The following is a 72,089-nucleotide window of genomic DNA, read 5'->3' as shown; positions in this document are numbered from 1 at the left end:
TCTGGCTTCCTTCAATTCTCAATTAAAATTTCACCTTTTATAGGAAGCCTTTCCCAACCTCTCTTAATTCATGTGCCTTTCTATGGTTCATGATTTTCTTTGCATTTTGTACACAGCTTGTTTGCACGTATGTTAGATTATTAACTCCACCATTAGATTGTGAGCCACAGGCACTCTTTTTCTATCTAAAGCACTTAACACAGTGTCTGACACACAGTAGGCACTCAAGCCTCCTCATAGACAAATCATATATGTTAACTAGAGAAGGATCCGTTTATAGCAAATTATAACATTTTTCACAATCTGACATGTTTTTGTTATTGTATTTATTACTAGTACCTAAGTTTTTAGTATATATATTGATTATATTTAAATATTTTGAGGTGTGGATAGATTATAGAGGAAATGATTTCTGCATTTGATTTGGAGTGTCTGGATTAAAATGAATTTTTGACCTTATAGCATAGAATTAAGACATAAAAATCTAAAAATGGGGTTTATATTGCCATAGTTTATTCTAATACTATATATTATGTGTGGGTGTGGGTGTGTTCTTGTCAAGCTAAAATGGGGAACGAGAATTGGGTGAGTATGTAATCTTTGTCTCAGTCATTTCATTCAAGCTCAACTCTTCATGATCCTGTTTGAGGTTTTCTTGGCTAAGACACTGGAGTGGTTTGCCATGTCCTTCTCCAGATCATTTCTCAGATAAGGAAACTGAAGCAATAACCATTAAGGACTTGCCCACCAATTATTCTCTGGACTCAGTCACTCTAGGATTCAAGAACGCACAATGTCCATCTCAAAACTCTGAACTCAAATCAGGACATGAAGTTCTATTAAAATGTGTCTCCCATCTGTCTAGCTGTTCAGCTTTTAGGACACTGCCCACTGTTAAGGAGAGTGGGAGGAAAAGGACAGTTCCCACCGTAATTGCATCCGGGGACTTAAGTCTTTAGGGCTGGAATAACAGTCCTATGTCAATTGGAGAAGTATGAACAGTACTTTAGCACTTGTCTTTTAACTCCCCATCAATAGAGATATTTGCACTGCATTAAAAACTCTGATTAAAACAAAACAAAACAAAATACAAACAAACAACCTCTGCTCAAATCTAGAAAGGAAAGAGAGGGAGAGAAGGAAGGACAGACAGATGGACAGACTCTTCCTAGTTGTGTCTGTGGGTCAGTGCATGATTGAGTTGAATGAAGACTCTTGTTCTAGTTAAGAAGACAAGGACCTTTCAGGCAATTGGTACAGTTCAGTAAATTTCAATATAGTATAATACGAGGCAGGGCCATCTGATGCTATGTAATGCAACATGCAGATTTCTTCTCTGCAGCACAGACTAGGAAGAGCAGAATTGGGGTCTGATTTTGGGGGTTATTTTTTGTTTTGTTTTGTTTACATTTTTTCCTATCACAATCCTAGCCTAATACACTGGCTAAAAAGTCATCCTTAGAATAAATGAAACTCTAGATCCAGAGCACCTCTGATACAAGACAACTTCCTTAACTTCTCATTACTCTAGATAAGTTTTTAAGACCAACAGAGCAACTCCTGCCTAGCATAGAAAGAAAGGGTTTTCTTACTAGAAAATCCTTATGCAAATCATTCAGGCTCTTCTGCAGATAATTCTTTTTTTAGAGTTGAAATTAGCATTAGAGGTGTTAGGGACCTTAGAGATCACTTAGTCTAATTCTGTTATTTAACAGAAGACAAAGCAGAAGCCAGAAAAATAAAACAATTTAGCCATACTCCACGTGTAATTTTTTTAATGAAAGCAACACATTACCAACTAATGTTTTATATTTATACAAAGTTCAGTTTTCTCATGCTTATATTTTCGTGAATGTATCTTATTTTATGTTGTAAATTTATTTTTCAAACATTGCAAATAATCAGAATTTTCACTTCTTTAAAATTAAATTCTTTTTTATTTCAAATTCCTAAGAAGTACTTAAACCAAAGAAAAAAATTCCCTCATTATTTCTATTTTCTGTTGAATTTTCCCATAAAGAGTTTGCTTGTATTTCATTTCTTTTTGGAATCATTTTTTCATTCTTGGAAGGAATGACTCAAAGCTTTTTCCTGCTGAACCTGATTTCCTTTTACCTCTGCCCACTTACATTTTATAAAGGTCATTTTCAATTCTAGGCACTGTCAGGAAAGTTAATGAGCACACTCTTTTTTCCATCATTCAAATCATTGATGAAAATATGAAATACTACTCAGCCTGGGCCTTATCCCCAGAGAACATCACTCATTCTGTGCCTTCACTGTGACATCAGGCAATCAATACCAGCTGTCAGTACCACTCTCTCTACAAGTATATGGGCCCAGCATAAGTCTATCTTTAAACAGCAGACAACCATGTGCTGCAGACTGTGAGAAAGGGGAAGGAGGATGGCATATGGTGACCACCACCATAATCACCAGTGTTACGGATTGGTCTTCCAGGAAACTCAGGAAGAAAACAAAGGAATGGGGGGGGGGGGGAGTAAGGATGGTCAAGATATAGGAGAAGGTAACATTATTAGTTGATTTTTTTTCAGTCATTTTAGTCAGGTTTGGACTCTTCATGATCTCATTTGGGTTGGGTTTTTTTTTTTGTTTTTTGGGTTTTTTTTTGGCAAAGATATTAGCGTGGATTGCCATTTCTTTCTCCAACTCTTTTTACAGAGGAAGAAAACAAGGCAAACAAGATTCAATGATTTGCCCAGGGCTACACAGCCAGTAAGTGTCTGAGGCTAAAGTTGAACTCATGAAAAGCAGACTTCTTGACTTCAGACCTGATACTCTCTCTAATCTACCAATTATACAAATGAGGGAACCAAATTCCACAAAAGCCAAGTGATTTGTTGTAGAAGTATATCCCTAGAGTCCAAATCTAGTCATCTTTCTACTATCCCAAATTGCTTTTATATATAATAATGGAAAGATCATTGAATGCTGATTTATCAAAAAAGGGTCCAGGCCCTGGCAGTAGCACTTAAAGCTTGAGTGAATCATTTCACCTCTGAACCTCAGTTTTGCATCCTTAATATAATGCAAAGAACCAGATGATACAAAGCAAGTGCTTTCTAGATCTGATATTCTATATTTACTTCTGATAAATAACAATGGACATTTGCAACGGCACTTTTTGAACAATAGTGGATAGAAAACAGCCTTGTGTTAGGGAACCCCTGGATCCAAGTCTTAGATACATGCTGTCTCTGTGCAGGTTCTTTTTACTCACAGTGGCCCCATGTAACTCTGTAAGTATAAGATGAATCTTTCATCTGAAATAGTACAAGGAATATAAAAATGGTAGAAGTTTCCTTCAAAGATGAAATTATAGGTCCAGGCTACAAAGTTTATAAATATAACTTCATTTAATCCTCCCAATAACACTGTGAGATAGGTTTTATGGATGCTATATACCCGTTGTACAGATTATGACCTGTCCACATTCATATAACTGTTAAGTGTCTAATTCCGGATGCAAATCTGTTTTTCTCCCAATGCCAAACCTACAATGCTTTCCACCACTTGTCTGTTATGTCCAAATAATTAGAGCTGACATTTACATACATAACACTTTCCTGTTTACAAAGAATGTTGATATACATTATCTCATTCTCTCCATTCCTCAGTCTTGAGAAGCATTATTCAGTCTTCTTCCAGCAATGAAATTTCTCAGTGAATGAACAAAAAAAATAATTTCCCTTTGCATGGCAGATCAATTTTAAGTTGTGATTATTTGTCCCTGGCTTAGAAATAAAGAATACTTTATTGTTGATGAGGTTTTGTCAAGATCCAAGGGGTTGGGAATCACCCATGGATGATGTCCTGACCCTCCAATTCCAAATAAATATTTAAAATTCAGCTAACCATATTCATGTTTTTTTGCTTTTGCTTTTGAGTTTTTGCACTTAGATGAACTAACAGTCAACCTCCAAGAAGACAGAGGCTAATATCTAGTGTGTCATTTCATTAGCTAATTTAATATAATGTTCCAGACTTCTGATATAATTTCAAGTTCTTCCCTTTCACCTCTGTTATTAGCATCTTCCTTTATCTTTGAAGTTGTCTCATGGTCAAAAGGAGCTGAGCTCTAACATTGAGTGTAAAAATTGGCAGTATGTGTATTTCCCCCACCACTTAGTAGATTCAAAATGACAGATGTGACCCATATAGTCTGTGACAGATACAATCTGGAAAAATGTTCATTTTAATCTTTAATAGTATTTAAATAACTGCCCTGTTTGTCTCACTTAGGATGTCAGGCTCTTCTGGGTGAGCAGTGTATCTCCCTGGGTGCTTGGTTGGGCATGTGGCATATTGACAATGCTCGATAAATAAAACGTTAAATAATTCAAAGATAAAGTTCAGTAATTCCTTGAGAAATGACATTACAATTTCAAGAGATTTTGAGCCTGTGCCCCAAGAATAAAATAATTGTTCTAAAGCTAGCCATGAATATTGATTTAAAAAAATAAAAAATTAATAAAAAAAGACATTTCTCTGTGGAAGAAATGGGAGGAATCTTCCACTATCAATAGAAAAGAGGATTTGAAAAATGAGGGTTTGTAGTGTACTTTCTAGAACCCCATGCTGGGGTGCCAAATGTAATGTCTAGACTAGCTCTTAGGAGGATCTCGGTACCAGCCCCAGTCCTTGGTCTTAGAAGAGTGATGAAGCAGGATCAGTCTCATTAACAATTAAATTTGAGGTTCATGAGTCAATTGTCATACAGGTAGGGTTAACTGCCATGTTCTTTCAGTGGTGGGTACAGTCAGAGATGAAACTACCCAATGTTTCTCGGATCTTCTTCATTTCTTCTTTTTTTTCCGTCTCTCTCCAATGGACAAGGTGGATACAGCTTGTTGGCACCCATCTGATTCCTTCTCCATCTGCAGAGATACAAGCAAACCCTCTCCCCCAAGCAGTTAACCTATCTGATCCCTTCCATTCACTACTTTCTGGATCTCTCCACATCACGTGGCAATTATCTAAAGATAATGGAGCTGCTCGCACTGGACACTGCCCTTCCGGTGGGTTATAAAACCTGTCTGCTGGAGCCAGTACATCTTTATAGAAAATTAAAAAATTAATGGTATAGAGAACTAAATTTAGAAGTTCTCTACGGTTCCCTGTGGCTCCCCCTTTCTTTTGTTTTTGGAGGAGCATCTTAATGTCTCTGTTTCTTCTCTCTACTATTGCCTGACCTTGAGGATTAAAAGGTATTCTAGTGGTGTGTAAAATCTTATACTGCACACAAAAGTGTGCAAAATGTTTAGAAGTATATGCAGGTCCATTGTCTGTTTTTATTGCTTGTGACACACCCATAATTGCAAATGCTTGTATAAGGAATTCAGATACCACTCGGGCTGTCTCTTTTGCTGCTGGCATTGCAAAAGTGAATCCTGAAAAGGTGTCTACCACAACATGGATAAAAGACAGATGACCAAAAGATTTATGATGGGTCATATCCATTTGCCAAATTTCATTGGGTCTCAAACCACGAGGGTTCTTCCCTGGAGGGAGTGTAGGAGCATGAAAAGGAAGGCAAGCTGTACAGGCTTTTACTATGCTCCTAGCTTCTTCTCTTGTTATTCCAAACTGCAAACGTAAAGCTCGAGCAGCCTAATGATATTTAAAATGAGATTCTTGTGCTTCTTGAAATAAAGAAGTATTGGCCAACATGGTTAGAAGGCTATCTGCCTTTGAATTACCATCAAAAATAGGACCTGGAAGTCCACTATGAGAGAGGACATGCAAGATATAAATCTTACCTGGATGCTTTCTTACTTGCTCTTGAAGTTCCTTAAAGAGCTGATATATATGGGAGGCTACAAATTTTATTTGGGCTGTGGCAATTCTTTGTACCACACCTACTGAATAGGCCGAATCAGATATTATATTTATATCTCCTGGATAATAAATAAGAGCTAGAATGATTGCATACAATTCATTCTGCTGAGTGGATTGAAAAAGAGTTCTGACTACTCTCTTTACAATTAAGTCATGAGAGCATATAGCACAAATGTTATATTTGGATGCATCTGTAAAGATAGTTGATCTGTTAAGAGGAACTTTAGAAACCTTTTCTTCAAGAATACATCACCAATTATTTTTAATAGTCGGGTTATCTTTAATGGAGACCCGTGTGTAAAATTTGGAGCCATGGCCAATAAAATTTGCCACTCTGGGATGGTTTCACAGCATATATTAATCTGTGCATTAGTATAAAAGGTGTATATCTTGTCAGGTCTTATCCCAGATAATTGTACTGCTCGTTTAATGGCCTTTAATAAAATTCTAGCCACAAGCACTGGTAAGGAGTAAGGCTTTGTTCTGGTTGTGCTGGGAGGTTCACCCACTCTATCACACTGTCTCCTTGATGAAGGACTGCTGTGGGTATCTCTTGTGTAGCAAAAACTGATATTTCCAAGGGTTTTTGAGTGACTCTTTCAACCACATTGGATAAAGCCAGTTCAACTTCTCTCAAAGCCTCTTGAGCTTCTTTTGTAAGCTGGTGTGGTGAATTTAAAGCACTGTCTCCCCTTAAAATGTCATATAATGGTTGTAATTGACAGGTAGTCAAGCCTAGCACTGGAAGCATCCATTGGATATCTCCTATCAATTTCTGAAAGTCATTTATGGTGTTTAGCTTCTCTGTTCTTAAGGAGAGTTTTTGTACTATAAGCACCTTAGGTTATACTTCATATCCTAAATAATGAAAAGGGGCATGTCTTTCAATTTTTTCTGGAGCTATGTGCAATTTGTAGTTCCTTAGTGTTTCTATGGTCTTTTGTAGATATGCTTCTAACATTTGTTCCTCAGATGCACATCCCAATATATCATCCATATAATGTAACAATATTACTTTTGGAAATGCTTTTTTTACTGGAGTAAGAGTAGCAACCACATACATTTGACACATAGTAGGGCTGTTTTTCATTTCCTGTGGCAAAACTGTCCATTCATATCTTTTATAAGGCTCAGCTAAATTAATGCTGGGCACAGAAAAGGCAAATCTTTTCATATCCTCCTTATCTAGAGGGATAGAATAGAAACAATCCTTAATGTTTACTCACAGAGGTCATTCTCTAGGCCAGTGGTTAAATAGGGGGTCAGTTCACTGTCCCTCAGACTGTTGGAGGGCCAGACTATAGTAAAAACAAAACCTCACCCTCTGTCTCTGCCCCTCAGCCCATTTGCCATAACTTGGCAAGCTGCATAAACATCCTCAGTGGCCGCATCTGGCCCTCGGGCCGTACTTTGAGAACCTCTGCTCTAGGCAATTGAGTAGGAGATGGAGTCTAGGCTGAAGAGTTCCCAGAGTTTCCATCTGTTCATTTACCTTTCTTAAAGCAATCAACATCCTCCATTTTCCAAATTTCTTTCTTACAACAAATACTGGGGAATTCCAAGGACTTAGAGAAGGTTGTAACTGGCCTTAGTCAAGTTGCTTATATCTTATAAGGCCTGATTTTTATCTTTGGCTAAGGGCCACTGTTCTATCCACACTGGTGTATCAGTTTTTCATTGGATAGGAACAGGTGAAAGTAGTGGCAGGCTTTCAACAGCAGCCCTGCCTAAAAAACTGAAGTACTCATTTTAACCTAATTGTTGTAAAATGTCTCTTCCCACAGATTGATGGGGATTTTTTCAACTATAAAAGGAGTAAAAACTCCTGTTTCACCTTCAAATATCCATCTCAAAGGGGTAGCACTAATTTCAGCTGCTATTGATCCTCCTACCCCAGACATGTAGGTGTTTGCCTTAGTCTTTGGCCAGTGACTGGGCCAGCTGGCACCTCTAATGACTGTGCGATCTGCAACTGTGTCTATCAATCCTTCTAATGATATGCCATTTATATAGATAGTGAGTATAGGTCAATGAGTCACAGCTGCTGTCTAGAATATTCCTGGATTCTGTTGCTTGGAGTTAGAATCTGGGCAACTATCACCAGGTTGCTTTTTAGGAATCTGTATCAGTAAGCCTGATGCTACTACTTCTCCTGGTTGATAAGTCACACATTGTCTACCTGTATTAGTGACTGGGATATTATCTACACATTCCCCAGTTTCCCACATCAGTGTATGGATGGGCACTGTTTTGTAAGTACTCTCAAAAGGTGAAATGGTCAAGCCTACTGTGCCTGGAGGCAAAGGTTCCATAGGCTGGAAAGGAACAGATCTCACCTCCCCAAGGAGTATCTCAGTTGTATGCAACAGCTGCATACAACTCTATTCTCCCCAATTGTAATCCATTTCTCCCATTAAGTTGCTTCTCAGCTGATTGATCATGTCTGAATACTGAACTTGTAAAGACTCTCTGGATGTAACATTGGCTGCCATCATGCCCCAAGTGCTTTTTGCCTGGGACCCTGGAGCTGGACTCCACTTCCAGTTTCCCTGAATCAATCTACATTCTGATGCCCAATGGAAGCCTCTGTTGCATTTTGGACATGGGTTTTGGATCTTGTTCTCCCACCTTCTTTTCTCACTCTGTCTCTATGCCAACATTGAGCTTTCAGATGCCCTACTTTACCACATTGAAAACATTGATGAGTCTCTCTGGAAGTCCCTTGTCAAAAGGGACCCTGTCTTCCCATGTTCAGATCTTGAAAAATCTGCATCATAGTCTAGGTATGAAAAATATTTGTGCCCACTGTGGCACAGTGTCTTCTGTTCTCTAAAGGAGCATCCTTGTTTAGTCCTAGTGTGATTCTTCTACAATCCTCATTAACATTTTCTTTAGCAAGTTGTCTTATCATAATTTCTATTGCTCAATTTTCACTAATAGTTCGTATGACAGCTGTCTGCAGAAGTCCCACAAAATCAGCAGTGTTCATTTGGCCCTTGCTCTGTTTTCATGAAAGCTTTCCCTCTATTTTGTCTTCCTGGGAGGGTCCCCCATGCTTTGATAGCAGCAGAAGCAATTTGCTCATATGCTGTTATAGGGTAATTAATATGTGCTAAAGTGTCTGCATAAGTACCTAAACCTACTAGTTGATCAAAGGTGACTGGTATATTAACTCCAGGTTGCCTATTTCATTGGCCTTGTATTCTACACAGTCCTCTATACTCAGAAAGCCACAGCAAGTTTTGTTCGGGTTGTAAACATCCCTTGCTATAGATTTCCAATCATTAAGGGTTAAAATTTCATAAGCCAAACTCTCTAATAACATCTTAACATAAGACCATGTAGACCCATAAAGAGTCCAACCCTTTTTCACATCTTTGATAATTTCCAGATTAAAAGGAATGTGGCGCAGTGGATAGAGCACCAGCCCTGAATTCAGGAGGACCAGAGTTCAAATCTGGTCTCAGACACTTAACACTTCCTAGCTGTGTGACCCTGGGCAAGTCACTTAACCCCAGCCTCAGAAAAAGGAAAAAGAAAAAAAAAAAAAAAAAAAAAGAGGAGTGTGGCTTCTCCTGACTTGACCTAAACAGTCAAGTTTTTCAATCACAGGATACAGTTTTCTTCTCAAACCAGATGTATCCTGTCCTTCCTCCTTTGCTTTAATTAATACCTCTTGTAATGGGGACATAAGGGATGGCAAAGCTGTTGGGTGGGCAGTGCTGATGGTCATTGCCCTTCCCACTCCTCCCAGGAAGGCAGAGTTGAGGGAGGAGGGTCAGGAGATGGGGAATGCCCTAAGGGCGCATGCTCAGGTGAAGTTGGAAGTGAAACTGAGCTGTAAAAGTGAGAAGCATCACACCCTTTAAACTCATCAGCATTGTACTTACTATACTTAACTCCTTTCCTACCCAACTCTCCACGCCCTCCAGCAGAGTTTTCAGTACCATCCCCCACCCGCTTTTTCTCCTCACACTTCCTTGTCTGGCTGTCTACCTTAAAATCTTTCCTTATTTTAAAACTTGGGGGATTTCTTAAAGCCAATTTTATTATATTGTACATAAAGAATGTTTCCTCAGGAATTGAATCAGGACCCATAGCTTTGTAATAATATCCAATTAGTTCTTCTCCCACTATTTTCCACATCTCTGACTGTAATCTTTCTTCCTTAGATAGCCATGCACTCATATTTAAGAACTCATTGATCTGCTTCTGAGTTATCAACAAACCTTCCTTCTCTATTAACCTAAGTTTTCTTCATACTTCCCTGGAGTGGGGAGGCTCTTTTATTACTATTTACCCCATTTGGGCTGCAAAATAAAAGTGACTACTTTAGCCCTTGCAGAGTCTTCCCTCTTACCTATTTTCATTATTACCTTATTCCCAAGATCACGGAGACTCCTCCTCCAAACTTGCCAAACTTGCCAAACTTGCCGATCACATCAGTGGAGCCACTGTATCTAGGGCCCTATATTGGAGTGTCCAAATATACCTTCCAGACTAGCTCTCTGGAGGATCTAGGGACCAGCGGGAGTCCTTGGTCTTAGAGGAGGAGTGATGAGGCAAGGACCCACATGGATGGTCAAAGATGAAGTCTGTTTATTTCAAGTTCTCTCAGCCTTAAATACCTTAGTAGAATTACATCACCACAGCACACTGAGCATGTGCTAATTATAAGCACCCTGATATTAATATGTAAATGCCTCTTTAATGCAATATTTCTGCTTTAAGTAGAACACAAGTTCTCAGGAAGTCTGAGATGCCCCAAAGGGAGATGAGAGCAGAGCCAGACATGTCAGCAGGTTCCCTGTGGGCTGAAGGGTCTTATATCTCACGGAGAGTTCCCCCACTGTCTGTGGCCCTCTACAAAAGGTTAAAAAAAATATTTCCTGAGGAGGAAAATCTGATGTTCAAATAACCACATTCCTTCTTAACTTTTCTGTTCTAACTTCAATAAGAGAAGCCCCAGAATGACACTGACTCATCTATTGGGAATAACTCCCAGATTCTTTGACCTGTCATAGAAGGTGACACACCATTTGATCCCAGCCTGTCTTCCTTTTCTTATCTCTCCCTGCTCTTTCATTTACTCTGTGTTTTGATCTTATTAATCTCCTTGTCATTCCCCTGAATACCCACTGTTCTTTTCTGCCTTGATGTTTTACCACAGCATTCTTTCTCTGACCTTTTCCCTTAGATCTGCTGTCTTAATTCCTACATACTCGCTCCACTCCTGCAGTTCTCCAAGCTGGAAGACATTTCCCTATTCTCTGAACTCTAAACATATTTTTGAGAGACAGACTGGTAGCATAATGAGTAGAGCTGTGGATTTGGACTGAGAAAGACTTAAATTTGGCTTTTGCTCCAAACATTTTCTAGTTGTCTGACCAAGGGCCTCTATCGGGCTCAGTTGCTTCATTTATAAAAAAGAACAAGAATAGTCCCTGCCTCCAGAATTGTTGTGAAGATCAAATAAAATATCTAAACTGCTTTGCAAACCTTAAAGTATTAGGTGACAAATAATGAAAATGATAATAAATATAGTAAGTAACAAGATTTTAAGCTTTGCAAAGCACTTTACAAATGTTTCACTTTATCCTCACAAGTGCCTGGAGAGGCACATACTATTATTATCAGATAATACAGGTAAAGAAACTGAGGCACAGATAGGCTAAAGACTTGTCAGGATTACATATCTAGGCATGGATTTTAACTCAGTCCTTCTGACTACAAATCCAATCTAATTTCATCTATGGGAACAATTACTTTGAATTATATTTCTATGTCTTTCATATTCTATCTTATAGTTTATAACAGAAACAGATTTGGAGATGGGAAGGAGCTTGGGACTTACCAGTTATTTAACAGATGAAAAAACTAGGGCTTACTGAGGTGAACAGTGATTTGCCCAAATGTATATATGTAGCAAATGGCTGGAATAAGATGCGGTCTAAGCGTCTAACTCTAAAGTTATTATAATATATATTATATAATATATATTAATATATAATATAATTATTACAATTATATCATACTGTGGTGTAAGCTGCCTGCGATGAGATTATTTTTGTCTGTTTTCCCAGTACCTAGGACATAGATATTTAATAAATATTTATGGAATTAAATAGTGAAAGGTAAGATAATATGGGGGGAGGAAGAAAGCCTTAGATTTATTTTTTTAATATCTTTTTTATTTACAAGATATTTGCATGGGTAATTTTACAGCACTAATTGCCAAGCCTCCTTCCCCTATTTCCCCCTACCCCCCTCCCTCAGACAGCAGGTTGACCAATACATGTTAAATATGTTAAAGTATCAGTTAAATACAATATATGTATACATGTCCAAACAGTTATTTTGCTGTGCAAAAAGAATCAGACGAAAGCCCTAGATTTAAAATGAGAAAACCTTGTCCAAATTTTGGTTCTACCACTTATTATTATTATTATTATTTGACAATGACAGTCACAGTTCTCTCAGTCTCAGTTTCCTCATCTATAATATGAGGTTCAGTGTCTTACCTACTTTCCAGGATTGTTTTGAAGAACCTACTATAAAAATGTTGATTTTTATGATGACATTTTTTTTTTTTGCTCAAGTCCCCCACCCAAAAAGCATAGAAGATCTCTTCTTTGTAAAGACTAAGGCATCACTAGCTCATGTGCAAATAGGTTGAAACACTCTGGCTCTGTTGAATGGCCAACAATGGGCCTCTCTTGGTCATTCTTTGGGGTTTGATTGACTTAGAGTGAATGCAAATTGCTATTATTTCTGTTCTGGCCAGTAAACCAAAGGGTCCACTCCTCCCAAATTGATTTTTTGTTGTTTTGATTAAGTAAAAGAGTAAAAGAGACCATTCTCTGCCATGTCTTACCCAGCCTTAATCACTGATTGGGTATTGCCTTAGTCAAAGAAATTTGCTAAAGACTTTACCTTAAAAAGACCAAGATCTTCCACTATATGGGGGGGGGGGGGCCATCTCCAATCTTATTGACCTGTCTTATCACTAAACCCTGATGGCTGTGGAGGAGAAAGTGATCTTGGTGACTTTGAACAGTCCTTCCTCACTTAAATTCAAATTCACTTTTGAATTGAATAAAAGAGAAACAGCCAGGCTCAATGAGTCCAATCTATTCCACCATTCACATACATTATTTCAGTGACTTAGGAGGGAGTCGCTCTTAGTTTCCTCATCTGTAAAATAGAAATAATAATGCTCATTCTCCTTTGGGACAGCTGGAATTATTGGGATGTTTGTCCTTCTCTAAAGAAGCCTCTTTTTTTACAATTTCTACCCATTACCTATAATTCTTTATTCAAACAGAACAAATATAACCCCTCTTCTTCTCTTGGTTTGCCTGATTAGTTTATGTACCTTAAATTAATTCAATTAATTTGTGAGCTCTTCAAGTGAAAGGACCATTTCACATATTTCCTATCCCATTCCTTCTTCCTTTTCTCCTTTCCCCACTATTGCCCACATTGCCCACAACCTCTCAGATCACTAGCAATAAACTCTATAAATACTGGTCAATTAACTGATTGATTTGGTTTGAACTTTGAAGTTTACCACTAAATAAGCAGCAAATTTGCAAGCATCATAAAAAGGGCCATTGAGGCTGTTTTATGTATCATGGACAGAACATTTAAGATCAGCTGTCATATATATATGCCTAAGGCATCCAGACACCCTCTACAGTAATGTCAAGTCCTGTAATAAATCATACTCATAAGTGGAAGAATGAAGTGTCTTTAATTGTGATAACAGGGTAGCAAGCCTGCCTCTCTGGGGGATGTCTCACCAAGAGACTCACAAGAGAAGGTTCTTTTATATTTAGAAGAAAAGGGGAGGGAGATATATTAGGGGTCATATAAGGCTTGGTTATTCGATTCCAATTGCCCTTGGCAGTCTGAATGTGAATACCCGCTCATTCTGGTTAATTTATTTTTCATGATCTAACTAAATAGTTCTCAAAGTGTGATTCAGAGAATCCTGGGGGTCTCTGAAACCCTTTTAGAGGATCTACAAATTCAAAATTAGTTTCTATTTCTTAACAAGGTAAAATATCTATAACCCACAAAAACAAAAACTCTTTTGGACAGATTCTCAATGCTTTTTAATAATATAAAAATATTGAGAACAAAAGTTTGATAACCACTGATCTAATTTGCCATAAATATCAATGAAAAGGACAAGGACATTAGGAGCGGAGATCCAGCTCAAGTTGGATTCCTTTACAAGGTAAGATTGCCAGGATGGGGACTCAGCTCAAGCTAATCCAGAGTAGTAAGACTAAGGATAAAAGAACATTACTAAAATTCTAATATTACTGTGATTACTAAGAAGGAGCAGGTAATAAGCAATATTATTTTATATTAACAATATTTCTTTCAATAATGAGGGTGATACAAAAGTCTGCATGGTAACTATAACTACTATTAGATGAGCTTGCTTTTCTTTTTCTAAAAAAATAAAATCCTCCCTCTTACTTTTAATTATTTCATAAATGTGTTTATGCTTATAGATACACAATTCCATTGTAAGACAAAACTTCTCACAAATGAACTAAGGACCTCTGGAAACTTGTCAAAGTGAGCAATGCAGTGCAAGAAATTGCCCGTGCTTTTGGAGTACATATAAGAATAGAAAAAAATAAAAATAAAAATACCATCTTCACACAACCAAAGGTTTTAGAAGCTCACAGTTGTGTGTATAGAGAGGGTCATAGGTTTCAAGCCAGGAGGTACATTTCAATTCACTTGATTCACAGATGAGGAAACTGGGGTCCACAGAGTAAGGGACTTCTGCAGGGCCACACAAGTAGCTGGATAATGTGATGGATAACACTGGGCTTGGAGTCAGGAAGATTTTAGGTCAAATTCAGCCTCACACACTTCCTGGGTGTGTAATCCTAGGCAAGTCATTCATCTGCCTCAGTTTCCCTTTCTGTCAAGATAAAGTGATAATAAGGAGACCAGAAGTGGTAATATGGAGTAGAAATGTGAAATAGATTTGGGAAAGCATAACTCTAAAAGAATATTATAAAAGATAGTATAATAGAGTTCTTGTTTATAACATGGAGCAACCATAACAGAATCACCCATCACAGATAACAGAGATTTGCTATTTATTACATACATTAATTAAAGGCTCAAATACATACAACTAGGCAAAGCAACTTGCTTTTGGGGGACACAATTTTTAAAGTCTCAGGGTATCAGAGGAAGGATCTAAGGAGTAAGGAGAGGAACTAGGGAGGAGTTGGGGAGAGGTCAGGAAGGAATCAAGGAGAAGCAAGTTAGAATCCACCTAACTGACCAGGTCCCAAACCTGTCTAAAAACATACCAATCAAGACAGTCTGGGTAAGCTACTTTTTGTATGCAATTATGGATGTTAAGAGTAGACAGTATGACTATCTTGACCAGGGTAATAAGAGTAGGAAAGCTGACTCTTTTTTGTACTGATTATGGCTGTACTGATCTAAAAGGAGACTGTACTGTCTCCTTTTAACAATTCCTGACAAAGGAACAGAATAAGCTATTTTTTGGTTCATATCAAAAATGGCAAAGTAATAGCAACATTTTCCAGAGTGTTGTGAAGGTCAAATGAGATAATATTGTAAAAATGCTTTGCAGACCTTAAAATGCTATGTAAATACTAGTTATCTTTATCATCATTATAATTTTATTTCTATGACATAGAATCAGGATTTGAATGCAGATCCTTTGGCTCCAAGTGAGGCTGTTCTTTTACGATAAAAGTAACTGATTTCATAATTGTAGAGGAAATGCAAAGTAGCAGATGGATAGAGAGCCAGCTTTGTAATCTAGAACAGCTGGGTTCAAGCCCAGACCTCTTCTATGACCTGGTGATGGGATCCTAGATAAATTACTTAGCCTTTCGGTCCTCCCGACAATTCTTCAGGGCTCTGAAATTGCAGGAAAGATGCTCCTCTGCCTAAAAAGAAATAGTTTACTCATTTGGGAATTTTCCCATGCCAAGAAAATCTGTCAGTGCTAAAGAAGGAAACAAACAAAAGAATCTTCTGATGGGAAGGGAACTTGTTGTTTAGTTGTTTTTCAGCCTTCTCCAACTCTTCATGACCCCATTTGGGATGTTCTTGGCAAAGATACAGGAGTGCTTTGCCAAGTTCCTTCTCCAGGTCATTTTACAGATGAGTAAGGCAAATAGGGATAAGTGACTTGCCCAGGGTCACAGAACAAGTAAGTAAGTGTCTGAGGTCCCATTTGAACTTGGATATTTTTGACTCCAAGCTTTACATTTTATCTAATGTTATAGCATCTTGTTCAAAAGATAATTAAATACATACATTAGAATCCCTGTGTGGGGCAGCTAGGTGGTACAGTGGATAGAGCACCAGCCTTGAATTCAGGAGGACCCCAGTTCAAATCTGGTCTCAGACACTTAACACTTCCTAGCTGTGTGACCCTGGGAAAGTCACTTAGCCCCAGCCACAGGGAAAAAAAAAGAAAAAAGAATCCCTGTGGACTACAATAAGTCAATAGACTTAAGTAGAATAACATTTTAAAACTATTTTTATTGTATTTTTATTTATTGTGTTAATTTTTTTTAAATTTTGTTCAATCCTAGTTCAACCCTCTTATTATTACAAAGAAGAAAATTAAGACTTAGAACTGCACAAGAATCTGAACTAAAACTAAAACTAAAACTCCTTTCACTGCTGATCAATATATGGGAACAAAACTTTGGATAGTACCAGATTTTAGGTATTTAATAAATACTTATTAACTAACTCATCTGGAGCTAAGTTCAATAATCAAATATTGTTGTGGAAAGAAGACAATATAGTCACAGTTTTTCATAAAAAGGAATTGGACTGATATTTCTCAAATCCCTCCTGTTCTTAATCTCATGATTAGTCATATTCTGGGCATTCAAAGAATAAAATTTAAGTTGAATACTGCCAAGGAGGCAGTTGTGAAGTTCAGCTTTGCACCCTGCCTCTTGCCTGCACCCTTTTGCTCTTATGGGCCAGTTACCTGATCTTGGATCACTTTTCTACCTTGTCTAAACCTACTCTATGGGGAAAAAAAAAAAAATCTAATCTTTTAAAAAGATCTAAATATTTAAATGGCTAGCCCAAACATGGGCCTCTAGATGGCTCCATACCACATAGAATGCTGGGTCTGGAATTAGGAAGACATCTTCATTAGTTCAAAAATGACCTCAAACACTTACTATCTGGCACTTACCCTGGCAAGTCACTTAACCCTGCTTGCCTCACTTTCCTTATCTATAAAATGAGCTAGAGAAGGAAATGGCAAACCATTCCAATATCTTAGACAAGAAAACCCCAAAAGAGATCATGAAAAGTCAGACGTGACTGAAAAATAACTGAACAACTACAAGCAGCCCAAACCAAAAGAATCATGCATCCTTTCCACCTCCTCCAAAAGCATGCAGGAGATTGTCTCAAGGCCTGAGTATTTTGATAGGGTAGAATAAATCTAGTAGGATTTAGGCCTAAAACAAAGAAATGCAAGCCATGATGTAAGTGGGTTTCCCCTTTAAAAAACAAAAGAGATTGTGGGAGACATATCATCCTGCCCCCAAGCCCACATGCAAATGCATTATACCCATCAAACCATCCTTCAGCTGTCAGTGTATGTCTGCTCTTGGTCCCTTGGCTTCTACCAAAGATTCATTAATTCAGCTTCTGTTCCTGCCTTCTGCATCACTCAGCCAATCCTTCCTTCTTTTCTCAAAACTCATGAGTCTATAATGGGGGGCAAGTCCCATAGTTTCCCTGAGCCTTAGTTCCCACATCTGCCAAAATGAGAGCAATGACTCCTAAGGTCCCTTCCAGCTGTGAATTGATAATCCTAGGGTCTCACTTCCTCCAATTGGTTGGGTACTCCTGCTTTTGATCCTACAGTTTGTTTCATATTCTACCTCCTATCCAACCAGCATCATTGAAAGGCACTTGTCTCTGAGTTACCACTACACACCTGTCAGATTGGCTAAGATGACAGGAAAAAATGAATGTTGGAGGGGCTGTGGGAAAACTGGGACACTGATGCATTGTTGGTGGAACTGTGAACACATCCAGCCATTCTGGAGAGCAATCTGGAACTATGCCCCAAAAGTTATCAAACTGTGCATACCCTTTGATCCAGCAGTGCTACTACTGGGCTTATATCCCAAAGAAATACTGAGGAGGGGAAAGGGACCTGTATGTGCCAAAATGTTTGTGGCAGCCCTTTTCGTAGTGGCTAGAAACTGGAAAATGAATGGATGCCCATCAATTGGAGAATGGTTGGAAATTATGGTATATGAAGGTTATGGAATATTATTGTTCTGTAAGAAATGACCAGCAGGAGGAATACAGAGAGGCTTGGAGAGACTTACATAACTGATGCTGAGTGAAATGAGCAGAACCAGGACATCATTATACGCTTCAACAACAATACTGTATGAGGTTATATTCTGATGGAAGTGGATATCTTCAACAAAGAGAAGATCTAACTCAGATCCAATTGATCAATGATGGACAGAATCAGCTACACCCAGAAAAGGAACACTGGGAAATGAGTATAAACTGTTTGCATTTTTGTTTTTCTTCCCAGGTTATTTTTACCTTCTGAATCCAATTCTTCCTTTGCAACAACAACAACAAAAAAAATTCGGTTCTGCACACATTTATTGTATCTAGGATATACTATAACATGTTTAATATGTATGGGAATGCCTGCCATCTAGGGGAGGGGGTGGAGGGAAGTAGGGGAAAATTTGGAACAGAAGGGAGTACAAGGGATAATGATGTAAAAAATTATCTATGCATATGTACTGTCAAAAAAAAAGTTATAATTATAAAATTAATAAAAAAAAGGACAATTGTAAAAAAAAATTGCAATGACCTAAATTAAAAAAAAAGAAAAAGAAAGGCATTTGTGAAGGAGAAAATAAGAGTATTGAACCTGGAACCAGGAAAATCTGAGTTCAGATCTCAATTCTGATCAGTTGGTGGTTGTTCATTGTTCTCAAACAGGATAAAAATTATATCACTATTAGGGTCAAGTTAGTGTGTCCATCTGTGACTGATCAGAACAATATAAGTTCAGAATGTTCTGCTGCAGGTCGGACACAAATAGTCCTTAATGAACATTTGGATGGATTCTCCAGTTTTGTGCATCTTACATTTCAATTCTGATACTGAAGAATTGGGTGATCGTGGGCTACTCATTTTAGATTGTAAATTCCTTGAAGGCAGCAAAAATTAGCCCAATGGCTGGCACATAGATGCTTATTAAATGTTTATTGACTGATACCTCTCAACTTCAGGCTACTCAGATCTTCTGAAATCACAGGTCCTTGGCTTAATGACTGAATCATGATTCCACTCCATGTGCTTCAAAGATCTCAGCATCCTTACTTCCTTGTAATCTTAAGATCCTAGCAGTAGAGAAAGATTTGGCTACCTGACATTAATGGCCTAAAACACTCCAATCCAGAAGCATAGGACTGGCTTGCTTTAAAAAAAAATAAAAATCTGTCATGGAGGTTGGATGAATATTTGCCCTTTTGTGAGCCTCCATTGCTCATGGGACATTGACACATCTGGCTTTTGTTAGCTTAATAGTGAATATTTTTCAAAGTAAGCAATCTATAGTGCAGTTTCACTTGAGACTTTTATCTCCCTATTTGGAACAAATTTTTGGTCCAACTTAATGAATTTTGTTTGAGGAGCCCTCTTTTCTTTTTCCTCTCTACTACATGCTGTGTCCATAGATAGCATAGAAGAATTATAAATTCAGTAGAGGAGCACTTTGATTATAATAAATTAACTAAATAAAGAGGATGCATTCTAGTGACTCAGGTTTATAGAATAAGAGTTGGAAGGGATCTTATTGGTCATTAAATGCAGTTTTGCTATTTTGTACCTGAAGAAACTGAGATTTGGAAGAATTAAATAACTTACCCAAGATGACACAGGCAGTGAAAGCAATTTGAACTCAGATCCTCTAACCCCACAATCAGTGCTCTCTTTAATGATGTCTCCAGCGAACTTCGTTTTCAGGGAAGTCAGAATTATATAGGGAATTTAAGAATGCTCCAAGTTGTCAAGTAAGGTTATGGTTTCTAAATGTAATTGTATACAAACAAAATTAACCAGAGGTTCTTTAATGACAGGGAAAATATCAACCCTCTTCTTCTATGTCAACTTCAGCAAAGCTATAACTAGCAATTCTGGTGCTAAGAGAGCCCTCAAATTGACTTAACTTGACTTGACTTGATTTGATTTGATTTGATTTGATTAGAAAATTCCATTAAAGAGATTGGAGGAGAGACTAGAACACTGGATTTACCTCTGGGAAAGGGCTTAGATGCAGCTAAGCTAAGGAGTTTACCTGGTATATGATCTTAAATAGATGGCCAACTGTCTCTCTCTACTAAAGAAATACAGATATAGTCAGCACTCTCTATATTTCTATACTCTGGAGAAAGTCCCAGTTATAGCTCCGGATGTAATAATTACCTGTGGACTGACTAGTACTAGATGACACCTCAGATTCTCCCTGATTATGCATTACCTTCTCATTCCCTGCCAAATGCCTCCAAATAGGATAAAATTCCCAATAATACACCAATGCCAGTCATACAAAACCCACCCTTTGTTTTCCCAATGATTGCCAACAATGGCCTATGCTCCATTTAGGTACTTTTCCTCAAACTGTGTTCTTCAGAATTCTTCCACCCTATCCCAATTACTGTCCCATATCTATCTTCTCCTTCTAATCTTTTTGGAAAACTTGATTATATTCAATGCTTCCACTTCACACCTGCTTTCTCCTCAGTTCCTCATCATTCTACTGAAGTCACTATTTTTAAAGCAACCAAAAACCTAATGGCCAAATCCAATAGTTTTTTTGGTCTTTACCCTCATATTTTCTTTACCTCTTCCACCACTGAATCTAGGATTCAAATCCTGCCTTTGCTTATTATTACTCATTTGATTTTAGGCAAGTCATTTCTCACTCTCAGGGTTTCAATTTCTACAAATATGAAATAATGGGGTTGAACTAGATCAGTGATGTCAAAGTCAAATAAAAACAAAAGCCATTAAACCATACATGAGGGTCTCTGAAGGTAAATACTAACTCAAAAACTCACATACTAATATTTATCTGTGGCATTATATTTTGTTTTAACATTTTCCAAGGATATTTTAAGCTGGTTGAGGCAGTCCTGAGGAGTGTTACGGGACCACTTTGGGCCCTCTGCCTTTGTTAGACACTAGAACCCAATAAGATTGAGGGAGTGGCCCTTGAGAAGAGCCTTGAAAGGTGCAAGGAAGTCTGAGAGGAAGGGAGGGTGAGAAGGGAGATAATGTACCCTGTGGCTAGGGCACACCAATGATGTTGGGGTACTGGGGCATGAGCTCCAGGGTCTTGTCTGAAAGAATCCAGGTTCAAACCATTTCCTTATCAAGCAAGGACATTTATGCGGGTGTTTACTTGGGGTAAGGGATGATGACCCCTAAGGGCCTCTTCCTTAAAGAGAGGCAGCCCAGGAAAGTGAGACAAAGACTTTAAAAGAAAAGGGAAAGAAAGAAAAAACAGGACAATTGAGCAGAGCAGGAAAATTAATTGAGCTCAAAGGAGATTTTGCATAGGAAAGTCCTTGTAATTGGATTAAGATATACACATAAAAGACCCTTTGGGCCCTGTGAGAGAGTGACAGGATTATTGGGGCTAGAGAAGCAGCTAGATATGCATGGAAAAGGTAAAGGGTCTTGTTGTCTTATTGTCCAAGAGAAAGAAGCTAGGATTATTGGGGTTGGGGCAGGGGCTAAGACTCCAACGACAAACAGCAATAAGGCAGACCAAATTCTGCAAACAATTCATGAACAAGAAATAATGTGAAATCAGTTTCAGAAAATGAAAAAAGCCAGATGCTAAAGGATTTTTGAATGTCCAGCTAAGGAGTTTGAATTTCATACTGGAGACATTAGGAAGTCACTTTTGAACTGGGGAGTGACTAGTGCTTTATAAATATCAGTTTAACAGCTGTGTGAGGGATGGACTAGAGTGAGTAGAGAATTGAGGCAAGAGGACCAATTGGAAGGCTACTTTAGTATGTCTAGGGCCTGAATTAGGATGGTGGCCACATACGTGACAAGAAAAGATGATGTAAATGGCAACAAAAGAATTGAGAGAAGAGAGAAAATACTGAGAAACATTTCCTTCACTTCAACTAATACTTGTTACTATGTAAAAAACCCTGTGCTTGTTGGAGATAAATAGAAAGAAAAAATAAATTCCACATTGTTCTTGTGTTTTTTGTTCTAAATGGAAAGTGAGACATGTCTGTAAACTAAGAAGTGTGATACATAGCACAGTGAGATGAGCAAATGGGAGTTCCAAAGATCTTTGAGAAAGTTGGAGATTTTGAAGCTTTTGGTGAAATGTTAATGGAGAGTTCCATCTATCAAAAAAAAAAAATGTAAATATAGTAAATTTTGATCGTTAAAACTTCTCAAGATATCTTGGAGTTCTCAGGCTAGGACCATGCTTTAAACCCAAATCACTTTGGCTCTCATTGTTTGACTAATAGGTTCCAAACCAAGCCCCACTTGGTCATTATTTGGACCCTGACTGGCTCAGGGTAAGTTTAAATAGCAATTGTTTGAGATGATTGAGGCTAGTTTCAATGATCTTGTGATTAAGAGAGCCATCTACATCCAGAGAAAGGACTGTGGGAATTGAATATGGATCACAGCATTTTCATTTTTTGTTGTTATTTGCTTGCATTTTGTTTTTTTCTCATTTTTTTCCTTTTAATCTGATTTTTCTTGTGCAGCAAGATAATTGTATAAATATGTATACATATATTGAATTTAACATATTTTAACATGTTTAACATATATTGGATTGCTTGCCATTTGGAAGAAGTGGGAGGAAGGAGGGGAAAATCTGGAACACAAGGTTTTGCAAGGATCAATGTTGGACAATTATTATTTTTAATAAAATTTTAATTTTTTAATTTTAAAAAAACAATAAATGAATGGATGGACAGACAGGCAGACAGACAGATAGATAATTAGCCATTGTTACTGGGTTTTTTTGGACTATTCTCTGCCTCTTTTCTTACCTAGACTTAATTACTGATTCTATTACTATGTCCCTTATAAAATTTTCATAAGTATATACAATGGAGTAGCTAATTTCCAAATTGGAAAACTGAAATGCCAAGAAGTGAAATGATTTGCACAACGTGATACATCTAGTTAATGTATCTGGACTAGAGGAATACCTGGATTCAGATACTGTCTCAGACACTTAATGATCTTTGTGATACTGAGAAAGCCACTTAATCTCTCTGTGCCTCAGTTTCCCCATCTATAAAATGAGGGAATTATGTTTGATGATCTTTAAGGAAATTTCTTACAGTTCTGAATCTATGATCCTCTGTCAGAGTAGGTCTAGTATGTTTGATAGAGGAAATAGAGGCAAAAATATAATTATAGCCAGGAATATGGCAAAGATCCTCCTAGCTTCTAAATGAAGGTAGTGTGATGAATGAAAAGTCTGAGAGAAATAATTTCTTGAGTAAGCAATAACTAATTAATTAATTATTAAGATTTATTAATTACTAATAAATAATTAAACAAATGATTAATGACTAGGATAGTTTTCTCTTGACAAAGATGAACCCTCAGAGCTGTTAAATACACTTGGAAAAGGAGTAGACAGGTGAAATTTAATTTTGACTGGTTAACAATGAAAGAATGACTATCATAATGAGAGGTGGGCTTATTCTAATGAGAAGCTAGAAGAAGTGACTGATTAAGTCACTCTTGGACAAAGAGATTGATCTCCACTCACACTGTACTCCTTAGGAAATCTAGACAAAGGGATCTACTTCCACCCAGACAACTTATATAGTTGAAAAATAGGCCAGAATTCACTTAGATTAAAATTTCCTTACTCTTTAATCCTAGATAAACTTTAGTTAGATGGAGTCCCACCTAAACTTGAGAAAAATATTCACCCACTCAAAGCTGCCTTGACCTAGGTTTTTAAATAAGGAAATAAAGGGGTAAAAAGCCTGAATCCCCCCCAATATTAGTAATTGGCTATTAATAATCATTTCTCTTGGAAGTTTAGCAGATATTGATAATTCCTAACTAATTTTTGAGGAGAAGGGAGAAAGAAGCATATTGTTTAAATATGAAGCTAAAAAAAACTGACTATACCACCATGAAATTGTTAATTCCAAAAGAATTTCATCCATGGAGCAAATGGTTGAAAAATTAATAGAAAAGAAGTTAGTTTGCCCCAGTGAAATCTTTTCTAGTTCCAAAATGTGTGCTATTAGGATCTTTTGATCCTAGTATTCACAACCCCTCCCTCCTTTTAAAGGGTTGTATGAAATTTACTCTTTAATCAGGATTGCCACTCATCCAAGATTCCTTCTGCACAGACCAAAATACGAGGCGTCTTGTTTGTGCCTCCCTTGTGTAAGTCTGAGAAGCTAAGATGAGCAGAGAGTGACCTCTGCTGCATATCTCACCTTGTGGAAATGCCATGGAATAATGAAGCCAAGGTCAAGGTGTCTGAAATTTGGGATCACCATCCCTCCACACCTTCTCAGGCTGTGCAATTTGCTCAGAGCAAAAGATCCCTTCCCAAATTCTGTCCTGCTGAAAGTCAAATCAAGTTAAGAGCCACTAGGCAATCATGAAATCAGAGAAATCACTCTGTCTCCAAAACTGGGGGAATCCTATTTTAGACAGAAGTTATTTGTGGGGAAAACAACATTGGATTTGGGAAGCTTCAGCCCTTCTACAATTCTGGGGTCTTTTGTTGGTCTGCATTTCTCAGCAGGAGTCTAAATGACATTATATTTTTTGTAATTCCCATCTTTCAGGATTTTTTGCAGGATTTTAGAGCTAGAAAAAAATTTAAATACTTTATTTTATCAATTCCCTCCTTTCTAGAGAGACTACCGGTTGTATTCTATGGAAAAATCACTAGATTAGAAATCAGAAGATATGAGTTTGTTCTATCACTTATAAACCATTTGCCTTGAGCTGTTGATATGCTTGAGGCTAAATTTCCTCATCTTTAAAATGGAAAAAAATTCTTTCTCTATCTATCTCACACAGTTGTGAAGTCACAGATTGGAGCTGGAAGGGACTATAAAAATTAGGTCCAATCCTCTCTATAGATGAGGCCTACTAAATATAAGCTAGAGGTCACAGCCCTGGGCCTGGAATTATGAAGACTTTCAAATCAGGCCTCAGACACTTACTGGCTGAGAAAGTCACTTGAACTCTGTTTGCCTCAGTTTCTTCAACCACAAAATGGATATATTAACAGCACCTACTTACCAGGATCAAAGAAGATGCCTGGCACATAATACTATATATAATGATAAATACACACACACACACACACATACATATATATATATATATATATATATATATATATATATATATATATATATATATATATATATAAAACTATTATTATTGCTAATATTGTCATTATTATTTGTTTGAGGTCACACAAGTAAAAAGTAACAGAATTGAGATTCAACCTTCTTTTCTCTTGGAAAGGACCCCATTACCATTTTCTGATTATAAAATAAGCAAATCTCCAATAGAAAACCTCCCTTCCCCATTTTCAATGGGGAAGATTCTGGAGTTTTAAGCATTCATATACATCTATGTTTTCTAGTAATATATAGATATTGGTTTGTATATCAGTAAATTTGCAAAGGCTGAGCACATTTTCAACAAATTAAATTTAATTCATGCCATACTCTTCTAGAAATTGCTGCTATATGTATCTATGGCAAATTAAGATATCTAAAGCCCTCAGGAAGGCCGAGAGAGTAAAATTTTCTACATTAATCATTAGGCAGATAATGGCTAAAAACAGAGTTCCTCCTCTCAAGGGGTTTACAGCCTAATTGGGGAAACAACATTTATGGCATGGTAGAATGGAATGTAATTTTGGGGGAGGGGTGAGGAAGAGGATGTAGCTTCTGGGTGACAAAGTAGAGGGAGCAGTGGGTGTGGAGTGAGGAAGACTATGTCCCTAAGTCCAGACCTGGCTTCTGACACTTAAAATGTGTAACCCCAGGCAAGTCACATAATCTTGTTTTGCCTCAGTTTCCTCATCTGTGAAACGAACTGGAGAAGGAAATGGCAAAGCATTCCAGTATCCAAGAAAAATCCCAAATGGGGTCCCAAATATTAGGACATGAGATGACTGAACAATTTCAGAGGGACAGCACTGCTGGTGGGAACAGGGAAGTAAGAAGACTAGGAAAGAAGGCAGAATTTGAACTATCTTTTTATTATTGTTATTGAAGTTTCTTTCTTTCTTTTTTTTTTTTTTATTATTTATTTAAAACCTAAATACAAAATAGAAAAAAAGATAGAAAAAAAAAATTGTCAGTGTCCAGCAGAACATAAAGGAAGATTGAAAACATGTAAGAATAAATTTCCATTTCAAAAAAGCATATATAATAATAGAGACATTGTATTCCTAATTGTCCATCTTTTCTTTACTTCCTTACAGGTTTTCTTTTGTTCTCTGCTGTGTACTTTTTACTTTTTTTTTTCCCTTTCCTCGACATCCCCTACCTCTCCAAACAGGCTACTGTAAAACACAGATATATTTATGGATGTATGTGTATGTATACATATACATACACACATATATATATATATACACACACACATATATATATACATACACATACACCTAAAATAACGTTAATATTGCTGATATAGAATGTAGATTTTTCTCTTGATTGAATATTTTTTAATTTTCATTTTGTCTGAGATCAACGATTGCTATCCCTATTTTTTCTAATAAACTGTATTCCTGATCATTGTTATTGTGTTTGTGTATATCTTATTTCCTATCCCTGCTAACTCTTCTGTTTCTAGTTTTTAACTTGCTTAGCTATTACTTCCTCCCCTCTCCAAAGATCCCTCCCTTATCTTCTCTCCCCACCTTTCTGGCTCTCTTAAACCCATTCCAATGAATCTACATATTTTATCCCACTCCTGTTAATCTACACACCCTTTTGAACCCTATCTAATCCTATCCCACCTTTTCCCTCCTTCTTTATTCCTTTCCAATTAATCTACACACCCTTCTATACCCTAGTCTGCCCCTTCTCTCCCCCTACTTAGACATTTTAGAAGATGAGCTAAGTGTTGGAAGAAGTCCAAGAGGCTTTCACTACAAGCTTGCTTCAGTGTTTATCAAGAAATTCCTCTAAAGTTAAGAAACTTCTCCCACTGATCTCTTATCAGGACTAAAATAAATAAAGGACCAATCTTGGCTCAAAGCAGTAATAAAATCAAAACAATTAATAAATTGTTAATAAATAAAATACTCCCCCCCCCAAAAAAAGCCATTATCTTTGCCAAATGATTGGAAATTCATCTCAGTTTATTAAAATTTCAGTTACTTCAGGAAAATATTGTCTTAAACGTCTTGTTTTCATTAATTTGACATTTAACAAACATTAAGAATTAATTAATATTATTGAGTCCTGTGCTAGACATTATGAGAGTATAAAACTTAAAATAAAGTAGTCCTTGATCTTAAGGAGCATATAAGTCTCTGATTGAAAGAGTCCTCATAGTATATGGAATTTAAAGAGGAACAAGTAACCAAACTAATTTTTCAAGTTTAACAATTACTTATAAAAATAATTTTTCCCATTTCATTGATTCATGTTATTGTTCAGTTATTTTTGTTATATCCAACTCTTCATGACCCCAGTTGGGGTTTTCTTGGCAAAGATACTAGAGTGGTTTGCATTTCCTTCTCCAGCTCATTTTACTGATGAGGAAACTGAGGCAAACAGGTTGAAATGACTTGCTCAAGATAATAAAACTGGTGAGTGTCTGAGGCCAGATTTTAACTCAGGAAGATTGTCTTCCTGACTTTAAGCCCGGATTCACATTATTAACAAATTTCAAAACTAGAGAATGATACAGTTTGCTAATAAAAGTGCCTTTTTCCTGAAAGTGGCATTAAAACATGACCAGCATTCAAATGAAGTGCAATCATACCAGGGAAATAATTGGCAATTAGAATCCGTCCTGTGAATAGTTTCAAAAACATGCACAAAAAGCTGTAAGCAGTTGTAATGGCCCTCTCCTTTGTCCTGAAAACAAAAAGTAATTCCTTACTCTAAACTAATCTACCCCCTTTCCATGAAGATGAACTCCTTTTTCTAAGTCACAAATGCCATACGAAAACCATCTGAACCAGATGGATATAAAATGTAGCAAGGGTCCTTGTTTCCAGACTGCCAGATTTTTAGGCACTAAAGCAATGGCACCTACAGGCAACGCCAAAATTTGCTTTGAATTCTCTGGGTTAGATTAGCTTTAACCAGCAGGGAATGGGAAATCACTCATGGGAGGAGGAGAAAGGGAGGGAGGAGATAGAGGAGAGATCAATCTATTGTGAAAAATCGACACCATTTTAAAGTCATCAGATCCTCAAACCTTTGCTTCCTCTGAAACGCATCTGACAGTGCTCCATTAGACACCTTCTGGCATTAATCTGAATAAATGGACTTCCTACACTTCTCCTGTGGCAGTGAATGCTTAGACCTATTGATCTGACTGCTTCCATATTTTGTGTAATCATTTGGTCAAAGCTAGTAATGGTTTAACCCTTTTGATGATGGAAATAAATAAAATTTCTGCTTAATTCCCCCCAAAAGAAAAAGTTAATGGACATAGAAGCTTACACACATCAGTTCTCTCTCTTACTGCATTTTAAACCTACTCCTTCTTGACCCGTCCTTGGTGAAGATGAAGAACTGGTCTAGGTTTTCTCTTTGTATGTGCGGGTTGCAGGGGATCCTCCAATGACAGATTTGTGGCATTTCTGTTCCTCTATCTTGTACCATATAAATATTTTCTTTGAAATATGGCTAGGATCAAATAAGAAATTTAAGAATTCATGACACAGTCTTCCAAAACCTGAGAAAAGCTTCTCGGTAAGATTTCTGCAGCAAATTAATGGAAAGATATGGACAAAAAAATTGCACAGTATGAGAAAGTGTGCAGGGATGAAGAATTAAATCAGTAAAGATTCAGATGCAGGGTAGTTCAGTGGAAAAAATTCTGGGTTTGGTATCAGATATGAGTTCAGATCTGCCACTTGATACTAGTATAACCTTAGACAAATAATTTATGCTCAGTTTACTCATCTGTAAGATGAAGTGTATCTATTGTTTAGTTATGTCTGATAGGTTTGGGGTTTTCTTGGCAAAGCTTTGGAGAATTTCCCCAGTTCATTTTACAAATGAGGAAATTGAAGCAAATAGGGTAAATAGCTACAGTCTGAAGCTGTATTGATTTTAAAAGACTCCAGGCTCTGCTCTTTATGTACTGAGTCACCTACCAGCCCCAGTTGACCTTTAAGATCTTTTCTAATTCTCTATGATTCTGTTAAGGGAATACTCACACTAGTGGATTGATCAAAGGGTTGAAATAAACTTTTATTTCCCCTCCTGGAGTGGATTCTATTTTATTTATTTATTTTTATTTTTCCCCAGTTACACATAAAAAACATTTTTTCTGATTATACATGAATATTCTTTATTATTTTCTTTTTACACATTTCCTTATGAATCATGTTGGGAGAAAAAGATCAAAACAAAAGGAAAGACCATGAGAGTGGAAAAAAAATGAAGAAAAAGGAAAAAAATTTAAAAAGCATATTTTAATTTACATTCATTCACTTTCCATAGTTCTCTGGAAGCAGATGGTGTTTTTGTCCAAAGTTTATTGGGATTGCCTTGGATCCCTGAAATGCTGAGGACCAAGTTTTTCATAATTGATCATCTCACAATCCTGCTATTATTGTGTACAATGTATTCTTGGTTCTGTTTGCTTCACTCAGCATCAGTTCATGGAAATCTTTCCAAGCCTTTCTAAAATCAGCTTGTTCAACATTTTTTATAGAACAATAATATTCCATATACTATAATTTATTTAGCCTTTCCCCAACTAACGGGCATCCACTCTTTTTCCAATACTTTGCCACAGCAAAGAGGGCTGCCACAAACATTTTTGCACATGTGGGTCCATTTCCCTCCTTTAAGATCTCTTTTGGATACAGCCCCAGTTATGACACTGCTGGATCAAAGGGTATGCACAGTTTGATAGCCCTTTGGGCATATTTCTAAATTGCTATCCAGAATGGAGAGATCCATTTACAATTCCACCAACAATCCATCAGTGTCCCAGTTTTTTCATATCTCCAACATTCATCATTATCTTTTCCTGTCAACTTAGCCAATCTGAGAGGTGTGTAGTGGTACCTCAGAGTTGTTTTAATTTACATTTCTCTAATCAATAGTGATTTAGAGCATTTTTTTCCTATGACTATAGATGGCCTAGAGTAGATTTTAAATGAAAAAGATTCAGGACTCAATTTATAGAGTGGGAAAAAAGAAGGACCATGGAAATGCAATGGTAAACTTGTAGTTATAAAGAAATATTATGTGCATTCCTATCCCTTAAAAAGGCATGTGAGCAGATTATGGCATTTTATAGGGAACAAAATGAGAAGCTTATCCACTGTACTGATCTCTCCAGCCTCATCTAATGATAGGGCCAAGAGCAAAATTGGAATTGAGATACTTCCAAGAATGTTCTGAAGTAGACTGTTTTATTAGAAAACCAGTGGGAAGGGCAGATCAGAGGAAAGACATGGGTAATCAAGAAAGCAAATATAAAATTTAATAACTTTTTAAAACAAAGCTCTCATTTTATAAAAACATAAACTTTTCTTTTAATTGCTCTGGTAATTTTATTTTCTTTTGAAAGGTTAAGAGTCAGGTCCCCCAAGTCTGAGACAAAAGAGAGATTGGGACCAATATGCACAGGTTTAAAGCAAAAGGAGGGAAGGGGAAAATATTCCAATCTTTGTATGCATTGTAGACAATTAAATGGTATAGTTGATAGAATTCTGAGCCTGGAGTTAGGAAGACACTAATTCAAATCTAGTCATTTAATTTTGTCTCAGTTTTCTCATTTGTAAAATGGGGATAATAGTATCCACCTCACTAGTTTGTTGTAAGGATTGTGAAATAATATTGATTTTTTAAAAGTATTTATCTTAATACCCAGCACATAGTAGGATCTATAGAAATGCTCGTTTTCTTTCCTCCACCCCTTTTTTACTGAAAATATTTTTCTACATCTGTTTACTTTCTTTTAATTTTGGAAATATGTCTTTTTGTTGTATAAAGTTGTCATCAAACCCATCAATTTTGTCTCCAGTGACTTCTTCTCTAGTTATATTAAAAATATGTTTCCCTTTTCTTCAGGCACATATTTTCTTTTAATTTCTTATGATTTTGTGATTTTAAAAAAATGTTTTAGATTTAGATTTAAATTGTTTTAGATTTAGATTGAGGTAGTTAAAGTGAGCAATTAAAGTAAAAAGTCAACCCCATTTTTTGCTACCTATGTATCCTATTTTCCCTGATATTTGTTTGATTATGATACCATTCTCTGTATTTTTTGTTTTTAAGTATAGGTTATTAAGCATTTATCTTATATATACTTTGTATTCTATTTCTTCCTTCTCATTTTTTATTGATCTTTTTCTTTGTTTTCCCACTAACAAAGTATTAATTATTGCTTTATAATATATTCTGAACATTTATAGAGTTCATTTTTCTACATCATTTATTACAGTTCTCTTCACTTTATTGTTTGTCTTGTTTCCTCACTTTTGTGAAATCTTGGTCAAATCAAATGCAATAGCCTATTAGCTTCTCATATAAGCTTGTTGAGACAATATTGACTTAATCATAATTTTTAATAAAAATATAACATCTAAAATTAAAAAAAAGAAATTTGAAAGAAACACAATCACAAAGTGATACTAAAAATTTGTCAAAATGTTATATTTTCCCCAAATAACAAGATTGCTTATTAAAATATCCAGAATAGTAAGAGGGCAGATTCTCTCTAACACCAGCCTGAGGAACACAAGCTCTTCTAGCAAACTAGGAAGTATTTGACCCAGAATAATGTCATCTTTGTCATAGGAGGCCAGTTTTGCTAAGTTCAGAGAGGACATTTTCACTTGGTGATTTTTAAGCCATAACCACTCATCTCCTGTGAAAGTTGTTATAATTAAGAAATGAAAGAAGGAAGCTCATTCCCAGGTAAAAACATGAATCTTGAAATATTGAAATTATGTAATAATACTTTCACGTATCAATTCTATGAATTAAACAAAACAAAGGGGAAAGAAAAGAAAAACATCGGATGTGAGATGATTTCTTTATTAGTTGACAAAGAATTGAGTAAATTTATAAGACATCTGACCCAATTTTCCAGCAAATGGTGCTTGGAATATGTAAATATTATCATGGTCTACAGCCATATGAGTGCTATTTTTTTAGATGCATTTAAATGTAAAGAAGTTCCCTAAAGATCAGGAATATTTCATTTTTCTCTTAAATATTTCAATCTTTCTGTGGCTCCATGATTCCTGCCATTATTGGACTTTACAACCTATTTCCATCTCTTATGTAGTTCTTATCCATGTTCCTCTATAGTTATTCCAAAGAGGACCCACTCAATATACCAGAGGCTTTCCTCTAGATTGTCTTACATTTGGGGAACTACCACCTGTTTTCTCTCACTCTTACTACATGATGCATTTACCTTCTTTTCTTACTATACATATCTTCAGTTATATCCCTTGCACTATTTCTTGCATGTAGTCCATCATTAAAAATATACTCCAGCCCATTTATGTCCACCATGTATCTATGCTTCCGTTGCTCTTTGGGTCGCCAACAGTTTATTCAGAGATTTTAGCGTGCTAAATTTTGCAACTTTACAATATTTGTGCAATCATAGAATGTTTGTATTGAGAAGATTTGTGTTTCAAGCCAATGAACAGCTTGAGATCATTAACAGCTACACAATTTCCCAGTTGCAATCCGCCCAGTTCTCTTCTCCCCATTTAATTCTGGGCTGAAATCATTGTCCATCAATAGTGCTGGCTTCAGATATGCACACTGATAACTCAATGAAATGGTTCACTAACTGCTTAGAGACAATAGGCATTTTTCATGCATTTTGGTTTTTTTATGAATTATTAAAATCTTTTTTGAGCAATCATGGGTCAGATTAAGGAGATCACACAAGATCCTGAGGCTTGATACAATCTCTCCGGTGGTACCTGCAACCTTGAGAATCTCACCTTCATGAGGGAATCCTCTTCCACTTGAGCTACGTAATGGACATTCTCTGTAACAGTGAAAATTTCTTTGATGAGCCTGTAATGGGCATAAATCATCAGAAATGATCAGAAATGATCAGAATCATCAGATGACATTATTGAACATCATTATCTCTTGGTTGCATTCATCAGTGCATACTCTATGATCTTAGCATATATATGACTCTCTTTGTTGGAAGGTAACATTTAAAACTGCATTTTAGTCTACCAAATCATTTTTTTAAATAATGAACACAATAGAATCTTGTTTTCTCTGTACCTTTCAATTAGTATGTGGAAAACATAGCCTGTCACAGAAAATTATTTTAGTAAGTCCTCCTGCTTCTTTGTCATATTTTCATCAGAAATAGGTTTGTAGCCCAATTTCATAAAGTTCTTATGAAGAATTTTTCTTATAAACTCTTTAGTTGTTAGAACTTCTCCAGTAAGTGCCGAAGTTCACAGTGAGTAAACTAGGATCTCAGTCAAAGCAACTTTCCTCATCTTTACCAAGAGAATCTCAACAAGATAAGCTTTAAGGAAAAGGGCTCAAGGAACATGATTTTTTCATGAAATGGAAAAGAGCTATATTACTGGAAAAAATAAATTGAGAAGGGGGAGGCTCATTCTGATGTTGAGAGAGAGAGAGAGAGAGAGAGAGACAGAGAGACAGAGAGACAGAGAGACAGAGAGAGACAGAGAGAGAGAGAGACAGAGAGAGAGACAGAGAGAGAGAGAGACAGAGAGAGAGACAGAGAGAGAGAGAGACAGAGAGAGAGAGACAGAGAGAGACAGAGAGACAGAGAGAGAGACAGAGAGAGAGAGAGAGAGAGAGAGAGAGAGAGAGAGAGAGAGAGAGAGAGAGAGAGAGAGAGAAGAGAGACTTGAGTTGAGACTATTATAGGCCAGCAAGACTGATCAAAATCTCAAACTTGTTGAAGGAATGACCTGTAAGTCTGTGGTACTGAAATCCAAGACCTGTCAGGTTAACTTTGTTTCCTTTACTAACAGAATTACTAAATTGATAGAGCTAGGAAAGCTCTGATTCCTCTGAAGTGGTTGAATTATTAAAATTAGCATTGCATATTTCCACGGGGGTGGGGGAGAACTAATTACCATATTTTATATAATTAAGACTTCAAATAGTGTGATTTCCAATACCACTTCAGGGGATTCGTTATTTACTGCTACATCTTTTTCTTTGCACCCTCACTGCCTAGCACAGTGCCTGGCACATAGGGGTAAAATCAATGCTTGTTTGGATTTAGGTAGGGCTGATACTTTTTAGTCCCCCCTGCAGGAGGTATTACCTGTGAAAATTAATTGAATTTTTGGATTTAAAAAAAAAATTGCAGCAGGATCCAAGCATAATTCTTCTACTAATAATGGATCTACTCTTCACAAAAAAGGTTAAGAGTAACTTAAGGCTATTTGAAGCATTCAGAACCGGGACCCTGCATTTGTAAACCCCAGGCAAGATCTGAAAATTGTTTCCCATGTGTGTTACTGTCCCCCAGGGGCCTTGAGCCTTCACTGTAATACATGTAATTTGATATGTCATAAAATGAATGCCTACATACCATGGTGAGTGCAATTTTCTGGCATTAAACACATTTTCACTTGTAAAAAGTCTTATTAGAAAGTATCCCAGAGTAAGGGATAAAATACCCGGGATAACAAAGGAAACCAATTATAGTGAAATGCAATTATGAAAATCTTTTTAAAACAAGTTCATGGACCCCAGGTTTAAGAATTTCTAATATCATCCAAAATCCTTCACTTAATCCAGAAGGGAATAGAAGACCAGAGAATTCGAAGGCTTCCAGAGCACCACAACAGCAACAGGGTTGGGTTTAAGCCCCAGGTTCTTTGTCTCCAGATTTAAGACTCCACCCACTGCACTCCACCACCTCCCCTCCGTGCTAATGGCCTCCTCTTCCAACCAACCTGATTTAAGAAGCAGTTGGACCCACGGGCTAAATATTGCCAGAAGGAACCACTTAGCATCAATTACACAGAAAGGAAGCCCCTGCATGTGACAGCACCTCAGGAACATTTAAATGGACCCTAATCCAGCAGGTCCATTCACTTAGCTGTTTTAGGGACACATTTTGCAGGTCCCTCCTCCTGGCAAACCCAGCAGGAAGTCCAGACTTCACAATTACACAACCTAGGAGTCACATGGAGGTTGATCTTTTCGGAACAAGTCAGAGGGCAACATCATGTTATAACAAAGGCTTGGAAGCTGGAAGAGACCTTACAGATTATCCATCCAAACGTCTTGTTCCACAGGAGGCTGAAGTAAAGGGATACAAAATACTTTAGCCCAAACTGCATCGGTGTAAGTGGCAGCATTGGGATTTTGACTCAGCTGATGACAATCCCCCTTCAGCTCCATCATGCACTCTCCCTGACGTGCAGAACTTGTGAGTCTGTTCTACTGTGGGGCATCTAAAGCACCATCTGTGTTTTTTTCAGTTCCTTCCCATGGTGATCTGAAGTCCAGCCCTCAGCCCATGCTGGGCAGCACAGCCTTGTTCCTCCATCTGATTACTAGCCCATTACCTTCAGGATCTACTGCCACAGCATCCCTCCTTTGGACTGCCTTCCATTAAGCATCCAGGTAGACCTCGTGAGAGTCAGCCTCAGACACTTTAGTTGGGTGACCCTAAACCTGTCACTTAATCTCTGTTTCCTTAATTATAAAACAGGGACAATAATAGCATTTGCTACCCAGAAGTGACGTCAGGATCAACTGAGATAAGATTTGTTAAGTTCAGCTTACCTCCTAAAAGTGCTCTCAGAGCTGGACAATCCTTTTGTGCCATTGGCATTCCCAATCCCACTCTCTATTTTTGTCTCTAGGTAAAAAAAAAAAAAAAAATCCTACAAACATGTCTTGTTTCCGTCAAATATTTTGTCCAAACTCTGCAGTTGATCCAAAGTTCTTTTTAGAAGGAAAAAAAAATACCAGTCTCTGCTGCCCATATCTGAGACTGACAATGGTGGATGCGATGTCTAAAAAACAGTCTGATTTATAATGTGGAGACAATGTTTCCCTGCCTCCTGTTATCTGCACATATGGCCGACCCAATAACCATCAGCATGGGCTACGTGTATGCTCTAAGGACCCTTGTTAAAAAAAATTCATTCAAGGAGCGACTCTAATTTAGAGCCTGCACGAGTACTTAGAACAGCTGATGTTTAGGAGAGACAGTCTAATGGAAAGGGTCGTTATCCATTCTTCTAGGCTTGCCAGAAGTTAGATGATCAGAAACCAAAGCATCTGGGCCACATTATCTCAGCCCCTTCAGGAATACCTTCAATGCCGTTTAGATTTAATGTTATTCCAATAGCTTACTTAGTGTTTTTGAATCTCTTTAAAGCTTTGTTTGATGACACCGTTCAGTACATTACTCAATATCCTTTTATGCAAGGACCAAAGTGAATAAATTCCTGCTTCTTTTAAATTCTGGGAAAACAAATTTTGCCTCTTACAGGAAATTGCCTATGTTCCCTACTGTCAGAAAATTAGAAAATGTGTAATCCCAAAGGACTTTTTTTTTCTTTTTCCTTTAGCTGTTAATTTGATTCAAGAAACTTTTAAGCACCTACAATATTCACAGCCCAATGCTAAGCTCAGGGAAAACAAAACTAAACTAACCGGGGTAACTAGGGCTTTGCTTCAGAGTGCCAAGATGTGGAGGGGAGAAGATTGCATTTTCTTCCTGGGAGGAATTATTCTCTGTGCCTTTCCTTGTGATCTTCCCTTGATCCACAAAACAAATATTACATTAATGCCTCACTCCTGGGGTCCACTTTCCACCCAATCCCCACAGGATCAAGTGATGGCCCATCCCTCTTCAAGCATTATTGCAACTGGAGTCAACCTGTCCTTCCCCTACCTGTTTGTTTTCTAAGGGAAAAAATTCACCAATAACCAAAAATAACATGAAATTACAGATTTAAAGTTGGAAGAGACTTCAAAGAATTTACAGCCTAGTTCCCTCATTTCACAATTGAGAAAAGTGAGAGAAATCAGTTGACTTAGTCAAGATCTCACAGTAGCAATTTGTAGTGGAATGGAAATTTGTAGTCAGATCCTCTGACTTTAAATCTCATTCTTTTCACTCTATCATGCTACCTCTTACGATGAAGCAATGTTTTATTAAGTAGTACACTCATGATCAGAAGATCAAACTACAAGCATAAGATGAAAATACTTGTTAAGTATTGTTAAAGTTAAAGACTTGTTAAAAAAAATAGTTCAAATAAAAGATAGTTTAGTGGATGGTACCCTCAATATGGGGAAAGAACACATAATGGTCAAAAGAGACCTTGTGATATAGCATCCCCAGAAGGAAAGGAATAGTGCTACTCTAATCTTTTAAAATAAATTTGATGTAATATATTCGGTTGCTTTTTAGTCATGTCCTCTTTGTGACTGCTTCTGAATTTTTCTTGGCAAAGATAATGGAGTGGTTAGCCATTTCCTTCTCCAGCTCATTTTACAGATGAGGAAAGTGAGGCAAAAGGGATTAAGTGATTTGCCCAAAGTCAGTCACACAGCTAATAAGTCTCTGAGGCTGGACTTGAATTCTAATCCTCCTGATTCCAGACCTAGTTCTCTATACATGCTGTCACCTGGCTGCTCCAATTTATGAGCATTATATGTATTAGGTGTATGTGTGTGTGCACTGTGTATGTTTTGCCCATGTAACTTGTGTATCCACATAGGTGTGCCTCCATGTAATTTGCAAGAGGTCAAGAATAGATATCTCTATCCTCTCTTCCCAAGATTCTCACCAAAGAAAACTTATTGCTGCAAGGAAGAGAAGAAGGAGATTAATGTCAGAAGCTGGTCAATCTGCTCTCTTCAGAGAAAAAATCCTGGGCTAGAATTATTTCTGTCTGCTCTATTAAATATTGTTAATCTAGGGAATACATATACACATATATATATTTGTTTAAAGCTGTTTTCCTGAATGCTATCACTTAAGTAGAAAGTACTATCCCAAGCTATTTATTTAAGGCTTGACTCTTCGGATCAAATGCCAGTTCCCCAAACAGCAAATAGCAACTAAACCTATTTATCCCAATTAATTGCAAAACAGAAATAAGAAAAAGTAGGCATATGAGACTATCCAAGACAATCTGCGGTGAATAAACTCTCCTATTTGGAGAGAAAGACAGTTCACCTCAACCAGGAGGAAAAGTTTTAGATTTCACACAAGGAGAAATTCCCCAGAGTCTGAAATGTAGTCAAAGATAAGGACATGATCAGGGGTGCCTGCTTTTCTACAATGCAGCTTCTTCCTAGTCTTTCAGTCCCATCAGTGACCTAGAATCTATAATGTCTTTTTTCTTGAAACTGGAAACCAAAAGACTTTTTTTTTTCCCCTCAAGTTCTCACCAACTCTGTGGTCTCACTCAGGCAAGGAACCTTCAGTAAATTAATCTGAATCAGAGTTTTGTGCACATAGTCTTTAATCCATGGGTTACCTACACTAAGAAACTACAATGATAAAGTGGAGATAAAGAAGCCATATATGATTTAGTTGAAAGAAACTTATGATACTTAACCAAGTGACGTCTTTGGGAACATATTTGAAATGTTATATAAAAGAGTACAACATTAACTTTCTTCTTCTTTTAACCAGAGGAAACAACTAGGAGAATGATTAAAAGTTGCAGAGTCATATTTTGCTTTGATGTAAAGAGTCATTTCTTGTTCAAACTTTCTTAAAAAGGGTCATCTGGAAAGGGAGATTTCCCTCTAGAGATCTTCAAGTAAAGGATGAATGACTTCCAGCTTTGGGAATGTTTTCTGAAGCTTGACTTGACCCGGGTTCTCAGATTCTGTGATCCTACTTATTCTTCTGGAGCCATTTAAAATTTCTTCTTTTCTATGGATCTTGCCTGTTCTTCTGAACTGAAAATGATCTCACCTTCCTAAGAATTCACTCAGTTTGTATTCTTGGGTTATTCGTAAGGTGGTTCATTTCAACTACAGAAACTCATGAAAACTGGCTAATAATATATAAAGGAGTTTTGACCTTCAACAGTGAAGGAAGGGAACAGGAAAGGGACCACTGAAATCACATCTCTTCACAGTATTATTATAATAATCGGGATAACGAGTCTTATCTCTCCTAGATCAGGGGTTCTTAGCATGGAGACTAGTATTTGGCTATTCAAACTATTTTGATGATTACACTTAAATATGGCTGGTTTCTTTTGTAATTCTATTTTTTTTAGTCATTTAGAGACATGATTCTAAGAAGAGCTTTATAAATTCCACCAGAATGCCAATCACAGATTAGAGGCCATTTAGTCCAACACCTTCATTTTGCACATGAGGAAACTGAATCCCGGGGAGGTCTTACATTCCTTTCTTTAGGTCACACAAGTAGTGAGATTTCTTCTTCTTCTTTTTTTTTTTAAGTTTTTATTTCAAAACATATGCATGGATAATTTTTCAACATTGACCCTTGCATAACCAAGTAGTAAGACTCTAAAAAACCTTAGAAATCATTCAGTCCAGTTCTGAATTTAGAGAAAAGGAAATCTGGGCTCAGAGAGAAGAAATAACTGGACCAATGTACCCAGGGAAATAGTGTCAGAGTAAAGGCTTGGCTCTGTATTCTGTTTTAGAGCTCCTGCTGCCCACCCCCTCATCCTCCCAGAAGGCTTGTTTTGGTTTCCTAGAAGCAATTCACTCATGTTGGCATTTCCTTGTAAACCTAGATCTCTTGGAAAGAAATTATCACTATAAAGTTAAAATTCATTCCAACATTGGGCCACTAGGTGGCATCTTTCCACAGCTTGACCAACAGGAACCTAGAAATACTCCATGAATAAACTAGTATCAATGAGAACATTAAAAAAGACAAAGACATTTTTTAAAAAACCAAAACGCTGGCACCATATGCTATTGAGAAAGTGTTTGTTGAAGTGACTGCTCCCTTAGGGAAAAATATAATTGGGTTTGCACTTAGAAATTTTTTAGAGAAGTCAACTGAAATAAAGAAATTTTTTTTGGCTTGAATTTTAAGTTGAATTGATGAAGGCTAATATCTTTTACATCTAATATGAAAAGGGGAGCAATATGATCCTTGGGACTCACCTCTATATGATGGGAAAACTTCTCTGGAAAAAAAGGAAAATGTTTATCATTCAGTTCAACAAATATTTATTGATGCTATTTTTGTCATCCTGATATAGGAGAAACTGACATTCTCCCTGATGGGAAGAAATGACCAATGATTTTATGGTCCCCTGTGGTCTGAATCTGTCTCAGAATTGTGTCCCAGGGACAGATAGTTGCTGCATAATATTGTGTTCATCACACACAAAAAAAGCTTCCAAATTACTCTTCCCAGTAAAATTTGGTTTCTAATGGAGGAAAGAGAGGTCCTTATTACTCAGCTGCCATATATAGCTGGGAGCTCTCTGGCACAGTAAACCCATATGAAGACAGATGGCAGGACTAAGCTGGTAGAGAAACGAGGCTAGCTTTATGAGCCTGTTACCCTTAAAATTTGAGGAAACTACATATTTCCTAGAGACAGGAACATGTTCTACAACATCAAATGCCACCACAAAAAATCCCCACTTGTGTTCTAAGAGTTTCTTTGTACTAAATTGGTATCTTGGAACTCAGAGTACATTTTTTTACGTAAATAATGTTATGAATGGTGGTTAGGTTTCCAAGCCAACCTACAAAATTTAGTCCATAATGTCACTAAAATACTCCAAGGGAAACAAACAAAACAAAACAAAACTAAAAAGTAGAAAAGTACTTCTGTGATGTTAGTCATTAAATATAGAACAACAAACATTTCATTTTAAAAAGCAGTTGTCCCATGCTAATGTTTGAAGGAAAACAAAATAATTAGAGAAAGGAGAGAAGATAGGACTCTTAAGTGGCATATCTGAAAGGGATTATGGATGCTTTTGAAGCTTTTAGAGATAAATGGCATGGATTATTTATTAGGTCTAATTCAAATTTTCTTTTATTTTGGGGGGTACAGATGAGATATTCATGTATTTGAGTGCCAAATCAATTCAGGAACTGTACTAGATTCTGTGGGAAAAATAAATAAATACTCTTCAGGGGCTTAAAATTTTAGAGAGGAGATATAAACATCTATATGTATACATATATGTATATATATATACATATATATGTGTGTGTGTGTGTTTATGTGTATATATATACATATTGGTGTGTATGTATATATTAGAGAATAATGTGTAGTTTAATAGAAGGAAAATATTATGGGAGTACAGAGGAAAAAATGGAAACAAAGTTGGAAGCATCAAAAGACTTTATATCTAAGTTTCTGTTGAATTGAGTCCTGAAGGGTAAGATTTCCAAGATCTTAGCAAAGGCATTCCAAGAATATGAGCAAAAGCAAAGAGGCTAAAAGGCAAAGGGGTATGGTCAAGGAACAGCAAGTAATTCTGTTTAACTGAAAAGTTTTTTAGGTTGTTTTTCTTTTATAAATTTTTGTCACAGTATATATGCATGAGTAATTTTTTTTTATAACATTATCCCTTGTATTCATTTTTCCAAAATTTCCCCTCCCTCCCTCTACTCCCTCCCCTAGATGACAGGTAATCCCATACATTTTACATGTGTTACAGTATAACCTAGATACAATATATGTGTGTAAATACATTTTCTTGTTGCACATTAAGTATTAGATTCCGAAGGTATAAGTAACCTGGGGAGATAGACAGTAGTGCTAACAATTTACATTCACTTCCCAGTGTTCCTTCTCTGGGTGTAGTTGTTTCTGTCCATCATTGATCAACTGGAAGTGAGTTGGATCTTCTTTATGTTGAAGATTTCCACTTCCATCAGAATACATCCTCATACAGTATTGTTGTTGAAGTGTACAGTGATCTTCTGGTTCTGCTCATTTCACTCAGCATCAGTTGATGTAAGTCTCTCCAAGCCTCTCTGTATTCCTTCTGCTGGTCATTTTAACTGAAAAAGGTTTAAAAAAAAAAAAAAAAAAAGTATTTCTTCCACATCATGGGGGTTAGGAATATGGCACCCCCCCAAATCTAGAAAATCCATGTAAAATGTTTTTGGTCCTCCTTTTGTATCAGAGAAGGTCTGGTTTTTTTCTTTTTCTTTTTTCTTTTTTCTTTTTTCTTTTTTTTTTTTTTTTTTTTAATGTGGCATATATAATACCTTATAAAAGTTGGGCTGATATTATACAATAATATACATACATTTTATTTATTTCTGAGTTTCTAAACTTTTTCTGTGTCATCTGCTGACCTTTTTGTGCCATCTGCAGCTTTTGCAAAAGTCCCCACAAAATACCATTTAATTTCTTATGCTGACCTACAATTTATAGAAACCACCAATGGGGAAAGTCTCAGTGTAGAAGAGATAACTGTAGAAAGGAGAGATAAGTCTGAAAAGGAAAGATTGAGATCAGGTTATGGGGGACTTTGAATGTTCATTTTAAGGACTTTGAAATTCTTCTTGGTGACAATGGGCAATCATGGAAGGTTTTTAGATGAGGAATTACATAAACAGAATTGTGCTTTAATGAAATGATTCTGAAAGGAATGTATCAGGCAGACTGGGAGGATTAAAAAAAGAAAAGACTAAAGGCAGGGAGAAAGGCAATTGTAATCACTCAGGTGTGAAATTATGATGACCTGAAATAAGATACCAGCAGTAGGAATGCAAAGGAAAAATAATGGGCAAAACGCTATACAGATCTAATTTGTAAGACTTGATGACTAAAAGAAAAGAGAAGAGTAAAAAGAGACAAATAAGTATGGAACAAGGGAAGGGAAAGAGGTTTTTTCCTAAGGCAAGTAAATGAGAATTAAAAGGGCAAACAGAACCAGCAAATTTATCCACATTCACAGCAATATTGTAATGCTGATTAACTGTGAAAGACTTTGCTACTCTGATCAGTACAATGATCCATGATAATTTCAAATCACTCATGGTGAAAAATGTTATCCATTTCCAGAGAGAGAGAACTGATAAACTCTAAATACAGATTAAAGTATATTTAAATATTTTTCTTTATCACTATTTGTTTATTTTACTTTTTTCCCAATATGGCACAAATGGAAAAATGATTTCCATTACTTTCACATGTCTTGAGAGTATCAAATTGCTTGCCCTCTTGATGACTGGGTAAGGGACTGGAAATTATAAATTCCATGAGGGCAAAAAATTGTCTTTTTCCTCTTTTGAATCCCCAGAGCTTAGCATAATGCCTGGATCATAATGCATGCTTAATATTAATGTTTATCCAATTGAAGTAAAAAAAATTTAGAATTCAATTTAATTTTTTTAAATGAAAAAATTAAAAATTAAAAAAAACTATCAAAACAAAAAAAGAAAAAAGGTAGATTGGACATAATATATCTGTCCTTATGAGAAAATTGTCTTAGATAGAATTAACTAAACAGTGAGAGGTGAGAGCTGTTACAAAATGGGGGTAGAGGAGTCAGCAATAAATTTCAGAGAAAGGGAAACTGAGTAGTAACGGGGAGTCAGACATGTAGGCTGCCTTACCTGAAGTTGTGAAAGCCAGGGGAGGGATGGTTAGAAGGGCAAGAGATAGATGTAGACTTAGCCCGAGGGGAGGAAGGGAAAAAGGGGAGGCAGTTTCTGAATATGGCTTTTTCATAAAGGGTAGATGTTCACAAGTTGGGTAACTCATGGGTTTACCCATAAATATTTCATAGAAGATGCTCTGCTTCTGATGATGATCCCTAATCAGCATGGGAACTGAATGACAAAAGTCAGCAGCCCTCAGTAAATCTGAATTAGTGGTTCTCAAAACATTCCCCCTAAGGAATCACCACAATATGATACATCCTCTCTCAGATACCATCCCATATAAGGCTTAGGAACACACACAACACAACACACACCACAACACACACACACACACAACGCACACACACATACCCCTTTTTTCCTCTCCCTCTATATTCTTTTCTCTTAGTGATTTCATCAGCTCCCATAAATTCCAATTATCATCTCTGTGCTGATGATTCTTAAATCTACTTATCTAACCCCTTAACACTCTACTAAGCCCTACTGCCTATCAGACATCTTCAATTAGATGTCTCACAGAAACATCTTAAATGTTCTGTTCTGTTAATGTTAAATGTTCAATGTCCAAAAACTGTATCCCTCGCCCCTCATTAGAAGCTTATTTTCTTTTTCCTCAAAACCTTTTGCCATTCCAAACTTTCCCTATTGTGGTGGAAGGTACCGCCATCTTCCCCACAGTCCACAACCTAGCTGACTTCCTCTACACCCTTATATCCAATGTGTTGCTAAGACAATGTCAATTTAGGTTTATAACCTGTCTGGTATGTGATTCCTTTTTCTCCTCCGACCTTGCACCCTGGAGCCCTCTTGGAAAAAGCAGAGGATCTTCAGAAAGCTCAGGGACTATTCATATCACCTACATCCCCATCCTGACTATTATCTCCGAGGATGGAATACAAAGGCTTCTCTTTGATATCCAAAAGCCTTTTGTAACCTGTCTCCTACCTTGCCAATCTTTTTATGTCTTCCATCAGACCACATCCCCTTTGATCAGGTGCCTCAAGTGTCCTTGCTGTTCTTGAGGAAGAAACTCCATCTCAAATAACTCTGGGTGTTTTCACTGGTTGTCCCCTCATGCATCAATGTTTTTCCTCCTCATCTTCTTCACCTCCTACTTTCCTTAATTGCCTTAAAGTTCCCACTAAAAACCCATCTTTTACAAGTTTTTCTTGATCCCTCTCATTGCTCTCCCTTATTGATTATTATGTTTGTACATAGCTATTTGCAAGTAGCCCCCCTCATTAAATTGTAAGACCCTTGAGAACAAGGACCATCTTTTACCTTTCTTTGTATTCCCAGAACATGGAGATACTGTTGAATCCTTTTTTATAGCTTTTTATTTACTCGATATATGCATGGGTAATTTTTCAGCATTGACAATTGCAAAACATTTTGTTCCAATTTTCCCCCTCCTTCCCCACATCCCCTGCCCTAGATGGCAGGCATTCCCATACATATTAAATATCTTATAGTATATCCTAGGTACAATATATATGTGTAGAACTGAATTTTGTTGTTGTTGTTGCAAAGGAAGAATTGGATTTGGAAGGTAAAAGTAATCTGGGGAGAAAAACAAAAAATGCTCACAGTTTACACTCATTTTCCAGTGTTCCTTTTCTGGGTGTAGCTGATTCTGTCCATCGTTGATCAATTGGAATTGGATTAGCTCTTCTCTATGTTGAAGATATCCACTTCCATCAGCATACATCCTCATACAGTATCATTGTTGAAGTGTATAATGATCCCCTAGTTCTGCTCGTTTCACTCAGCATCAGTTGATGTAAGTCTCTCCAAACCTCTCTGTATTCATCCTGCTGGTCATTTCTTACAAAACAATAATATTCCATAACATTCATATACCATAATTTACCCAACCATTCTCCAATTGATGGGCATCCGTTCATTTTCCAGTTTCTAGCCACTACAAAAAGGGCTGCCACAAACATTTTGTCACATAGAGGTCCCTTTCCCTTCTTTAGTATTTCTTTGGGATATAAGTAGTAGCATTGCTGGATCAAAGGGTATGCACTGTTTGATAACTTTTTGGGCATAATTCCAGATTGCTCGCCAGAATGGTTGGATCCTTCCACAACTCCACCAACAATGCATCAGTGTCCCAGCTTTTCCACAGCCCCTCCAACATTCATCATTATTTGTTCTTGTCATCTTAGCCGATCTGACAAGTGTGTAATGGTATCTCAGAGTTGTCTTAATTTGCATTTCTCTGATCAGTAGTGATTTGGACCACTTTCATATGAGTGGAAATAGTTTCAATTTCATCATCTGACAATTGTCTGTTCATATCCTTTGACCATCTATCAATTGGAGAATGGCTTGATTTCTTATAAATTAGAGTCAATTCTCTGTATATTTTGGAGATGAGGCCTTTGTCAGAACCTTTAACTGTAAAAATGTTTTCCCAATTTGTTACTTGCCATTGGAGATTCTTAATCAGGGAAGTGACGATAAAAGTAGTACCATAGAGCAGTGGCTAAAGCATTAAACCTGAGTTCAAATGTCACCTCAGATACTCATTAGCTATGTGACTTAGAGCAAATCACTTGTTCTTTCAGTGCCTCAGTTTCCTCATCTGTAAAATGAAAAGGCCTCCAAGCTTCCTTCCAACTTAGATTCTGTGACCCTAAGAAGATCTGGGCATATTTGTAACAATCAGAGGAGTCAGTGAGATTTCTACAAATCACATTCAAGAATTAGTACTCCTAAAAGCTTCTCTTTGGACACCATGTTCTATGATGTTTTGGGGGTCTTGTGTTTTGTTTTGTTTTGTTTTACTAATTTCACCCACACAAATGAAGCTTCCTGACTTTGTCCATAACTTTAAAAATCCAACTTTCAGTTTCACAAGAAGCATTATGTACCTACTATATGCTCACAATTGAGAGGAAGCTGATATTGATGGTAAGCAAGGCACTATGCTAACACTAGGGCTACAAAATCATAATAATCCAAATAAGGACTGTCACCATGGACTCTACATTTTACTGGAGGGGAGGAGGATATGGAGGGGTTCAAGATGTACCTGAGTAAGTAAATGCTAAATACATAGAAAACAATTCATAGTACTTTCTAAAGGGAGATGACTCTAAAAACTGAAGCAGGAAACATTTCTGACATGCTACAATTCCATTTCCATGTCTCATTAACAATCCAAATTAACACTGTTTTGATGATGTAGCTACAGTATGTTCCTTTGAAAGAGACATCCTGTGTAACATGTTTTTACAGGTCCCTGTCTATTGACCATTTGTGAATCTCTTGAACAAAGATGTTGTTTTAGCCAAATATTTTCGTATGGTCACTGTTAAATGTTCATAATACAATGTGACATGTTTTTCAGAATGTTGTATTAATGATGTTGGCTTTTTAAAATATTATTTTAAAGAGGAGTTCCTGTCTGTACAATAGAAGCACCTGCTTAAATGCTGTGGAATATTTTGAAAGAGAGAGGAAAGGTGGGGCTGGACCAGCAGGGATCCGAGGTATTTAGATTGGGACGAGCTAGCCAGATTCCTTTTTAGCCAAACCACTTGGCTCCTGGTTCGTAACTAGGTTTCTAGTGAATCTTCACCCAGAGGATCTGCTTAATACTTAGTGGTCTCAGGTGTTTAAAAGGTGAGGCTCTGCAAGAGTTTATCCAGCTCTGCATTCAAGGAAAGGACTCTGAGTTCCAAGTTCTGTGCATCAGAAAAGTAATGTACCTCCCTCTGTGAACCACCATATCACCATATCTTTATTTTTATTAAAGCTTTTTATTTACAAAACATATGCATGGGTAATTTTTCAACATTGACTCTTGCAAAGCGTTCTGTTCCAAATTTTCCCCTCCTTCGTCCCACCCCCACTCCCAATGGCAGGTATTCTAATACATGTTAAAATATATGTTAAATCCAATATATCCATACATATTTATATAGTTATCTTGCTGCACAAGAAAAATCAGATCATGAAGGAAAAAAAAAACTGGGAAAGAAAACAAAAAGGAAGCAAATAACAACAGAAAGAGTGAGAATGTTGTGTTGTGATCCACACTCGGTTCCCATGGTTCTCTCTCTGGGTGTAGATGACTCTCTTCATCACTGAACAATTGGAACTGACCTGAATCAACTCATTGTTGAAGAGAGCCACGTTCATCAGAACTGATCGTTGTATAGTCTTGTTGTTGCCGTGTACAATGGTCCTGCTCATTTCACTCAGCATCAGCCATGTCAGTCCCTCCCAGCCTCTCTGAAATCATCCTGCTGTATTTCACCACATCTCATAATGCACCTGATGGATCTCTTCACATTTGGTCCTTATTCTCTATGTCTCTTGGACACAATTTGTAGAGATGGAAGGTGTGATGTCACAGAATTGAAACTTATCAGGCTTGTAGAATTTAGAATTGAAAGGGAACTGAGAGCTCATCTATTACAAGTGGCTCATTCTATAGATACGGAAACTGAAGCAGAATAGAATAGGTACAGACAGCAGGTAGTACTGAAAGCAAATTTTAGCAGTTTTTACTTGGTGCCTGGTTGTAGTAATGTTTACCTGCTATTTTCATTAGCAAAAATAGAAGCACATAAGATTCACAAGAGTCACAGTAACAAAGTTTATAATAAGGCAATATTAGACAAGCCAGTGGGAAGCTAGGGACCAACTCAATTGTTGTTTCAATGGAGTTTGTTTTGGGGGGTTAGAATGTTGCAAGCAGTTAGGGCCATCCCTTTGGTCCAGCCCTTAGTCATCAAAAAACAAAACAAAAACAAAATCCCACCATTTTGTCTAATTGTCTAGGGAACATGAACTAGGAAACCAACAGTAAGTAATCCCTAAAATCTATGGATGTAAAGCCAAACTTTGAACACTATTTGGGCACTCCAGGTATAATAAAGTACATTCTTTTTCATGAAAGTACTGAAATCAAAGCTGTGTCACTATCTCTAATCTAAACCAGGACCCAGAAGTCAGATGTGCCTTGATTGCACAAACCTCAGTTATTTAGTCTAGTTCAGTTTATTAAATATTTTAATAAACAATAATTTAATTTAATTATTAATAATAAATAATAATTTAGTAATAATAAATTAATTAATATTAAATATTAAAATTTTTCAGTCTCACTGGTATTTTCAGAATTGATTAATAGTTAGCATCATCTATAATTGCATTTTATAAATAAAATTGATTAACTTGGTCCTTGGTCTGGTTTTATATTACTGTTAAAAATAATATCCATCTGAGTAATAAGCTATATTACATCATTTTATGAAGCAGGAAAAAAAAAGTCATACAGTTTGCACACATTTCTGATTGTGCATCTCACTATTGGGGAAAAAAAAAAAAAGGTAGCTATTCAATCATAGAAACTCTGTGAAACAAACCAGTACTCATCTACTCCATAATCCTCAGGACCTAAATCAGAAGGTAGAGTCATGTGTTCTGGGCTAATCTGGAATGCAGCTGGGACTGGTTTTAGTAGAATAGTCTATGACAGCCATAAGCCCTGCTTGGCACAACCCTGAGATAAACAATTCCAACACAGAAGGTGAATGCTGACTCCCAACTTCTTTGTCATCAGAGCCCTCATTTTAAATGATACAATCATCTTCCAGTGTCTTGACGATTTATAATTTCATGTATCTTACTATCAAGAAGACAGAATGCATTAGTCAACAGTTATTATAATCCTCTGCAAAACTGTAACATCTCCCTGAAAAATCACCATTGCTATAAATTTGAAAAAAAAATTAAAAGTATCATTTTTTAAAAATATATTTTATTGTTTTCTTTTTTTAGTCATACACATGTCTTAATTTTTAAATACATATTTGTTTATGAATAATGTTGGGAGAGAAAAATCAGATCAAAAGGGAAAAAACACGAGAGAAAAAAACAGAAAAAAGTGAACATAGCATGTGTTGATTTGTTGATTTATATTCAATCTCCGTAGTTCTCTTTCTGGATGCAGACAGTTTTTTATCCAAAGTTTATTAGGATTATTTTGGACATTTACTTCTTTAAAAAAAAAAAAAAAAACTAACTGGATTATAGTGGAAAGAATACATACAGCATATAGAATAGAAATCCGTTTGTGCCCCAAGTCTACTACTTCCTAGAGTGTGTCTTTAGTCAAATTATTTAACCTCTTTGGAGCCAAATAAAGGGATCTCCTTCAAAGGTCAGACCCACTTATCTATCAAAAGGAAATGATGATACATGTCTCACTTCAAGCAATGGGATCCAGAAAGCATATGCAAAAAGATTAGTGTGGGATTCCTTCCTCCTCTCCCCATCTCCACCAAGGATCATGTTAATCAAGATCCTACCAGAAGGTACAGAACAGGGAAAATGTCCAGGCTATTTCAGAAACTCTTCCCCTAATCCCCTAAACTGACCTTCCTTTGCCCAGGGGATGGGAAGGCAAAGCCAGTGAGAGCAGAGTAAAATCCCTTCCCCACATTTCAGCTTTCCTCCTGCTCAGCTCCCACCAGGTTATCTTCTTCTTAATGGCTGTGGGCTTAAGAACTTTCAGGCTTCAGATTACAAACTCAATATCAGCATGTAGTCACTATCTTTCTAATAAGCTGGAGGGTCACTGGGCCTAGCCCTTGAGTCTCTTGAGGCTGCCATCTCCCTTTCTACTGAATATTTCAGACTTTCCCAGAATTGACCTCTGCCCTAAAAATGTACCTCAGGAACCTCTGGGCCTTTCCATCTGCTCTACAATTGAATTCTCCTTTATGTGATGTCTTCCTCAATTAGAATTTAATTCTTTGACAGCCAGTTCCATTATATTATTTTCTATTATAAATCTTGGCTCTTAACATAATATGAGGCACATAATAAAGTACGTTAAATAGTTGATATGGTTAATAATATGTTAAATAGTTAAAATAGTTAATAAATGCATTTCCATGTCACTCATTTCATTTGGGAAATTTGAGAGTTCTTTTTGGATAATTAAATCAGTTTATATATAAAGTAGTATATGAACTATTACGAAAACAGAAGGGGTAAACACAAACATAGCCATATTTTCTCTATTCCACGTTGAAGCTTTAGAAACAGCAAAACATCCCGCTTTGTACACAACTTTCTCAGTTGGAATTGTTTGCAAATATTCTGTACACCCAACATTTGCTTTTATAGAAACTTATTTTTAGACATCAACAATACAGTGTTGCCCTTCTAAAAACACCATAGCTCCAAACTTCTGTTTTAAGGAGATATGGATAAACTGCAGTGATTTGGATATCCTATCAAGTTCATTAAAATTGGATTCAAACTGCACTGAGACCAAGCTGGTACTAGCTCATATACGTTCCCTTTCCTGGTGCTCCTTCAGAGCAAATGCACACATTGACAAGTTAGCTGATAGGAACAAAGGATACAGTCTGTGGCCATTGAAGAGAGATAAGCTAATTTATCCAATGTGATTATTAAATCTGTTACCCTGGCCTCATTAGCACCCTGCTCTAGTTGTTATTCACAGCTATGTAATGTGTTATATGAGATACCAGAAAGTCCCAATATTAGACCTGTTAAAATAAATTTGTAGAAAACAGAATTATTCCAAACTAGCCTATTCATACAACTTTTAAAGGAAGTCATCTTTGAAACTATAATGAAAGCATTTTCCATGAATCAAATTAGGATTATTAGCAATGTATCATTAGTGATTGGTGATTTAGAGATCTCATAAGCTCCCATGGCTTCAGATGACCCTTCAATCTATATATCCAACCATAATCTCTCTTCCAAGTTCCAGGCCTGTAACAATTTGCTAAGTATCTCCACCTGTCATTTCAAACCAAAATGGAGTCCTTTTCCTTCCTCCTCTAAACCCACCTTTCCAGTAAAGTTTTGTCTTACTATTAAAGGTACCACCGTACTTCCAGTCCTTCACTATTCCACACAACTTCTTAATGACATTCAATTCTTCCCATTCTCTCACCCTCAAATTGAGTCATTTGTCAAGTCTCATCACAATGTCTCTTGCAGTCATCCCTTTCTCTCCACTTTCAGAACCACCATGCTACTTGGGTTATTACATCAGCTCTCTAATAGGTTTCCCTGTTCCAGTCTCAGCTCTTTCCAATTCATTTTCTACCTTCTACCAAAGTAATTTTCTTTCTTTCCAGTCTGTTTCTCCCTTCTGTTTAATTCTGAACCAAACTCTCTCTTTCTATACTGTTCCATATAGGTATGTTTATGGGCAAGCTCTATAGGTTATCATAATCTGGGCAACAGATATTTTTCATCTGTTTGGACTTTCCTGTATGCATGGATAGACAAATCAAACTATTTTGAATGGTTACCAAGCTGTCTTAGGAAGCTCTTGTTCTAGGGCTTGACATTCCCACCATCATGTCATCTAAAAGCACATGGAGAACTTCAGATTTCATAAGGAATCCCTTTTATTGTCATTATTGATATAGGATTGTGAGACATGAAATTCTCAAAGAAATTAAATGTAAATATCATAGAAAGCAATGGAAAAATACATAGTGAGAATGAGCAGGGTGCACCATACAACCAATGAGTGATCAATTAAAAAGTATTTCTTTTACTAAGTTCTTTCTCTGTGATAAATATTGCACTAATTTCCTTGGATACAAATAAGAACAAATAAAAGTTCCTGCCTTAAGGGACTGGGCCACATGTCCAGCACGAAGTACTGAATTAAGTGTTGGGGAAAAAGGGAATTTAGAAAACAGAAGTGAGGAGAGAGAATTTCAAGCAGATAAAAAGTCACAGAGATGAAAAATGGAGCATCTTATACGGCAAATAGTAAATAAACTCTCTAGATTATTTTTATGTAGAGGGCAATAATATGTAAGAAGACTGGAAAGATAGGGAAGGACCAGGTGGTGCAAAGTTTTAAGGAACAGCTGAGGTGTTCTAGTGAAGTTTTAGTAAAGGGATAACATGGTAAGAATTGAGCCTTCGGAAACTGAAGTAAAGAAAGCTTATTAAGTTAGGGAGACCACATAGGAAACAACTGCATCCATTAGTCCTGGTGAGATGATTGGGTGATGATCATGTAAAGAGAATTTATCTGGAAGATGTTATGGAGAAAGAAATAAGACTTCCTAACAGATTAAGGGGTCTTTCTCCTATTCTCCTTATTTTGACTCTTTGTGAATAATTAAATTGTCCTTTCTTGAATCTGTATTCTTTTTTTTTTTTTTTTTTCATATTGCTATTTACACCAGGCCAAGACTTATCTCCTTGAATCACTTCTAACATTCATCAACTTAGAAACTACACACAAGTTGGAGAAAATCATGCAATCATTCTGATTGGGTCCACTACAAATTAACATTGCATAACTTCAGCAGGGTTCTCACTGCAATCCTCCCTTAATAACTGACTATCCCACTTTCTGTAGTAACTCTTCCCAACCTTTTCATCCCTCCTCAAACCTCCCATAGCTCCTCCCTCTGCTGAGAATCTTGCCTCATACTTGACAGACATTGATTGCCAGCTTTCTCTTCTTTTATCACCCAGGTCCCTTCTGCTATTTTCTTCACCTTCACCCCTGTCTCACATGATGAAGTATCCTTACTCCAAACCAAGGCTAACTCCTCTACTTGTTCAAATGATCCTATTTCATTGTCTTCTCCAACAGATTGCCTCCACTGTCATCCCTACTCTTTCACTTTTCATCTCATCCTCTTCATAGGCTCATTTCCTATTTTCTACAAACTTGCCCGTGTCTCCCCATTCTGAAAAATCTTTATGTGATCTTTCTATCCCCATTATCCTGCTATTTCTCTTCTTCACTTTATAGTTAATTTCTTTGTAAAGACCGTTTACAATCGGTCCCCACATGCTCTCTCTTCCTCCCCCTCTCTTCTTAACACCTTTCAACATGTTTCCCAACTTTATTATTCTTCTAAACTTCTCTTTAAAGTCACTAATGATCTCTTACTTACTAAGTCGGGAGGCTTTTCCCAATCCTCATTCTTCTTCACCTCTCTGCAGTTGTTTGCGCTGTTTAATCACTCTCTTCTTTAGGTTCTTCCCCAGTCCTATCTGACTTTCATTCTCTGTCCCTCTAACCCTCTGTCTTCCAGATAACACCCTAAAACCGAAAGTGTCCCTCAGGACACTCTTCTCTTCTTCCTTTTTACTATTTCACTTGATCTCATTAACTCCCATAGATTTACTTACATAGATTTTCTCTATCCTTTCCTGCCCCAATCTCTCTACTGACAGTAATCTCACATCTCCAACTGCCTTTTAGTTATCTCAACTAGAGATCCAGTAGACATCAATATGTCCAAAACAATTTTCTTTCTCCCATCACCTCCCCTCCTCCTTCTCTATTAAATTACCATAACCTAGCTCACTCCTACATTTCTTCATATACCTTACTCCTATTATATTCTGCTTTTTACAGAGGAGACGGAAGTGAACAGAGGTTAAGTGACTTCCTATAGCCATGTAGCCAAGTCAGTGTTTGAAGACTATTTTGAATTCAAGTCTTCCTGATTCCAGATCAGCAATCACTATACCACATAGGTATCCTAAGATAACTGAAGCTTGGGCCAACCAGGTGGCGCAGTGGATAGAGCACCAGCCTTGAATTCAGGAGGACCGGAGTTCAAATCTGATCTTAGATACTTAACACCTCCTACCCATGTGACCTTGGGCAAGTCACTTCGTCAAAAAGAAAAAAAAAATAGCTTCAGCTCAAAGTTTATGGAGGGTCCTAGGTTGGAAATATTGTTTTTTTTACTTGTTGATGTAAAGTATCAGATTCACTAACAACACATTTATGAAGTATGTACTTCATACATGTGCTGCTAATGCAAAGATGAAAAATAATGCAGTCTCTGAACTCAAAGAGTTTTCAATCTGATAAGAAGAGGAAGACATTTACATACATAAGTGTGATACGGCCTAGATTGGGATCAGAGATAAGGAAAGCTAAAGGCAAAGTGTTATAAAAACTTGAGGAAAGCAAGATTACTTTCAGTGGGACCCAATAGGGAAGGCTGAAGTAAAACATGTCATAGTCATATTTAATCCTGGAGATAACAGCATGTCACCAGTCTTTATTAAGCAGGGGCCTGAAAATGATCTGATAGGAAAATCACTTCTAATGGCTGAGTAAAAGGCTCTAATAGTGGTCAAAATAAGATGAGTATTCCCTTAAGGGTCAAGGCGTGGGTGGCAGGAAATACTAACCAGATAAAATAAAAGAATGTCAAATCTGCATGAGTGAGATATCTGTCCTTTTGATCTTTCTTTTTGAGGAAAGGAGAGAAGAGGAAAGTTCCCCTGTTCAAATTAAAATTTTTGGTCCCAGCCTCTGAATTGGGCCAGGAAAGAAATGGCATTCTGCTCTCCTCTCCCTCTCAGCCTCGGGACATAGCCATGCAGGGAAAGCGCTTTATTCCTTGCTGCAACTTTTCTCCTAGACTCACGAGCTATCACTGAAGTCCTCTGGAGGACTCTGAATCATCGCATTTTTAACGTGTTTCCTCAGACCTCAAGCACTGTCAGCATGTCCTTCCACATGGCCAAAGCAGGAAAGATGAGCCACCTCTGGACTGGAAACGAGCAGAGGCATGTGCGGACTTGTGGGGGTGTGTGTGTGCATAAAGAAATCAGGGAAGAGAAGGAAGGGAGAAAATTACAGATGAGTCACAGTATCATGATACCCTCCAAATTCACTGTGACTCATCTGGGATCTTTTGCCCTAGCTCTTCCCCCCTCATTACTCTGATGCTCTCTGCACTGAGTCTGAGCTCCTGTCAGGACCAGATGCACCAATTAGCCCCTCACCACACGGTAATTATTACACTCTTGTTATCATTATTACTAAAGATGCATCTAGCGGTGCCTTTTGTCCTGCCAGTAGTGTAAATTCTACAAAGGGTTAGATTACAGAGTAGAAGGCAGAGCTACATCAGCAATGAAAGTCACACCCAGGTAAGGAGAGGATGTGAATTTCAACAGTGACAATAAATGGATTCATCTTCCATGGAATTCAGACCAAGGTCCAGACGTTTACTTATTCCTCTCCTACCTGACCCATAAGGAGCAAATTGTCACGTTTGGGTCCTTTATTACATAGCATCTTCTGAAGAAAAAAAGTGGAAAGTCAACTTGGAGGGGTGGAAGAGCCCACTGGATTTGAAATTACAGAATCTAAAAGAGTTTGAATCCTGGATCAGCTACTTATTACTTGTGTGATCTTAAGTTCCTAGAATCTTCACATATAAAGAGGATGGACTCTAACTTTAAATCCCACAAACCTAATTTGATTTCACCTCTCTCATCTAGTAAATCCTATTTATTGCTTGAACCACAATAACTTTAAAATTTTTTTCTTTGATTTTTAAAAATTATTTAATTTGCTCCCTTATCATTTTTATTTCTGAATATTTTCTTTCTCTCATCCCTACTCAGCAAAGTCATTTCTTATAAGAATGAAAAAGAAAGGAACAAAGTTTTATAGAACCACCCAACATATCACCTGAGTCTGATTCTATATACAATATTCCACTTTCTCACTTCTCAAAAGAAAAACCCAAAATCATATATATGACTATAATGACTAATGTATATAATGTGTATACACACACACACACACACACATATATATATATATATAAAATGTATAATGACCCCTTCCTCCTCATGGGAGTTAGGAGCCTAGCATCCCTGCAATCTGGAAAATGTATATTAGTTTTTTTTTTCCTTTTTTCTTTTATGAAATGTGTACAGTACTTTATTGAAAAATTAGATTGATATTATACAATCCTATATATGTGGTTCATATATTTCTGAGTTTCTAAATTTTTTTCTGATCTGCTGGCCTTCATGTGTCATCTGAGACTTCTGCAAAACTCTCCAAAAATTTCCATTTAATTGATTATGCTGACATGCAATATATTGAAACTGTGATGGGGAAAATCATGATATGGAAGGTATAACTGTAATTATGAAATATTCCATTTCTTCCATGGTAGCTTTCCAAGGAATCACTTGATTTTCTTTGTTTACAAACTTTAGTAGGAGTTATCAAATTTAATTTGAGAACATCTGCTGCCATGTTTACTGACTATTGATGAAATTCAGAATGTGAATATGAGTTACTAAGTGAAGTAATCATAGTGTGCAAGGTCCATTCAAATTCCAGCAGCTTCCTATTATTTCCAGGCTTATTTGATTTATAGAAGGAATATGAAGTCTTTTAGTCTAACAAAGCCATAAATTTATTCAAGTTCATCTCCATTTGGATTAATTTTAATTTATCTTCTATGTCCTCAGCTATGTATCATGAAACTCAAAAACCATCCTTTCTACTGCATATTGTCCAAAAGAATTTCTTCTGGAAGACAAAATTTAAATAAACATATTTTTTTGACACAAAAGACAAGTAAAGTGAAGAGTCTCCTTGTCATACTTGCCAGGTCAAAATCATTCAAGTATGTTGAACAGTTTTGTTCTATCTTAGTCCTTTTTTTAAAGTTATAGATAATACTCATTTTTTTCACATATTTCCATGTGAGGCATGTTGGAAAAGAAAAATCAGGAGAAAAGAGAAAAACCACAAAAAAGAAAAAAAAAAGTGAAAATAGTATGTTTGACCTGCAATCAGCTCCATTCAGATAGCAGTTTTCATCCAAAGTTTGTTGGAATTACCTTGGATCACTGAATTGCTGTTGCAGTTACTATATACAATGTTTTCCTGGTTCTGTTTACTTTACTAAGCATCAGTTCATATAAGTCTTTCTGGACTTTTCTGAAATAACCCTGTTCATTTCTTATAGAACAATAATATTCCATTACTTTTATAGACCATAATTTATTCCCTAATTGATGGGCATCTACTCATTTATCAATTCTTTCACAGCATGTTCTTGATGATGCAATTCTTTTGTAAGATTAGATTCATTCCCCAAGCCCAACTCCTTCCCCCAACCCCACCACCCCATTTTCTCTTTATTTGATCGTGTTGGAGTATAAGCCTAATAGAGATGTATTGCTGAATATGTACAATTCAGTTATCTAACCCTATGTCTAGATAATAATAATTAGTGATTTTACCTGTCCTGTCTTTAAACTCAATTAAATTAAACATGTATTATCTGCCTTGTCAATCTTTAAAATTAATTAAATTAAACATATATTTACAAAGTTCTACCTGTGTGTTGAATACTGGGCTAAGAACTAAAGGGTAGACAAAGTTTAGATAGCATACACTCCCTGTCCTGTGGAGAAACTTAGTCTTGTAAACCAAAGTGCAGTGAGGGATCTGATGAAGGAAGTCCATGTTGGGGACAGCCTAATAGAGAAGAAAGAGAATATTTACGGAGTCTGGATTCAAAGCACTTGAGTTGAAATTTGGCTCTATTAGAATGTGAATATGGGCAAATCTGGGTCTCAATTTTCTCCTCTGTAAAAACAAAAACAAAAACTTCTCTGAAAATTGAACTAAAATTTCAGGTCCTTTACAATTTGGAAAATAACAGAGGGAATAAGGAAAGGCCTCAGGGAGGAATGGGTAGCAAGTGAATTGAGAATGAGAGGCAATCCAACAGGGTAAGGGGAGAAAGGAAGAGGGAAAGATTTCAGGAGCGAACAACGGATCGTTTGCGTGTATTATGCTTGCAGGGAAGAAGTCAAGATGTCCAGTAGGGCTGAGGGAAGAGAGAGCAGCTGCAGAGGATGAGATGTAGAGGCAGAGGATGAGATGTAGCGGCAGAGGAGAAGGCTGGGAGTTTGGGCATGATGTGGACCCAATTGATACAGAACCTGGCAGAAAAGGGAAAAAAAATTGCTAGAGTAACAGTGGCAGGTGCAGAACTGTGGGGGTGTGGATCTGCTGATCCCTCAATTTTCCCCCCTGGCTCCAGCCAAGGGCATGGTGAGTGTCAGTTGTCAGCTGTGATTAGGAACTTTGAAGGAGACAAAAGACAAAAAAGCTGAAGACTTGGCAGGAGAAGGGGGAGAGAGGGGAAGATTACAGCCGGGAAAGGAAAAGAAAACAGATTTTGTTATTTGTCTATCTGTGTTTTTTAAAAGTAGAAGAAAGAATAAGAGACCTCAGAAAGCTCATAAAAAGGCAGGATAATATCTTTAATCTCTTTCTACTTTCCAGTCCTTCCTACATACTACTGTCAAAATAATATTCCTAATGCATATTCTGATCACTCTCCTGATTTAAAAATAAAAATAAAAATAACTTTTAATAGTTTTCTACTGTCTTTTTAACTAATGTTACCTCAACTCCCTAATTTATCATTTAAAATCCTTTGTGATCTACCTTCTCTACCTGCCTCTCCCTCTACTCTATTTCCTTCCCACATTTAAATATTTGAAGTCTCTTGAATATATACAATCCTTTTTTTGGATTCCATACTTTATGCATATGGCCTTCTATCTGAAATGCTCTTCTCCACAGCCTCTGCCTACTGAAATCCTACCCAACTCAATCATGCAGTGGAAAAGCCCAGGTCTCAAGTCAAGAGTCTCAGATTCTAATTTTGAGTCTGCTTTTAACTATGTGACTTTTACATAGATACTTCTCTCTGGGCCTTCTTCATCACCTGTAAAATGAGAGCTTTGGACCACATGACCTTCAAGGTCCTTTCTAAATCTAGCATTGTTTGGTTTTTATCAAATGCAATTCCTTCAAACCCAACTAAAAGACATTAAGTCAGATCAATAACAACCTCTGATGGCAGGAGACTGATGGCAGGTTAGTACAGAGTTGGTACAAAGATGGTAGACTACAAATAGAAAATGGTTCATATCTTCTCTGCTATAATCAATGTGTTGCTTCATTTTCTTGGCTATACTTCTTCGTTATAAAATATAGCTATATTGGGTGGGAGAATGACTACTGGGAAATGACAGAAAAATACATACACAAATATGTGCACGCATTTGTTTTAATTCTATTCCTTTCCTGGTCATCACCATTGGAAATGATCTTTTCCTCCTCTGTGTTCTTTGCCAAACTGTAAGTTCTTTAAAGACAAGGATTCATCTCCATACTTTTCCTATGTAGCCACTTTTCTGGACACCATCATCTCCAGAAACTCATCATTTCTGAACCTTACACCTCCTCAGATCATTTTCCTCCCTGGCTGCAGGGCTTTATTATGCCCTGTGCTGGGTGATTTCCTCTCTCTTTTCTATTTCTTTTTATGTATTGTCTCTTCAATTAGACTGTGAACTCTTTGGGGCAGGAACCATCTTTCTTTGTATCCTCAGTGCTTGCACTTTGTAGGTGTTTACTAAATGCTTATTAACTATTGACTAATAATGCACATGGCACTCTGCACAGTCCCCAGCACATGGTAAAAAGGGCATTTTTGTTGGATTACATAGAGTCTTATGTATCTATATGTAATTACAGGTAAGCACCAATATAACACTATTGTGAAATGGTGAAAAAGAAACAATATGTCAAACAATAGGGATGTCATTCAAGCAGTATTCTACCAGAAAAAAAAAAAAAAAAGATAAACCAGTCATACTGAAAGAGTAAATTATAACTGAGAAACAGCTCATGTTCTTCACTAGTGTCCACATAATGTCAAATGGTATTCAGGGAGGTCCTCAGTACATTGCGGACTCTCCTTTTTGGAGGATTTATGGCAGGGCATTGATAAGAGTCAAACAAAATGAAAAGGTCTAAAGTAGTTGCAATCTATATCACTGAACGGTATACTTAACACTGATAAGATCACAGATCCTTCAGGAAGGGGAAGGGAGAAAGCATTTATTAAGCACTTAAAATTTACAAATATTAAGAGCTTTATAAATATTTCATTTGATCTTTAAAAATATCCTGTCACATAGTAATATTGTGATCCCTATTTTACAGTTAAAGAAACTGAGATAGTCAGTGGTCAGGTGGCTTGTGCAGTCACATAGCTAATAAGTGACTGAGGTCAGATTTGAACTAATTAGCTTCCTGACTTTAAGGCCAGTATTCCATTCTACTATATCACCTGGCTACTTCTAATTATACATTATTCATCAAAATACAAAAATAGGAAAGGATAGCTAGATAGTTGGGATTGAATAGGTAGGAAAAATAAAAGAAAAAAATTTGATTGGAAATTAGAAAAATCAATAGGGAGACATTTATTTTTTAAAAAAGGTTTCAAGGCAATGAGGGCAGAAAAAGGTCAAGAAAATCAAGAAAATTATTACCAAAAAGCAAATGGGATTGGACTGAACTTTAGGTCTAAAGATCTTGATTTAAATACTATATACTATAGTCAAATTATTTACTTCTCTAAAACTTAGATTCCTGACAAATAAAAGAAATACTTGTACTATTTACCTCCAGATTTTTGGAGAGAAGAGTGCTTAGTGAATCTTAATGTCCTATATAAATGTCAGATGTAACACTCTTTCTAGGGTCATTCCCCCAATTTGTAAAACTTGCACTTACAGACTGACATCCATAGCTGACATTCTTCTTTGGTGCAAGAAATAATGCTTCTTGAAGCTTCTACTTTCCTCAGGTAATGATCTTTCCAAGTCCATCTGTCTTCCTAGTTGCATATGTTGTCTCTTATTAGTCTAGCTACTTTCATTCATTCTAAATGGATGTTCTGTCTGCTACTGGTCCAGTCTCTGATGAAATGGCCAGTGATAGATGGGAGATAGAGAGGGGAAAAGAGAAAGGGAAGAAAGACTCCTGCCCCGGCCCCTCACAATCTTTTTGGATCTCTAGCTTCATCACCTCAACCAGATTGGATCATTGCCAGACTATTTTTATGCATAGACCCAGAGCATTACTGATTCTTTCAATCATCAGATGTTTCTTTTGGGACATCATCAGCCTTTATCCAATGGCCAAATCTCTATTTTCTTTTATTAAGAGCATATTCATAGTGGAATTACAGGAAAATTCCTGTAAATTCTCAGTTTATAATTCTTTTGAGAAATATAAGTCCTCTGTGAAGACAATAATTTGAGTTCCCAACTTCTTACAAAGGATAAGAGATGGGGCCATATCAAAGGCTATCCTTGCATAAAAATGGAAATTATAGAGACAACAAAAGGATACAAAAACATTTTTCGGAAGCTATAGAAAAATAGAAGGATTAGGACTAAACAGATATGCCATATGGAATATTTTACATACCAAATAATTAGTCAAATTTAACAAAGCCCTGAGGCTGGAGAGACAAATAACAATTACCAAAGAGGAAAGTCTGGGAAGGAGACACATCATAATTACTATCTGTGCTATAGGAAAAGATTTTTAGAATCAATCCAAGTAGAATATATATTTTTTAAAAAGTGTGCATGCTTAAAATAAACAGTTCTGGAAAAAGGAGTCATTTCACTGATAAAGGCTCTTTAAGAGAACAAAAATGTAAAAGTTTATAAATTTCTACAATTCAATTCAAAAAATATTACATACCTATCCAGGACAGGCTATACAGAGCTACACAAAGGAAAATAAAATGTAGTCCCTTCCCTATCTGAATTTATATTCTATTATAACTTAAGCAAATTCAAAGTTGTTTTTTGGAAAGAAAATACTTTTAGCTGGATCAGGACCTCACCTGGAAAGTGGTATCTGGGAAACACCCTGAAGTAAACTAGAAACTCTTAAAGATAGGGAAGAAAAAGCAGTACATTCTGGACCTGGGAGACAACTCGTGCAAAGCCACATGACCTAGAAAAAAAGGCAAGAAGTGGACTGTCATGTAATAGTCAGTGGGTTGCTCTGGTGGCAATGCATATGATACACAAAATATGACTATAAAAGTCCATGGGAGCTATATTATAAGGATTTGGAAGGGGAGGGCAGAATTAAATGTCAGCCAGGAGTCAGGAGGACCTGACTCCAAACCCAGCCTTGGAGATTTATTAGCTGTGTGACCCTGAGAAGTCCCATAACCCTGTTTGCCCCATTTAACCCTGTTTGCCTCAATTCCTCCTTCCTCTGAAAAATAAACTGGAGAAGGAAACGGTCCAGTGTCTCGGCCAAGAAAATCCAAAAAGGAGTCACCCAAAAAAGTCCGATATGACTGAACAGTAGCAACAACTGAGAAATCAGGACAATTGACCTCTGGACCAGCGGGGCAGTAACTATTGCCAGTAACTCTGAAGAGAGTCCTGAGCTTTTTCCCCATTTGAAAACACAGCCGCCAATCTCTAAAAGGAGAACTTACCTAGCCCAGGCTTCCGAGGTACTTTCTCTGAATTGGTCCTCTTACTGCAAGAGAAAATTATAGGGTCAGGAGGAACAGCAGGGGAGCCAAGTGAGCCCTTTTTGTGGCAAAGCAAAGAAGGTTCGGAGAGCTCTGCTAGTTTTTCCTTATATAGTTGTATTTCTGAGGTCAGCTTTATGCAATAGAAGGCATTGCCCAATGCCAAAGTCTTCAGGGACTGGATGGCTAAGGGGCTTGGCCAGGGTTTATACTTTGTCACAAGGTTATCAGTTGCTGAACCCTTGATAGCACTTTCTTATCCCTTTGCATTTCTTTCTGGCAGTACCAAAGATAAATACATTCAGAAGAATAAGGAAAAGAACAGACTCAAAGGATAACACACATTATGTGAAAGATGAAAATTATACAAGTCATAAAAAATTTTATACAAGTAAATGGACCACAAAAATCTGAGTTTATTAAGCTTAATATACAATTTTCATGAATTTTGTGGGTACATTTTAATTTTAAAAATATAGACTCAAGCATTTATTATTGTACTGAATTTTTTTTAAACCCACAATAAAACAATACCTGTCCTCAGGACATTTATGTTTTATAGGAGAAAACTACATGTACTCATAAAATATGATTTTATTATATTATATATATATCACTATATATAATAAAATATAATTTTGAAAGCCAGGAGACTGGTTTCTAATCTTGGTAACTCCAGGCAAAGCCTTCCATCTCCTTGAACTATTTTGTCACCTAAAAAAGAAGACTAAAAGCTTTCTGAGGTGCCTTCTAACCCTGAAACTATGATCATGAAAATGCTTTGGAAAGTTCAAACTATTCTACAAATGGAGGATGTCAGTTGTTTTCTCTTATATGAACAGAACATTAATCCTTTTTGTAGACTGGCTCTTCTTTGTGCTTCTAAAAATAGTACTCATATTATGAAACCTAATATTGCTATCTTAAAGAAGTGATAGTACCGATAGAAGTTTTGTTTTGCCCAGTGAACATGTCCATCTGTCACAGAATATACCCAGGAAACAAGGGCCACTTAACTCCATTCTTACCTCACCTGTCTACTTGGTTTTCAAACAACTGACTATATTACTATGTCCTTAAGAAGTTTAATATAATACGTGTGTGTGTGTGTGTGTAATTTAAATTAAGTTTATATTGGGGGGGGGCGGAGAGCAGGGTGAATAACTTCCTCCAATATCAGTATTTCCACTAATCTCAAAGGTTCCCTGGTTTGCACTATCTCCAGATGGTGACTTTGCTGCTTCTGACCAATGTGTTAGTTCTTAAAATGATCTGACAAACAGGCTCACCTCGCTACCACTGTCATTCTCATTTTTAATTAAGCCTCTCCTGATAGACCTGGCTGTCCAATTTTTCCTTAATTCATCCTTCTAATTAAACATAATAACGGCAGAAAGAGCCATTGCTCATCCGATCATAATGTGCCTGGGTGATTTGCAAGCATCAGAGTTAAGAAGAACAGGCCACTATGAAAGAACCAGGAAATTTGTCATATTTTGTAAACTGTTCGGCCGCTTCCCAAAGGCTGATTTTTAGTTTTTAGCTCTCCCAGCCTTGCCACCAAGCCGCTGCTTAGAAGCAGAAAATAAAGGAAGCAGCTAGGAAAATGAAACAGGTCAGTTTTTAAAAGTAGCTACATGTATTCAAAAATTGGAAGTTAAAAAGATAATTATCTATTATAAGATGATCAAACAAATTATGGTATATGCATGTAATAGAATATATTTGCTCTATCAGAAATTAGGAAATGGATATTTTTAGAGGAAACTAGCAAAACCTGTAGGAAGAGACAGAGAGTGAAGTGAGCAAAACTAAGAAAACAGTTCCCACCATGGCAGCCGCATTGTGGAGAAAAGCAACGCTGAGATACTTTAGGCCTCTGAACAATGCAATGATAAGCCAATGATAAATGAGTCCAGAGGATTGAAGATCAAACATGACACTTGTCTTCTGTCAGAGAGGAGAGGGACTGAAAATACAGAATGGAACATGTGTTGCCAGACTTGGCCCATGAAGGAATTTGTTTTGTTGGACAAATGTGCCTATTAGTTCCGAGGGTTTTGTTTTGCCTTTTTGTGATTGTTCAGTGGGGAGTAAGGCAGAAGGCTTGTAAAAGTAAATTAATAATTTTTGAAAGAAGATGGAAATATAAAAATAAAAACAGCTATATTCAAGTATGACCTTGAGCTCCATTGTCTGCATAACGTGTTCCATATTCCTTTTGTACTGTGGAACAAGGCTTTGCTCTTGGTCAGGAACAACTGGGGAAGCTGATAGGAAAAACAGACACCCTAAGCCTTTCAGGGAACAGCAGGGATGCGAGATGGAGTTGGCTCTGGCTGCTGGCTTCACTGTACTTTCAGCAGGGAAACAGAAAGCAATGGTTGAACTGGGAATTGCTGATTTGCAATCTGTAAAACACTCAAAAGATTTTTTTTTTTTTTTTTTTTTTTTTTGCATTAAATGGCTAAGCAGGGAGACTGAAAACCAAGGGAGGCTGTATGAGGTGTTTGGCAAGTGTAAAGAATTTGGAAGAAAAGTATATCGGCTTTGACAGCTTGCTATGAGGCATGTCCTTCACTGTAACCCGATGGCTTATTTTTTTGATATTTTTAAGAGGTGATTCACTGGGGGATAAGGGGAATTCTTTGGCTCAGGGCCACTGACTAGCTGAACGGGCCTTAGACAATCCCCTTCTCTCTTTGTGCCTTAGTTGGCAGGAGTATAATTAGATCAGGGATTCCAGGATAGTTTTAAAGGGGTCCATGATTTTGGATGGGGGAGAAAATATATCTTTATTTTCACTAGCTTCTAGCTCAAATTTAACATTTTCTTCAATGATGAATATAGACAACAATAACAAAAATTACCAATAGCCTTAGCTAATGATGTCTCACACAAAAGGGTTTTGGAGGGGTTCTAGAAAACAATCAGGATTAGGTGACTTGCCCAGGGTCACACAGCTAATAAATTTCTGAGACCATATTTGGTCCCTCTGACTCCAGAGCATGTCCTCTACCCATCATTTAACCTCTGCAAGCTTTAGTTTCTACAACTCTAATCTTTCCAGTTCCTTTCGGCTCTGAATTTTTATTCTATTATTATGGCATAATTGATGGACGGCTAGGTGACACTGTGAATAGAATTGGACTTGGGAGCTCAAACCCTGCCACACAAACCGTGAACAAATCAATTATCCTGTCAACCTCAGTTTTTCATCTGTAATATAGAATTAAAAATAGCATCTACTTCCTGGAGTTGTAAGGATAAAATGAAGTAGATAGAGCCTTGCAAACTTTAAAGAACTATATATATATATATATATATATTTATTTATTTATTTATATTTATATTTTTTTTTCAGAGAGAGAAAGAAATGTTCATTATTACTTTTACGATTATTTTGGTGATGATGATTATGAATAATGGAGGGTAAGAGTGGGCATTGTGGGTGAATGATGTAGCTGATTGAAATGAGAAGAAAGAATCAACAATAACAAGATTCAAGCTGAGTGACTGGGAAGTTGGTGATGCCATCAAATGAAGTTGACAAATTGATAGGAGAAGTAAGTTTTGGGCAGAAAGTACTAAGTTCCATTTGGAATCTATTAAATTTGGGATGCCAACAAGACCTCCAGATGGAACTAACCTGTAGTAGGAAAGGCAGGCTTGTAGCTAAGGGGACAGGTAAGGGCTAATGACAGAAGTTGGGGAATCATTTACACAGAGATAAAAAGTGAAACCATCTATTTGGTTGAGCTTCCTGAGAAAAGTGTCCCAACCATGAAAATGAACCAATGCTGCCCTTCCTCTTAGAGATGTGGTTCCGATACATCTGCCTGTGTTTGGAAAGATTTAGAAAATGGAAAATTCCCACTTGCCAAATTTTACTGCAAACTGCCCCCCTGGAATACAAGGGAAATGGTGATTTTAACAAGTACAGTCAGGAAACTGCATCTATTGCCCTTGTCAAAACACCAGGAACCCAATCAAGCTTATTCAAAATATTTTCATCAAGGAAGCCATTTATCAGTATTATTTATCTGAAATGATAAATATATATAGCTGACATTTCAATAGCCACAGTTGGCTCCCTGCATCATCAGGGAAGGGGCCCCCTTTCTAAATCTCCACAAACGGTTTCTAAGTTTAATGTTGCCCATCAGCAAATCAGCAGTGCTGCCCCAACCTGACATGGGGCTGGATAACTTAATTGCTCTGTGTGAGATCAGAGCATCCTAGATCAAGAACTTGAAGGAATGCCAAAGATCAGCTTGCTCAATTCCTTCATTTCACAGACAAGAAAATTGAGGGTCAGAGACGGCCTCTTGACTTGCCCAGGATCACGAGAGTAATTAGGAGCAGACATGGGATTTGGAAATTGAGCATTTTTTGGCTGTGCACCTGGGAAGAAATTGGTTTATTTGTACTTTCGTTTGATGCTTGTACATGAGAAGGATGGGCACATGGCAATTAATACAGTGGTCCAACTCTAATCAGTACACTCTCCGCTCAAAAAAGTCCTGGCCTTCAACTTTAAAGCATCATAGCAAATAATCACCTCAATGTGGCAAGAGGAAGATTTATTTTCTTACGCCTGTAAAGGTTTGGAAAATGCAAACAGGATCTCCAAATCTCCCCATTCCCTACCAAATAACTTTGTTTCACATTCTAGGAGCTAGTCCCAACCCACTTGTCAAGTCTTACCTCCCACTTATTTTCCTAGGCTGCAATCAAATTGGATTATGCACTTACTGCTTACCTAATACTTTTTTCATTTCCCCTCTTTGTCCTTTAAATTCAATCACTCCCTCTACCTGAAATGTCCCTCTGTATGTCTTTGCTTATTGAATTCTGTCCATCCTTCAAAGTCTGGTACAAATGTTGTCTCCTCAAAGCTTTCTCTTACTTTACTTACTTTTGGGGGAAACTTTCTCTTTAATCAAACAGGGTCCTTTACTCTTTTAATGACTAGAGAATTTTATTTGTTCTACATTTCTATATACTGCCTTGGATTATTTTTGTACATCCTTGCCTTGACTAATAGATAGTCCCTAAATTGAGGTCCCTAAATTGTCTTTATCTTTTTACCTCTTTCAATATATACTAGAGTTCTGATACTCTATTAATATTTAAGAAAGTAGGGAAGTATAACTATGGGAAATGAAGATGGAAAGTATTTGGAAAGTATAATATACAAATTTTATGGCAAAATAAAATTGAGTCCAATTAAAGAGAAGTTGTGCAGATATGATACATTTCTGGAGAAAACTGAATGGAAATAGAAAGGAATATACCTTTTTATTAGCACTACATAGCATCTACTCAAAAACTGACCACAAATCAGGACATAAAACTTCACAACCAACTACATAAAAGCAGAAATAGTAGACACATCCTTTTCAGATCATAAGGCAATAAAATTATATTTAATAATGAACAATGGAAAGAGATTAAAAATTCATTGGAAATTAAATAATCTACTCCTAAAAAACAGGTGGATCAAAGAACAGCCACAAAAACAATTGATAGTTTTATTTTAAAAAAGGACAACAATGAAATCACATACCAAAATTTATGGGATGCAGCCAAATTATATCTCTAATTGCTTACATCAATAAAATAGGAAAAAAAGCAGATTGATGAATTAGGCATATAATTTTTAAAAAACTAGATAAAAGGACAAATTAAAAGTCCCCAATTCAATACCAAATTCGAAATTCTGAAAATCAAAGGCAAAATTAATAAAATTGAAAGTAAGAAAATCATTGAACTAATAAATAAAACTAAAAGTTGGTTTTATGGGGAAAAATCATAAACCAATTGGTTAATTTGATTTAAAAAGGGAAAGGAAAAAAACAAATTATTAGAATCAAAAAAATGAAAGGGGTGAATTTACCACTGAAAAAGAAATTAAGACAATTGAAACTATTTTGTCCAGTTATATGCAAATAAATTTGACAATATAAATGAAATGGGTGAATATCTACAAAACTATAAATGAACAGAAGAAGATATGAAATACTTAAATAACCCAATCTTAGAAAAAAATAATTGAACAAGCCATCAGTAAACTTCCTAAGAAAAAAATTTCCAGGACCAGGTGGATTCAGGGGCAAATTCTATCAAATATTTAAAGAACAATTAATCCCAATACTATATAAGCTGTTTGGAAAAATAGGTGAAGAAAGAGTTCCACCAAATTCCTTTTACTACACAAATATGGTGCTGATTCCCAAACCAGAAAGAGTCAAAACATAGTGAGAAAAGTATTCCCTAATTTCCTTAAAGCATACTGATACAGTTTTAAAATATAATACTAGCAAAGAGATTACAACAATATACCACAAGGTTCATACACTATGACCAGGTGAGATTTATACCAAGAATACAGGTCTGGTTCAATATTAGAAAAACTATTAGCAAAATTGTCCAAATCAATAACAAAACCAACAAAAAAATCATATGATCATCTCAATAGATGCAGAAAAAGGCTTTGACAAAATACAGCACTTATTCCTATTAAATTACTAGAAAATAGGAATAGGAGGGGCTTACCTTAAAATGATGAGTAATAAAAAGAATTATGAGTAATTTTTATCTAAAATATAAGCAAGCATTATACATATTGAGGACAGAAGCCTTCCCAATATGACTAGGGGTGAAGCAAGGATGCCCATGATCACCTTTATTGTTTAATATTATACTAGAAATATTAGTTACAACAATAAGGGAGGGGGAAGAAAGTAAAGGAATTTGAACAGGTAATGAGGAAACAAAACAGCACTCTCTGCAGATGATATCATGTTATACTTAGAAAGTCCTAGAGAATAAATTTTAAAATTACTTGTAATTATTAATGACTTTAGCAAAGTTGCAGGATTCAAAATAAATCCACATAAATAATCAGCATCCTACATATTCCCCAAAAAGTCCAGAAACAAGAGATAGAGAAATTCCATTTAAAATACTTACAGACAATATAAAATACTTTGGAGTCTATATGCCAAAAGATAAACCTAGGAACTATATGAATACAACTATGAAACATTTTTCACACGAATAAAGTCAGATCTAAACAACTGGAAAAATATTAATTGCTCATGGATAGGCCAAGCCAATATAATTAAAATTTCAATTCTATCTAAATTAACCTATTTATTTAGTGCTCTACCAACCAAACTGTCAAAAAATTATTTTATGACACTAGAAAAAATAATAACAAAATGAATCCAGAAGAACAAAAACTGAATGATATCAAGGAAATCAATAGAAAAAATATGAAAGAAGGTGGTCTAGTCATACTAGATCTCAAACTGTATTATAAAGTAGTAATTACCAAAACAATCTGCTACTGGCAAAGAAATAGAGTGGTGAATTAGTGAAATACATTAGGAACAAATTACACCATAGTAAATGACCATAATAATCCAGTATATGATAAATACAAGCTTCTGGAAAAAAAGATACACTATTTGACAAAAATTGCTTGAAAAATTGGAAAATGATAAGGCAGAAACTAGGTATAAACCAATGTCTCACATGGTACACCAAGATAAGGTCAAAATTTTAACATGCTTTACACATAGTGATACCATAAGCAAGTTAAGAGAGTTTGGAATGATTTACCTGCAGATTTATGGATAAGGAAAGGATTTAGAACCAAAGAAGATATTAGAGAACATTACAAAATGTAAAATAGATAATTAAAAAAATTTTAATATAGCTTTTTATTTACAAGATATGTGCATGGGCAATTTTTCAGCATCGACAATTGCAAAACATTTTGTTCCAATTTTTCCCCTCCTTCCCCACATCCCCTGCCCTAGATGGCAGGTTGACCAATACATGTTAAATATATTAAAGTATAAGTTAAATACAATATATGTATACACGTCCATACAGTTATTTTGCTGCACAAAAAGAATCGGATTTTGAAATACTGTACAATTAGCCTGTGAAGGAAATAAAAAATGCAGGCAGACAAAAATAGAGAGATTGGGAATTCTATGTAGTGGTTCATAGTCATCTCCCAGAGTTCTTTCGCTGGGTGTAACTGGTTCAATTCATTATTGCTCTATTGGAACTGATTTGGTTCATCTCATTGTTGAAGAGGGCCTCGTCCATCAGAATTGATCATCATATAGTGTTGTTGTTGAAGCATATAATGATCTCCTGGTTCTGCTCATAAAATAGATAATTTTGATTATATAAAATTCAAAAGGTTTTGTACAAAGAAAACCAATGCAATTAAAATTATAAGGAAAGAGGAAAACTTGACCAGGAAAGGAGGAGCACAGAATTTTGCAGCAAGCATCTCTGATAAAGATCTCATTTCTCAAATATATATAGAAAAGTGAGTCAAATTTATGAAAATATAAGTAATTTCCCAATTGAGAAATGATCAAAGGATATGAACAGGCAATTTTTAGGCAAAGAAATTAAAGCTATCTATAGTAATATCAAAAGGATGCCCATCAATTGGGGAATGGCTTAAAAAGCTGTAATATATGATTGTAATGTAATATTGTGGTGCTATAAAAATAACAAAAAGCATGATTTAAAAAAAAAACACTGGAAAAATTTACATGCACTGAAGCATAGTGAAGTGAGCAGAACCTGAAGAACATTGTATACAGCAATAGCAATATTACCAAGAAGAATTGTGAATGACTTAGCTATTCTCAGCAATACAACAACCCAAGACAATCCCAAAGGACTAATGATGAAGCATACTATCTACCCCCAGAGGGGGAAAAAAACTTTAGTGTTCAGCTAACAAGCTGTCACAGAATATCCACCTACTCACAGGCCACCAGAAGTCCATTCTGAACAGGTAGAGCTTTGGAACAGACCAAGATGACTGTTTTCAGATTATCTCTTAAGGTCTAATTTATGCTGACATCAAAGTTGTCAGAGCATAACTATTGGTTGGAGCATGACAGTATTCTAAAGGATTAAATGAAAAATCAAAAGGTATAGATTCTTGTCCCCCACACACTCTTTACTAGTGGTGATACAAGTCAATTAACCATTCCTAACTTCAGTTTTGTCATCTGACAAATGGGTATAATAATATCCATGGGTTGTTTTTAAGGCTGCAATGTGAATTCATTTGAAA

The 72,089-nt window shown here is 36.5% G+C and overlaps 1 long non-coding RNA gene across 2 annotated transcripts; it reads right to left on the bottom strand.

Annotated features, from left to right (window-relative positions):
• Positions 1–41,757: 41,757 nt before the first annotated feature.
• Positions 41,758–63,069, bottom strand: LOC141545173 (uncharacterized). Of its 2 annotated transcripts, none has more exons than XR_012482916.1 (3): positions 62,930–63,069; positions 62,318–62,430; positions 41,758–42,143 (listed from the first exon to the last, which is right to left on the bottom strand). It is a non-coding gene; the product is annotated as an uncharacterized LOC141545173 (long non-coding RNA). The 2 variants fall into 2 exon arrangements; XR_012482917.1 differs by lacking the exon at positions 41,758–42,143 and adding an exon at positions 47,620–48,085.
• Positions 63,070–72,089: the final 9,020 nt, after the last annotated feature.

Source organism: Sminthopsis crassicaudata, chromosome 5 (genome assembly GCF_048593235.1).
Source record: "Sminthopsis crassicaudata isolate SCR6 chromosome 5, ASM4859323v1, whole genome shotgun sequence".
Taxonomy (NCBI): domain Eukaryota; kingdom Metazoa; phylum Chordata; class Mammalia; order Dasyuromorphia; family Dasyuridae; genus Sminthopsis; species Sminthopsis crassicaudata.
Note: the sequence above shows the minus strand (reverse complement) of the source record. Positions and strands in the feature narration are given on the sequence as shown.